General features: G+C 34.5%; 5 protein-coding genes across 6 annotated transcripts in view; 1 reads left to right on the top strand and 4 right to left on the bottom strand.

Moving 5' to 3' along the window:
• Nucleotides 1-17,529: 17,529 nt before the first annotated feature.
• LOC108990802 lies at nt 17,530-18,077 on the bottom strand. The gene has a single exon (XM_018964893.2). It carries the CDS (start codon nt 17,891-17,893, stop codon nt 17,585-17,587), a length of 309 nt encoding a protein of 102 aa, XP_018820438.1. The 5' UTR covers nt 17,894-18,077; the 3' UTR covers nt 17,530-17,584.
• A 765-nt stretch (nt 18,078-18,842) lies between these two features.
• On the top strand, nt 18,843-24,243 carry LOC108990809 (T-complex protein 1 subunit epsilon). Its single transcript, XM_018964902.2, has 9 exons — nt 18,843-19,252; nt 20,060-20,378; nt 21,030-21,378; nt 21,784-21,916; nt 22,063-22,115; nt 22,690-22,792; nt 23,192-23,358; nt 23,505-23,618; nt 23,775-24,243. The coding sequence occupies exons 1-9, from the start codon at nt 19,054-19,056 to the stop codon at nt 23,943-23,945; spliced, it is 1,608 nt and encodes a 535-aa protein (XP_018820447.1). The 5' UTR covers nt 18,843-19,053; the 3' UTR covers nt 23,946-24,243.
• A 4,349-nt stretch (nt 24,244-28,592) lies between these two features.
• On the bottom strand, nt 28,593-30,634 carry LOC108990813 (probable pectate lyase 5). Its single transcript, XM_018964904.2, has 4 exons — nt 30,398-30,634; nt 29,530-30,267; nt 29,202-29,340; nt 28,593-29,107 (listed from the first exon to the last, which is right to left on the bottom strand). Exons 1-4 carry the CDS (start codon nt 30,502-30,504, stop codon nt 28,886-28,888), a joined length of 1,206 nt encoding a protein of 401 aa, XP_018820449.1. The 5' UTR covers nt 30,505-30,634; the 3' UTR covers nt 28,593-28,885.
• A 14,084-nt stretch (nt 30,635-44,718) lies between these two features.
• Nucleotides 44,719-48,789, bottom strand: LOC108990808 (ultraviolet-B receptor UVR8). 2 transcript variants are annotated; one of them, XM_035684269.1, is made up of 8 exons: nt 48,420-48,701; nt 47,837-48,304; nt 47,636-47,675; nt 47,242-47,521; nt 46,795-47,144; nt 46,287-46,688; nt 45,442-45,826; nt 44,719-45,172 (listed from the first exon to the last, which is right to left on the bottom strand). In XM_035684269.1, the coding sequence occupies exons 4-8, from the start codon at nt 47,464-47,466 to the stop codon at nt 44,930-44,932; spliced, it is 1,605 nt and encodes a 534-aa protein (XP_035540162.1). In that variant the 5' UTR covers nt 47,467-47,521; nt 47,636-47,675; nt 47,837-48,304; nt 48,420-48,701; the 3' UTR covers nt 44,719-44,929. The 2 variants fall into 2 exon arrangements, with proteins under 2 accessions (XP_035540162.1, XP_018820445.1); XM_018964900.2 differs by lacking the exon at nt 47,837-48,304 and having other exon boundaries at nt 48,420-48,789.
• A 15,417-nt stretch (nt 48,790-64,206) lies between these two features.
• Nucleotides 64,207-64,323, bottom strand: part of LOC108990812 (ALBINO3-like protein 1, chloroplastic) — a 5,693-nt gene continuing 5,576 nt past the window's right edge. Inside the window, exon 11 of the mRNA XM_018964903.2 lies at nt 64,207-64,323. This exon is cut by the window's right edge and continues 519 nt beyond it. The gene's annotated coding sequence lies outside the window, so the exon portion shown is untranslated.

Here is a 64,323-nt window from a genome sequence, read left to right as displayed (position 1 = left end):
TTCCAAAAGATTTGAGAACTTCTTGAAATCTTTAAAACATATGAGAATTTCTTTTAACTCTATCTAAAATTTTTTAAAGCATAAAAGTTAGAAAAAAACAGAGTGTATATTTTCTTTCAAGTCCATAAATTTTGCCTCCAAAATATAAGAATACTTAAAGATACTAAAGAAATCCAAAAAGATACCAAAAGTTTAAAAAGTTGAAGATATGAATTAAAAAAATCCAAAATTTATTTGGTTAGAAGCTGAATTTATAAATTTATATGCGTTCATGCACCATTTCTTTTATAAAACCAAAAGTCATTCTTGATTTAAAAAAAGTTAATGTCTTTTTTTTTAAACCTTTAATGCTAGATATTCATCTGCACTCTCCTTAGACTTTATGTAGTTTAGCCACTTGGTATACCCAATTGGGTTGTCACATAATGGTCATAACTTATAGAGGAAGAACACCTGGTTGGGCTAAAGGAAGTACATGGGTTGGTCAATCGTCAACCAGCCAATATTTGCAATCACCACCATCCAATGAACCGACACTCAGAGATGACACTACCTCTCAGCCTGATGATTCAACTCAATCACCAAATGTGGTATTTGAAATGGAGTTCCTGGACCCGATAGTCGACAAATGTAGAGTGCTAGGTACTACACTCATCCACAATAGTATAGAGGTACATTTAGTTATTCTAATTAAACCGAGAAAACTATGTTTTTGCTCTTGTGTTGGTTGTGACATGATGCTTTTGGTGATTAGCAAGTAAGAAATCTGGTTGTGGATCTGCAAAGTGTGCAATGTTTGACAAGTTTCGAAAGCTTGGACTGATACCTTTTACCATTAAGAATGGGGGGATACTAAGGTGTCGTGCGAAAATGAGAGCATATTTACTGGAAGGGTTTCATTGATTATCAAACATCATGCTAACATGAGTTACCCTTGATGGAATGATGTGCCGACTGCCGAGAAAGAGGAGCTATGTAATCGTGTTGAGTAAGCCTCACAAATACCTTTTGGTAGTGATACCTTTTGCTTCTACAATTTAGTTGAAATGATATAATATGTTCTGTTTATACTATTGTATTTAGGATAATTTTATCATAAGATGGGAGAGGAATAATCATCGGAGAGCAATTACAAACCAGCTTAAAAGGAGATTCAACTCTTTTCACTACGAGCTATACAAAATCTATAATGGGTATGAAAGTGATAAAGCAGTATTGATAGGAGGGACCTCCTTGGTAGATCAAGTGGTATGGCAGAAGTTATGTTTGCAGGAGGGGAGTGAGGGCTTTAAGGTAATGTTTTTGTATTTACTTAGCATTTCTTTATTATGCAATGGTAATATGATAGATAGCCAACATCAATGTTTTAAGTTGGTGTTACCTAAATCTTCATTGCATCCTGTATTTTTTTGGTGTTAAATTTTTATTATTCACAGCGACTGTCATTGCAAAACAAAACAAATAAAAAACAACAAAGAACAAATCACACCGTTGGTTGGAACTCTTTTGTTCGACTCTTGGAGGAAAAGGTAATGGGGCATAGTGTAAGGACCACAATTCAAATATGGCCCATATAAATTCTGCTCTCGAAAGTTTAGCTTCCTATCATTATTGTTTGGCATAATAATATTCGAGTTGAACTTAGTTGTAGCGGCAAAATATAATAAACTTGGTTGAATTCTTTAAAGAGTCAAGATGGTCTAAGAAGAGGAACAAGTTTGTAATAGAGAAGGATGAAGAACTTTATGTGTGCAAAGTGCACATGACGTTGTTGCTGGTTTCCTTAGTCACATAATTAAAATAAATCTTTTCTTATAAACTACTTTCATTATGTAAATTGATGAATATAACTATGGTGATTGTTATTGGTGAAGAATCAAATGGTGCAAAAGCTAAATGAATTGGAACTTGAGAATCAGACCAATGAGGCAACAAACATGATCTTTAAAGAGGTTATAGGATGTACCTTGAGGTATGTTAGGAGAATGGGCCAAACTCAGATGCATGAGTCATCAAAAACCAAGCAAAACTATGAAAATATTGAGGAATTGTCACAAGATGCACAATATTACAAGTCGCATCAAAAGCAAGTCTGAGGGTAGTGTTAGAGAAGCAAGTAGAATTTGATAAGTTTATAAATTCAATGTCACAACAAAATTCCCAGGGAGAGTTTCTAATGGAGATTCAGGGAGCTGACTAAGAAAGCTATTTGGATAGTTTTTTGACTTTTTATTTTTTGAATGGCCATGTTAGGAGGCCGATGTTGCTTAAGTGTAAGGCCTTTTGCTTACCCTCATTAGAAGGAAAAAAAGTTAGTCTCTGACCTCCTCAATCGGTCCTAGCTTTTTTGGAGACCATTGTTGAAAATGTCCTCTATGTCTAGACAAAAAGAGTATTTTGGGAGGAATGGATTAATTTACCTGTAATTTCAACATGGTTAGCTGCTTCAACCATATGGTTCCATACAAGAGGGACAATAATGTAATTATGGTGCCACCAAACATTGAGAGGTACTATTCCTATGCAATTTGTTTTCATATATAGAATAACATGCATGAATGATTATAGCTAGGTCATATCAGAATTTTTGTGTGAATATTTCAATTTGGTAATTATTAAAACAATCACTCTTCTTAATGGGTAAGCCGTTCTCAGGCCCTCATTGACAACAAATAAAATTCCTTCATGTTAGCAATACTCATGTAAATTCCATGAGCCATATTTCAGGACAACAAAATCAAATGCACAGCAAATTTATTTTCCCTCTCTTCACTCCATCCCGAGTCCTCACTACCCACACCACCCAATCCCCTCTACACTCCACACCACCGCACCTCCATAGCTTTTCTTAGCCCATTGCAGCCCGACTCGGCCCATTGTAGCCAGCTGAAGATCTCCAGCCCGTCGTAGCCGGATGAACCTCTCCAGCCTATGGCACCCTTCGCTCGTCGCACCTTTCAGCCAGTTCCAACCCTTCAGCCGTCGCACATGGTTTGCATTTTTAGATCGTATTACATTTTTTTTTGACTTCTTGTGTTTTAGTCCATTGGTATTGTTATGTTCTGCATTTAGATTGAGGAGAATAACTTCCTGCATGAGAATAAATTGAGACTATAATTCCAATCATTGTAGGACTTTCTAATAATACCATTTAGATTGATCAAAGGCAAGGAATTGTCCACTCATATTAAGGTCAAATTGATATGTCATTTTGAGGGAATGGACATTCATACTGAATGCCATTTTCTTTTCCTATTTCTCGTCCTTTTTTTTTCCTATTTTAATTGAATGCGTACATGCCTATGAAGATGATGAACATGAGTCTATGCTAATGATCAGAATTGCTTCGGGTCAGGGAAGTAGTTGGCAGCTATATAATTAAGTGAAATCCCAGTGTGAGGGAGAAATTCTAATGTTGGGGCATGCTTTTTCTTGATGATTTGTGATTCAAATTTCAAAGAATTGTTATGCTTTTATCTTCTTTTTACGTACAGATTATTAAAAAAAAATGTTATTTCCCAACAACAACAAATATCCCATGATTGGAGTGTGGTCTTTTTGAGCCATTTGTTGGGAAGGAGTTTGATGAGGTAGAAGACACCCAAGCATTTACAAGGCGTATGCATTTGCAATGAGGGCCAATCATACTCGATTATCAAAAGAAAACATAAAACTAATTCCAGTAGAGTATGTTTGCGCAAGGGAGGGATTTCGGCATGAAAGTCGGAAGCAAAAAGAACGAAAAACTCCTGAACCTGCTGAGACAAAGATTGGGTGTAAAGCAACGATGTGTGTAAAAAATGATGGTGAAAAGTGGACAGTATGCAAGTTCATCCTTGAACACAACCATGAGTTACTTACACTGAGAAGTACTAGTTTGCTTCGTGGTCATAGAGGAGTGACGAGTGTCCGAAAAAAACTCATTCCCACTTTGAATGATTCTGGTGTACCAACAAGAAAGATAGTGTCAGTATTGAGTAAAGAATCAGGTGGTGATTTTAATATTGGATGTATTGGTAAGGAAGTCGAGAATTATTTGAGAAATAAAAGAAGGAAATTGTTTGAAGAAGGAGATGTACAAAAGTTGTATGCCTACTTTCTTGATTGACAATGTAAAGAATCTGGATTTGTGTATTCCATGCAAGTTGATGGGAATGAATGTGTAAGAAGTTGTTTTTGGGTGGAAGCAAGATCAAGGGTTGTATATCAATATTTTGGGTATAGTCACCTTTGATGTGACGTACTTGACAAATATTTATAAGATGCTATTTGTGCCATTTTCAGAAGTTAACTATCATCACCACACTATAATATTTGGTTGTGCATTGGTAGTTAATGAAACAATTGAATCCTATATGTGGTTATTAAGAATATGGCAAGAGGCAATGCTTGAGCGTGCCCCTTCAACCATAATTACTGATGATGACAAGGCGATGACGAATGCCATTGGTGAGGTACTCTCAAATACAACTCATAGGTTGTGCTTATGACATATTTTACAAAAATTTTCAAAACATTTGGCACATGTATATAACAAGTTTTCAGACTTTCAAAAAGAGTTCCGTCATTGTATCCATGAGATAATAATGACTGCTGAGTTCGAGTAGGAATGAAGTTCAATAATGAAGTATGGTCTAGTAGATAATGATTGGCTGCAAAATCTTTACAACCGATGGGAGAAGTGGGTTCCAGCTTACTTGAGAACCACGTTTTGTGCCAGTATGTCAACAACTCAAAGGAGTGAAAGCATGAATAAATTTTTTAAGGATTATGTTCGTTCGAGCACGATGGTGAGTGACTCTGTGCATCAATACGAGAAATCCTTAGACGCACGTTATTTCAAGGAGAAAGAGAAGGACGTGCGAACAAAATTGACTCGGGCGATTATGAAAACATTATGGAAAATTGAAGAAGACTTATTCTATGCAAGGAAATCTTTCACGATATTCCATGATGAGCTATTCAATAGCTAATGGTACAAATCAACCAAAGTTGACAAAGAGGATGAAAGTAAGATATACAGAGTCGCACCGAATGACAAAGAAAAACCTACTTATTATGTGACATTGGAGAGTGGAGAAGTGAAGGCAATATTTTCATATGTTTGAGTTTGTGGGGATTCTTTGTAAGCATATCCTATATGTCCTTGGGAAGAAATTGAAATTAGATATGTTGCCACATCATTATATTCTAGAGAGATGGAGCATCAATGCTAAGAGCCGGGCTATTCTTGACATACCAAATTCTGATGGGCGTGTAATGACACAGGATGATCCAATGATGAGAAAAAGCAAGTTGATGATACAATTCTACGATATTACAGAACTTGGGTCATAATCAATACATAAATGTTCCCATCTCTCTCTTGCCTTAGATAGGGTCCACAAGGAGTTGCTCTTGATGGAAGAAATTGAAGGAAAATAAATTATAGAAGGTGAAAACATGTCAACGAATGATTCATAAATGTTAAGATCACTAGTTGTATCAAATTTTACAAGATCCTTCACTGGTGCCGACGAAAGGCCGACCAAAATCGTTGAGAGCAAAAAAATCGAAAGTGACTCAAACCATGAAGAAAGGACATTGTAGTATTTGCAAGACTGAGGGTCATGCTAAGAACAATTGTCCTTCAGTGATGTTAGTTTAAAGTGAGGTTGGTTTAAAGTTTGGAAAATTGTGTTTTTCATTTTTTGTGTTTTAATCACTATTTAAATAATTTTTTATGGTTTATTATATTTTATGTAGGGATTTTGGAAATACAACTAGGAACATATCTCAAAACTTGGATCCATCGCTTTAAACATTAGGTTGGTGTTTAAGTTGGTGTTTTAAATGATTTGGGAACGAACGTGATGATGCTGTTTTTAAAATATTCTTCTTGGATGTAGTTGTTTTTTATTTTATTCTATGTTACAGTTAATAAGAGTGAAGAATTGCCTTGGTTGCCTTAGATAAATGGTGAAGTTGGAGGACTGCGGTGATGGCTCAATTAATGAAAATGTTATGTTCATGATTTAATGAAAATGTTATGGAGTTGTATTTTCAGATTCTAGCTAATGTTATTGTTAATGTTATATTCATGATTTAATGGAAATGTTATGTCTATATCTTGGAAATAATTTAATGGAAATGATTGGTTGAGCAAGTATTTTCAGATTGGTTGATTTAATGGAAATGATTGGTTGATTTCATGGAAATGATTGGTTAAGCAAGTATTTTTCAGATTCTAGAATATACAAAGTTAAGCATCATTACATTCCCTAAAATATAAGTATCATTACATTCCAAAAGTACTAGTTTGAATAGCATTACAAAAGATAATAAAAAATGTCCTAATGACCATAGGTTGTTACCATTGGCCGACATACATAATTGTTGCTAGGATACAAAATGATTACAACCCAAATTACAACAAAACATGATCATGACAATAATAAAGCTTTCTTATACTTCTTCTCCATTGCAATAAATTCATTACATGTTCTTGGTTTATTATGTCGTTCCTTCTTTGAGCTAGCTCCAACGTCATCTTGCAACTTGTGTTTAGTTCCATTTCAAAATCACTCCATTGAAAAAATCCACATTACTTGTTGATCTTATAATTTGGACAGTTGTAAAATTGCCTACCAAAACAAGTAGTCTTGCCTGAAATCCTTAGCTTGGATGGAATCCCATAATAGCAAAATGGCCTCTCCAAACCAACTTGTGCTTTTGCTCTCTGCGTCTAAGAACTTGAATTGACACTACTGTCATTGTATTTCATATTGCTTGATTTTGGATCACGTACACTCAATCAATCTAAAGAACAGTACAAGAAATAAAGTACACTCACTCAATTTGAAAAACTGTACAAGAAATAAAGTACACTCATTCACTCAGTTGGCCCGAGAATCTACACGGCTTCATGATATGGTTCATCATGACTTCCACCATAAACATGTAATGGGATAGATGAATATATGAGATCCAAAGTACACTCACACAAATGACTTCAGAATATATAGATGAATATGGGATCCAAAGTTTTCACAAAACAATGACTTCAAAATATGAGAATGAATATATGGGATCCAAAGTACACTCACACAATGACTTCAGAATATAATGTGTGTGTATACATATACATATATGTTGGAATATTACAATACTTAGAATATATTCATGATAATATTCTAACAAATACATATATAGACCAATATTCCTTTCAATGAAGTTCCATACCAAAATTAATGCTACATTTGAAGAGTTTATCAACGAAATGGTCCATATAGTACTATAATTGGTAGTGTTAGAATATTCAATAGAGGCTTTTCAGTTTGTAGATTAATGGGAAAGCAATTTTTTAGGGATAGCCCCATGTGGGAGACTGTCAAGGCATAAAACATTAGGGGTCAATTTGCACTCTACATTTCTCCTCAGTTTTGATAATACAAAAGCTATTAGGGAAACTTTGTGGTGGTTCAGAAGTTTAGATATGTTTATTCTAATTATTATGATTTATATCATTGTCATTATTCATATTATTTTTAGCATTATTATCGTCTTCGATTCAAGAATAAGCACAAAAATTCAATATCTGAATAGTTTTTATTGATTTGATTCAAAGTTACAGAGGAGCCAATTGCCCCTTAAATCCTTGAACACTACTACTACTACAATACTTCTACCGCATGGATATCAAACTCTTTTATTTTAAGTTGATTTGTTTATATTGAAGTGCGAAAACACAAAGAATCTTAGTATTCAAATATAAAACTAGTCCTCACGATTATGTTGGTGAAGAAGAATTCTTATCGGCAGGCTAAAGCTTCTTCACCTGAACTAGTGCCCTTTGCTTGGCTCCAGATTCAAGCATTGCCACTAGAACAACAACATCTTTGGCACCTTTCACAAAGGATAGGCTGGGCTCAGCTTCATAGGCATTGCCGTTCTGCAACATAATATATATGATTAGTGGATCAGTCCCTGCAAGGCAATCTTTATATAGAGATTATCAAATTATATTGTGAAAGCCATATTAAGCTGTCCAGCAACTGAGTTCTCCAGAAAAGTCCTCATTAATTGAAAGAAAGATGTAAAATGAGAAAATTAACAGAATTAAGAAAAACAAAACCAGAAATATTCCATCTAGATAGAATAATTCAGAAGTCTGATATATCATCACACTGATGAGCAAAGTTAAACAATTAGAAGATATGCAAATTGAACACCATTATTAATTCCAAACTTCATGGTATTATTTGTAGGATAGAAAGCAATATTACAAATAAACTAAAATTGACATTTTTTGCAACAGCTTCTGCAATACCTTGTTCAAAAGGGTAGCGAGACAGATCTTCTACAAATTAAAGGATCCACACGGCTTCAGCAAAAAGAAAGAACTTCTAAACGTGAAAATGATTACATCAAAGCTTGAACATTATACTTGGAGCAAATATTTTCATGAAAACATAAACAACTCACTAAAATTGGTGCTTTAGCAATCCACTAAACTCACGAAAATCAATTTTGGCCTGAGTTTTTGGGTTTTCTTCGGAATTTTACCTACAGAGAGAGAGGGAGGGAAGGAGGGGGTGGGGTTAGGGCTCGAGGGAGGGGTTTGTGGTTGCTGAGGGAGAGGAGTGATTGTGGGAGGAAGGAAAAATGAGATACGGGAGGAAGGGAAAATTGTTTACTCAATCCGCTGTAATGCGACAACATCGTTAGTAAATGGAGTGCTTACGTGTCACAATTTTATTGGATGCCCTTTTTTAGGGGAGAGCGGTGGGGCCTACAAGAAGATATTCTCTTATTAAAACTTGTTTTGGTGGCTGGGTGTTAGCTTCAGGAGTTGAAATTGGTATGTATGATTGGGTAGGCTTATATACAAGAAACTGCTTTTGCTGGTTGCAATTTGTCATGTTATTACTGTAGTACATGATTGATATAGTACCTTACATTCTAGGACCAAACCTTTTTGCTTACCTCTTTAGTATATTCTTGCAATGTTTATAGGGAATTGTTAAGGAGGAGAAAGTAGGTATTGGTCTAAATAGTTGTTAAAATTTAAATTTAAATTTGCAAGAGATTTTAATTAGGTTTGATATCAGATTGCACAAGGGTTTTTCCCTCCTGCTATAATCATGCTTATTATATCATTTTGTGATATGATATCATATTCTAATATAATATCATATTGTGATATAATATCATATTCTAATGCACAAGGGGTTATTCTCTCCTGCTTGGTACCTTTTAGTAATTTTTGTCTAACCAAGACTCCTAAGTACTAATCATGTACACCATAGTTAGAATTAAAAAGAAAGGAGAGTAGAACTGGTAGTTAGGTGAATATATCTAGCTTGTCACCTTAATGTATATGGTAGGTCTTTAGTTGAACATCATATAGTAAACCTAATTGTGGCTTTTTTGGTGATATATTAATCCATTAATACTTGCCTCATTGTAAGAACATTGTTGGATGCAGAAAAATGGAGTTTCAGAGTTGATTAGGAGATCAATAGAGATGAGATATGCCATATCCTACAACCATCCCCATGTTTCATTGAAGAGACATAAGGAATGCTAATAGCACCATGAAATTTTTCTGTTAAGGCTCTAAATGTTGTGATATGCTACTATTGAAATGTGATATAAGCTTTCTCTTTTGATATAGAAGCTGTGTATATATGGATAGAATGATTTTTGTATAGACGGCTCTTTTCCTCTCTCGATGCTCTGCTAGGGTTACGACCTCAAATTTTGCTTTTTGCCTACGGAAGGCGGCATCATGGCAGCCGCGGAGGGAAGCTTAGGTCGGCAGACTTATGCTGACCTAGTGGCAGTGATCCCTCAACCTCTACTAGAGATAGTTGTTGTGCCTTGTGCGCCAAAGTTCATGGACGGGGAAGTCTTTTTTCAATTTTCCAAAGAAGAAATCAATTGATCTGTAGAACCCTTCCGTTTCTCTTTGGTCTTAAAATTTCTTCACCAACGCCCCTCTCTGGACTCCATTCGAGCTTTCATATACAGTTGATGGGGCTTGGCTGCCTGTGGTGTCTGCCATGAGGCAGACACGAAACGTCTTTATTCGGCTTGCCAGGGAATCCGATTTCGTGAAGACTTTCTCGCGTGAATCAAACGAAGTAAATGGAGTCCCGTATCGTGTCTTCCACTGGACCCTGGGTTTCCAGGAAGAGGAAGAGTTGTCATCGGTCCCCGTCTGAATCTCCCTACCAGGTTTGCCTCCTAACTTTTACCATGAATCTTTTTTACGAATTCTCACGGCACCTCTTGGAGGATTCATTTGTCGGGATAACCCGACAAGGTGCACGACTCGGATGGATGGTGCTTGAGTATGTGTGGAGATGGACACAGCCAAGGAGCCTCTCCCTCATTTTTGGATCGGCGCACCAGGGGTCTCCTCTAGTAGAAAACAAGATATTGTATATGAGACCTTCCTTGCCTTTTGCTGCAAATGCAAAATGCAGGGCCATAATGTTAGAAGCTGTCGATCTGGAAAACAATAGGGGCCTGTGGTGCAAATTTGGATTCGTAAAAATGAGTAGCCCGAAAGTAGTAAAGAGGAACAAAATGTGAACAACTTACAAGTTAGTGATATGGAGAAAAAAGAGGATTTGAAAGAAACTGAATCGGAAAAAAATCATGTTGAAGATGTGGAAAAAACAGAGAGTAATTTGGTGGAGTTAGGTTCACCTCCATCCCCAATTAGGAAGGAGCCTGAGGAAAAAACGACTGGAGTACCCAGGGGGTTCTGGATTCAGAAGATCAGTTTGGATTAAATAATGCTATCCTATTTATACGTGAGGAAAATCAGAGGAGTGACAGAGAAGCAAAAGACAGGAGTTTGTTAAAGGAAATGGGGAATGAGGGTGATTTTATTTTTGAAGATGATTGCTCCTCAGAGCAAGAAAATAAAACATCCCCTGAAGTTCTCCCACAGGACAAAGACTGTCATATGGAGTCTGAAAGCTTGGCTAGGAAGAAGGAGTACCATAATAAGCATTTTGTGAAAATCAGAAGCTCCACTCGGGTTCATGCCCGGAACATTTCAGAGTCTCAATGATTGGTCCTATAGTTGCTTGAAATTTACAGGGCATTGGTACTTCTAGAGATTGTTTAAAGAAGATTAATGACAAGTTTAAACCGAAAATTATTGCTTTATTTGAACCTTTTCAAAGTTCAGATTGAGCTCAGGGATTGATGACCTCCTTACATATGAATTATGTGGATGCTAATGACACTGTAAGTGGTAAAATTTGGGTTTTCTGGGAAAAGGATACTGCTGTGCAGATTGTTCATGGGGGCTTGCAGCTCATTATGTTAAGAATTGGGGAAGGATCCTCCCAACTTTTGTATACCTTTATTTATGCCAAATGCAATAGGTATGAGTATCAAGCTTTATGGGATGATATAAGCCTTCAAGGGTCGGGAGCTGGTCCTAGACTGTTTGTTGGGGATTTCAATATCATTAGATATGATTTTGAAAGAAATGGAGGTAGATCGAGACCTAGAGTTGCTATGTCTGAGTTTAATAACTATATTCACCAAGAAAGATTGTATGAGATGAAGACTAAGGGCAGTGTGTTTACATAGTGCAATGGACAGTTTGGAAGGGCTAGATCCTGGGCTAAACTAGATAGAGCTTTACTAGATACCTCTTTGCTGTCATTGTGCCCGAATGCTGCAATTTCTATCCTTCCTAGACTCACTTCAGATCACTCTCCCTTAGTCATAGAGTTCTTCCCTAATCCTTTCTCCTATGGGCTGGCGCCTTTTAGATTCCAACAGATGTGGGTTGAGCACCCTAAGTTCTTAGATTGTGTTAAGCAGGTTTGGTCTGATGAGGTGTCGGGTTGGGGTTTGAATAAACTGAGTGCTAAACTAAAGAAGACTAAGGTGGCTCTCCGAGAATGGAATAAACTTGTCTTCACAGAACTACTGATAAGATTCATAGGGCAGAAATTCAAATTGTTGCATTGGAAAACAGGTTACAAAGGGGTTGGGATGAGGAGACGGATAGGGAGCTTCTCATTGCTTTGACTCAATTGGTCTCTTGGCGATGCAGAGAAGACATTCGCCTAGCTCAATTGGCCAAACTAAAGAGACAAGTGGATGGGGATCGTAATTCCCAATTTTTTCATGCCGTCTTAGCTAATAAAAGGAGTAAAAGAGTTCTTGATATGAGGTCCCCCTCCGGTATAGTTTATGAGTCGCCAGAACAAATTCACTAAGGGGCCTCTGAGTTTTTTACTAATTTCCTTCGAGAGGAACCTCCTAGAGAGACTCCAAATTTGTCTCACTTAATATCCCCAGTGATTTTGGAGGAAGACTGTGACCGTCTTTATTCAATGCCCAATATGGAGTAAATTTTGGATGTAGTGTCTTCCATCCCTCCTAACAGTGCCCCGGGGTTGGATGGCTTTGGTTCGGGCTTTTTTAAAAGTTGTTGGGAGATTGCGAAATTTGATGTCTCGGATGCTGTTTCGGATTTCTTTATTTATAAACAAATCTTGAGATTTTTTTCCACCTCTTATCTTGTTTTGATCCCTAAGTTAGATAACCCCACGTGCTTTGACAAATTCAGGCATATTAGCCTCTGCTAAGTTTTCTACAAAATTTGCTCCAAAATTATTGTTAACCGGTTGTCTGGTTTTCTTCCAAGGATGATCTCTCTGGAATAGGGTGCTTTTCTCCCGGGTAGGAGCATATTTGAAAACATCAATCTCACCTAGGTGATGGTTAACTCCATCAATAAAAAATCTCATGGTGGGAATATTATGCTCAAAGTGGACCTGACTAAAGCTTATGACTGAGTCTATTGGAATTTTTTACTAGAGGTCCTTCATTGCTTTGGTTTCACTTCTCAGGTCGGTACTCTAATTCGGGAGTGTATTTCTACTCCTTGGTATTCTATCATGATGAACGGTACTAAGAAATGTTTCTTTCATGGTGGTCAGGGATTGAGACTGGGGGATCCTCTGTCCCCTTATTTGTTCATCATTTTACAAGAAGTGCTTTCAAGGCTGATCAAACAGAGCGTGGGGGCAAATTGTTTCGGTCAATTCTCTCAAGTCAGAGGTACTACTATTATTTCCCATTTAATGTATGCTGATGATGTGGTAATTTCACAAATGGTAGCATGAGATCCATTAGGGAGCTCTTAAAGGTGCTTTAACATTATGAGAGCTGGTCAAGACAAAGTATCAACAAAGACAAGACGGCCTTGTTCCTCTCTAAACATATTTCTTGTCTCGTAAGAGGGAGATCATGCAGAGAACTGGTTTTTCGGAAGGCTCTTTCCCCTTCAAATATTTGGGGGTCCCTATCGTCTTGGGTAGACTCAAACACACGCATATGGAGGAAATGTTGACTAAAGTGCGCAAGAAAATAAGTGGTTGGCAAATGAAACTATTATCTGCAGGTGGTAGACTGATTTTATTACAGCATGTGTTATCTAATATGCCTCTTTATTTATTTGCCGTTTTGCAGGTCCCTCAATCAATCATCAAAGAGCTACACCGTCGATGAGTACCTTTTTCTGGGAGGAGGCAAATGGTAAAGGGAAAAAAATGGGTTTCTTGGAATAACATTTGCAAACCTTTAGAGGAAGGTGGCCTCGGTTTGAGACACCTTGACAACATGCAAAAAGCCCTTCACATGAGATTTGCTTGGAATTTAATTCAAGGTAACTCTCTTTTGGCTAATTTCTTTAAAGATAAATATATGGGGGCTAAGCCTTGAACCCTTATTGATCCTAATAAGGGTTCCAGATTTTGGAAAATGATTATTAGAAGTATGCCCCTTGTCATGAATAATGCGAAATGGAGGATTAAGGATAGAAATGTTTTTTTTTGGCATGACAAATGGCAAGACCGTGGGCCCCTCATTGATCATATGACTTGAATGAGCTCCCCTTTTTTGCGCGTTAAAGAATGCAAATTAAATGATAGTTGGGATGTAGATTTTATTATGGGGTGAGTTGGCCCGAAAAATGTTGATGATATCTTGGACACTCTAGCCACTTGTAAGACTAGTTCGGATGTTCTTATTTGGACTCAATCTGATAATGTTTGTTTTTCTACTAAATCGGCTTGGGACTGTGATTGCATCAGGGGATCGCATTTAGATTGGCATCCCTGGGTGTGGCATAAGGTGATTCCGCTAAAAATGTCTATTGTTATGTGGAAGGCTTGGTATTCGGCTTTAAGCGATGATGATCGTCTCCGCCGTATTGGTATTCTGATAGTCTCTCGGTGTGATTGTTACTGTCTTGTTGGGCACTATGAAGATCTGAACCATGTTCTGTTTGAAGGTGAGTTACCGCATAAGGTGTGGCAGTTCTTTGGAGTCATGTTTGGTGTCCATATTGGCAGAACATGGAAGGATATGGTGTCCTATTGGTTTCATCGTGCAAAATCCTTTACTCAATTGGGTTTAGTTATAGGGGTCATCTCGATGATTATCACTTGGAGACTTTGGAGGAGAAGATGTTCAGCACGTATGGAGGGTCTTAGTGTCTCTTTACCCGATCTATTGCATTCCATTAAACACTGGATTGATATCTTGGTTTCTAGTTTGTCTAATTTTGATGTGCAGGTGCTTCAATGGTTAAATATTTCTATTGTCACCCTTACAGCTCGTAGGTGCAGTTTAGTTGCTTGGACAAAACCTCAGACTGGTTGGTTCAAATTGAATACAGATGGTAGCAGTTTTGACAATCCAGGATCTTTTGGTGTGGGTGGTATCATTAGAGACGATCATGGCAAACTGGTCCACGCTTTTGCTTCTCATGTTGGAGTTGGATCTAACAATAAAGCTAAATTACTAGCCCTTATTCATGGTCTCAAGGTTTGCATTTCTTTGAATTTAAATTTTGTTGAAATTGAACATGATTCTTTAACTGTAGTCTCATGGGGGAACCGAAGAAGATGCGGGGTGTGGTACTTGGAGTACTTCTGGGAGGAAATCAATGAGATCAGGGTGTCCATGACCTGCTCCATAAAACATATTTTCAGAGAAGGAAATCAAGTGGCAGACTGGTTGGCTAAACAAGGGGCGGAAGGGTCTAATCTTGTTTGGAATAGCTTGGGGGATTCTCCTCCAGGTTGAAAGGTCTTATTCGTATGGATTATTCTAGGCTACCTTCCTTATGTTTTTTCTAGTTATTTGTTGTTGCTGTCTGAATTTTCATTTTTTTATGGGCTCTGAACTTTAATGTTGGACTGCTTTTTATGCTTGATACATGGGATGCTTCATTAAAAAAAAATATGGATAGAATGCTTGGAATATAAATGATAGTACTGAAGTTACTGACATATATATGAGTGATTTTTCATTACATCTTTACCCAATTGCATGCTTAAGCATTGCCTTTCAGATTATTGGCAGATTTATTCATCACTAAATGGACAGATGTATTCATAATTAGGTTGCTAAAACATACTCATCACTAGATGGACAATGAATTGTTAATTTAGAAATTTATTTGTGTCCAGTTTTTTTCAAGCTCAAAAGACTTCAGATACAAATGTGAAAAAATTTTGCTCTTGAAAGTGGATGAAAAAAGGGACATTGCATATTTTTGCAAAAATTTGGTAGTTTAGGAAACATTTTGCGACAACAATTGTAACCAAAATAACTAAATATAGACCACATAATGTCGTCAGAAATAAGGTTGCACTTATGTTGATGCTAATACATATTTGCGACTAATGTTTTTTTGTCAGAAGTGCATTTGACATTTGCGACTTCAATTTAAGTTTTGTGATGGCTTCACTTTGGTCGGTAAAGGCTCTTATTGCTTACCGTCTATAGTTTTTGCGGCCAACATAATATGTATTAGTGATATGAACTCATGAGAGTGGAATCTTTTGAATCTATAATCAATTTGAAAACTCACCTAAGAAACCCAAAATTAAGTCAATGGATGGAGAACTTAGACTTGTTGAGAAGTCGTTTCAAGAACCTAGATTATATTAAAATCTAGACCCGTTGAAGAATCTATTTCAAGAACTCAGATTACAAGGAGGAACGTCACAAAGGTTGTAATTTACCTTTGATAAGTTCAAAAGTTCAACCAAGAACAAGATGAGTAAACTCAACTCACAATGAATAAATTCATCAAATTTCATAAATTTCTTAACTTGAGGCTATAAAGAGTATTTAAACAAAAACCTAATTAAAACCCTAACCAAACTAAAACCATTTCTTCCAAAAATACCCCTGGATGAATAGTTCTACGGCTACAGTAACTCGACTACAGTACCTTTTTAAACCCTAGTTCCTAAAAAGTAACTTTTCAAATAAGCCATTGGCCAAAATACAAGACCTTCTCAAAAACCTTAGTTCATAAGAAATAAGACATGTGGGCCAAGCATCTTCAAACCCAATTATTTTAGACTAATTCCTATAACTAATAAAATAGGGTCATTTAATGAAATAAACAAGTCCAAGGCTTTCAATCATATAATCATAATAATAGGCCCTAATATGTATTGCACTCTTCTATAGCTTGTATCACGTGGATGATCACTGGATCTCCTTCTCTCGAGCCCATCTTGAATATTCGGCCCTTGCTAGACTCGTCCCAAGTGGATTGTACCAATCTTTGCATTACTTCATTGATCTTCTTAGTTCTTGATATTGTAATTGGCCCATCTAGAACTTGCATAGGATCTTTAAGACTAGGCCCACCTTGGTTCCCATCAATTAGCAACAATATTAACTGCCGCTAAATGCTTCACTATTTGTGACCATATATATAAAATGTTGCAAGATATTTTTTGTGGCGCTTCTTTCACAGCTACGTTGTGGCCATAAAAAAATGATGAAAATACTACGTTGCGGCGAAAATAGCTACTTATTGTGGCCATTTTGTGCGCTGCAAGTACCTGTATTTCTTGTAGTGTAATGAGTCGACTTGAACATAAACAAGCGGGCCTTAACTAGCCTTAGTTGAGTCGAGTTGATTTTTCTCAGGTATGTGTCATTTACTAATTGAGCGGGTATTTGCTTTCACAGGCGATTTTTTTTTCATGAGTCAAGTTAGTTTCGAGTTTAACCTGGTGAATATCGAGTGGGCTATCGAATAGACTGATTCATTTACAAACCTAGTCATGAATTAGTCAACTGTGAAGCTTACTAGCTCTATATTAGATTATCTTAGCCTTCCCTAATCAAAATTGAAGTGTATATAAAATTTAAGGATCCAAAAGATTTCTACATGGCGACTTATGATAGAGAGCTGAAAAAGATTGACTCTAGAATTTTGAAACAGTTATTTTTAGCCCAAGAAAAAAAAAAAAAGAACATGGAATCAGTACTTTTTAATCAAGCGACCACCAAATTAACAATTTTGAGATACTAACAAAAAATAAAATAAAAATGTCATGCATGCATGCTTTGAATTCCACACTTCTATTTTTCTTTATTCGGAATCCATTTTATGTCTCACTGCATATAAAATCATGTTGAATTGAATTATAGATTACAAACATCCATGCATTACCATAATGATTAAGCAAGCACTTTTTAAAATAAGCCTCAATTAATGGTGGTTATGCACTACGGCTTGATTAATTAATTAATAAAAACTAAAGAAGCCAGCAACAGCACCAGCCACCAAGGTTCCAGCGACGCCGTAGGCCTTGAGGGCAGCAGCGCCACTAGCATTTGTCCCAGGACCTTCAGCATCGGTTGGAGGGAAAACATCAGCAGACACAGGTCCACCGACTGGGGCCGCAACGACCTCGTTACCACTGCTTCCGTCGTCAGTGTTTCCAATATCGTCGTTGTTTGGGGCAGGTGCAGAGGTTGGGGTCTGTGTCTCGGCGAAAGCCAGCCCGACAACAGCAAAGATAACTAGGAGAAGAACGACGATTTGGCGTGCCATTTTTGCTGGAAACTAGGTAGCTAGCTAGCTGCACGGAATGGCTCTTTTGGATGTGTGTACGTATGTGGGTGTTGAACGAAGAAGGTATACGATCGAGTACTATACGAAAATGCAGTAGTTCTCTAAAAGCGGATAGAGAATCACTGCATGCAGGGTTGTGGAAGAGGAGGAGGGAGGGGAGGGGGTTGATATAGGCCTGGGTTAGGGTTAGGGATTGAAACATTAATGGGTTTGCATGCAGTGCGGGGTAACAATATTGGTTGCGAAGTGTGAGGAAAGCCATGCATGCCTGGGACGTTGGTTGTGGAGATTTTGTTTTCTTTCTTTTTTTCATTTGCTATTTTCAGTTTAAGCTTTGATATTTTTAGTTAAATTGGTTGTTTCAAAGGTGTGTGCAAAAGGCAATCGATGATTTCAGTTCACTAGTTTTTTTTTTTTTTTTTTTTTATGGTCATGAACTAATTATTAATTCTAATTTTTCAAGGTTTTCTTTGGAATAGATCATGTGTTGAGTTTGGCCAAAGTGAGAGAAATTATATTCTCGACAATGAAATCCGTCATGGTAGATATTAAATATTGTGTAACGATAGATACAGGCGTAAAGTACGTATACATAACGCAATCTTTTTTTAAAAAGAATGAGATTTATTATTAAAAAAAAAATTTATCATGTGAGTCTCATATTTACTCACATTTTTCAAAAAAATTATATAACACTTGTACATTTCACGATTATAAATATCATTTATCTTAAATACTATAGGCTACACGTATTTCCGAATTATAGAAAATGTTTGAGAGCGAATTCGCTCTGCTCATAGTGGGCTGGGCCTGTAATTGAAAATCCAGAAATAACAATGGGCCTTAAAGGTGTATAACAGTGGAAATGAACTGGGGCCCATGAACAGAAAGCCCGAGATCCATACGCCATAAACGAATTGCTATAACTACACTAGTTAGGGTTTGGAGAAGAACGAGAGCGAGCCAGTAAAACCCCCCACCCTTCGTATACAGTCTACGCTCTTCTTGAAGCTTCTTCTGCAGCTACATTTTTTTTGTTTTTAGATCTAGACTCAGTCGTCACTTGCATTGATCTCTCTTTCTGATTCCTATCCGCGGTATAAGAGAGCAGAGAAGAAAGAGATCGGAGTAGGAGGGAAATGGCGCTGGCCTTCGACGACTTCGGAAGGCCCTTCATAATAATTAGGGAGCAGGAGCAGAAGACCAGATTGAGAGGATTGGATGCTCAGAAGGCCAACATTTCCTCAGGCAAAGCCGTCGCTCGCATCCTCCGCACCTCACTCGGCCCCAAGGGCATGGACAAGATGCTTCAGAGCCCCGACGGTGACGTCACCATCAGTTAGTCGCTCTCTCGGACTGAAACTATACTCTTTTTCTCTGTTTTGGGTTTTGGGACTGTTTATGAACATTTCCTAGGTTTCTGTTTTTGTTTTTTTTTTTTTTTTTTGCGATTAGGGAATTTTGAAGTTGGAGTATTTTAATTTCTGTATGAAATACTTGATATACGATTCCAAGTTAGTTGGTTACCTGAGTAGGGTAAGTGACTCTTGAGATTTTGCTTCTGCGGATCAATCTATGTGCTATGGAAATCTGACAGTGAGGAAGTAGCGTGTGCGTTTATTTCATATTTCCAACAAGTATACCTCTGTGTGTGTAATTGTGTGAAGTTATTTGTCCATGGTTGAAGGATTTGATTTGGATGGCAGAGGGATCGACCGGTACAGAGTTGAGTAGTTCCTCTAGTTTTATGTCGAGTTTCAGCCCTCCGGGCTCCCTACAGTTATTACCTTTTCCCCTGGTACCTACGAACTTAACCCGTTTTTAACAATATTCTGAGAGGCCTTTTGTGTGTAAAATCTTTGTAACGAAATAGCTGAAATCCGTACTTTTAAACCCACTTAGACCATTGAGTCTATACGCTCTAGAATTATGGATTGGTGATTAGTGATATCCACGTAAAAAGATGGGTTCTACGATATTCATTGTTCTTTTATGTGGTCATGTGTCATTTCTAGATCCTTTAATCTTGTCCTTTTCCTTTCATTGTGATGCGTGCATGAGAACAAAAAATGAAAAAGATTTTGTTCTTTGCAAATTCTGCCACTTTTTGAGGTGTTTCTTACCTTTTATTTTCTTCGTTGTCAGCCAATGATGGTGCAACAATCTTGGAGCAGATGGATGTTGACAATCAAATTGCAAAGCTGATGGTTGAACTGTCCCGGAGTCAGGACTATGAGATTGGTGATGGCACAACTGGAGTTGTTGTCTTGGCTGGTGGACTTTTGGAGCAGGCTGAGCGGCTGTTGGAACGTGGTATTCATCCCATTCGGGTTGCTGAGGGCTATGAAATGGCTTCTAGGATTGCTGTTGAGAATTTAGAGCGGATAGCTGAGAAATTCGATTTTGGACTGTCAAACATTGAGCCTTTGGTTCAAACTTGCATGACTACTTTGTCCTCAAAGATGTGAGTCCACTATATATTCTTGTCTGTTTCACCACCATGTTTGGCAGTTCCTTAGTGGTTTTCGTCACCAGTGTCATATTTGATATCATGCTGTATTTCCCTCTCTTTTTCTGCTTTGATTTTTTAGGAAAAAATATTCATTTGCATGCCTCTTGCTTATATTTTGCCGAAATCGCTTATATATTTTTTTTCCGATATAGTTGTCATAAATATGTCCTTGTCATTTCTGCCACTGGTTTGCAAAATACATTTATTACATTCTGCTGTTGCCCAGTAAAAAGCACCTAGTTGTTACCTCTAAAAAAAGATGACTTTGTTTTTGGCCTAAAACTGATCTGGTGCTGGAATTCCCAAAGGGTTCCCAATTTTGGCAGTCTTTTTAATCTGATTTATCAACTATGGAAGGATCTCAAAAGAAATTTTCTGAGCGCATCAGTGGCACTTGAAGTGGTTAAAGGAGCTCTGGAAGCTCCTCCCACATTATCATGTGGGAACTTTTCCCCTCTTTTGTATGGAACAGGAAAGCATGTGTTTTTTCACCCGTAGACTGGCATTCAATGGAGAGTAATGGTGGTTGATGATAATTTAATGTGTTTTTACATTTCACGTGATATTTCCATGTTTGTGAAACCTTTCTACATTATGTGGCAGTGTGAATCGATGCAAACGCAGTTTGGCTGAAATTGCTGTTAAAGCAGTTCTTGCTGTGGCTGATCTAGAAAGGAAGGATGTTAACCTTGAGTTAATAAAAGTAGATGGAAAAGTCGGTGGGAAGTTGGAAGATGCCGAGCTAATATATGGAATTGTTGTTGACAAGGACATGAGCCATCCACAGATGCCAAAGAAGATTGAAGATGCAAAAATTGCTATCTTGACTTGCCCCTTTGAGCCACCGAAGCCAAAAACTAAACATAAGGTTGATATTGATACAGTGGAAAAGTTCCAGACATTACGTGTGCAAGAGCAGAAGTATTTTGATGACATGGTTCAAAAATGCAAGGTGGGATAGCACTATATAGTTTAAGAGAAATATTTTATTCACAAAGGAATCTCACAAAAGTAAACTCACAAACTGACGTGGCTTAATGTTGTATGTCAAATTGTAAACTTCTTTTTACTGTAAAGTGGATATGTTGTATCACATCAAACCATGCAATTTGTGAGTTTATTTTTGTGAGATCCCTTTGTAGATCTAACACTTCTCTTTTCCTGTGTTTATTATTATGTTTTTTCCGTATCTTTCTTTTGTTAATTTAAAATTTTCCTATTTTCCCTGATATGACTTCACTACTTTCTTTGGTTTTATGATATGGAACTTTGAAATGCTTTTTCTTGGTACAATATATCTTTCTTTATTGTCATCATGCCTCTGGGGTAATGGGAAGACTGACTCAGAGAATTCCAGGATGTTGGTGCTACCTTGGTTATCTGTCAATGGGGGTTTGATGATGAAGCGAATCATTTATTGATGCACAGGAACTTGCCTGCTGTCAGATGGGTTGGTGGTGTGGAGTTGGAGTTGATTGCAATAGCCACAGGTTTGTCTTGTTTAAGCTTTTCAGCTCTTTATTTTATATGCTTATTATTTATTTGGATCGATTCTATCAAGAAGTTTTTTATGAAGTTCTACTGTTTTCCTCCTTTCTGTATTCACTAGAATATAATGTTATTAATGTCTTTGTAGGTGGAAGAATTGTACCAAGGTTCCAAGAGTTGACTCCAGAAAAGTTAGGAAAGGTATTTCTTATTTGTTACTACTGCTACTGCTCTGATACTGGTATGTATTGCTAGATATATATTTTGTCAAGCCTAATAGACACGAATATTATTGTGTCTTGCTGATATGATCTCAATTTTTGGTAAACATTTTTGAAAGTCAAAATTATCCCTAGTCTGAATCATATCGGAAAAGTTTGTTTTTTCATTAGATATTCAACTTGCAGTTCATTTCTATGTTTGGTTAATCAAAACTTTTTAATTTTTTTTTCAATTTCAATCCAAAAAGTTTGAAAATAAATTTTCTATTTAAACTTTTCATCCAAACATTTACCTAAAATTTAGTGAAAAGTAAAACAATTATATTTAGACTTTTTCAATTCTACCTATTGACTTTCACAAACCCCAATACAAAAATATTTACATTTTCCCATCTACCTTCACAAAATCCAATAAACAATACATCTCAAACAGATTTTCAAAATATCTTTCAAACAAACATTCCCTATGTTTCTAAACTTTTTGCATGATTCACACAACTTAGTCTTCTTACATTTCTTCACCCTGACATAAACTTTGATTTGCAATTTTAAAGGCTGGTTTGGTTCGAGAAAAATCATTTGGTACAACAAAAGATCGAATGCTGTACATTGAACACTGTGCAAATTCGAGGGCTGTAACCATATTTGTTCGTGGAGGTATGTTAATATCTTGTCTTATTAGGTCTGCAATCAATAATTGTAGCTTATTACGTTTCTTCATTGGTAATTCTCCTTGTTTTCTATGGATGGATAGTGTTCCAATTTTTTTTTTTTGATAAGTAAAAAGGAAGTAATATTTGGGGCATTCCGGATGGTGTTCCGAATTAAAGCTGTGATTTAGTTCATATTCATTTTGGCACCATCAAATGGGAACTTGTGTGCAGTCATTGAATTAAGACGTATATTTTCAAAGGAGTTACTCGCTTTCGAATTGTTGATACACTTTTCTACATTATCTGAGAATATGATTATATAAAGCAGCGGAAAACTGAGACAAATGGTCTTGAAGGCATTAGATGATATCATAATGCATTTTGGTGTCTGGTAATGTAATAGGTAACAAAATGATGGTAGAGGAGACGAAGCGCAGCATCCATGATGCCTTGTGTGTTGCTAGGAATCTCATTCGCAACAATTCTATTGTTTATGGCGGTGGATCAGCTGAGATATCATGCTCAATCGCTGTAGAGGCAGCTGCAGATAGATACCCTGGAGTTGAGCAGGTATGACAGTTTCTGTTGGTACTTCTATCCTTCTGATTAATCCACCGCAATGATCATCTTGTCCTCTAGGATAGAATATTCTTATATGGTATTCCTATCATTCTGATTAACGTGTCTTGCTGACAATTTTGTCATTTTCTATGCAGTATGCTATTAGAGCATTTGCCGATGCTTTGGATTCTATTCCCATGGCACTAGCGGAGAACAGTGGCCTCCAACCTATTGAAACACTATCCGCAGTGAAGTCACAGCAAATTAAGGTAAATGGACACGATTATAAGTTTTATTCTGGCCTGATGGCTTTGATCTCTTCTTCTCTCTCTCTCTCTCTCTCTGTCTCTCGTACTTTTAAGTGTAAGCCTGCTGGTGCTTAATGGAAGTGATATGTAAACATTATTTTGGATTCAAATATGCAGGAAAACAATTCCTACTGTGGAATAGATTGTAATGATGCTGGCACTAATGACATGCGTGAGCAAAATGTGTTTGAGACCCTGATTGGGAAACAGCAGCAGATCCTACTGGCAACTCAAGTTGTCAAGATGATATTGAAGATCGATGATGTTATCTCGCCTAATGAGTACTGACGTGTCCAGTTCTTATTTACAATTCTGCTTCACTTGAGCTCAGTGTTATGTTGGCTTGATTTGTGGGTGTCGTGATTGACTGTGAGACCCTAATGTTCACTTGGAGGAAGACTGTTTTCTTGTAGATTTTGGAGTGCCTTTTGAATTTGTAGTATACTCACTTCTGTGGTGGTTGATTTTGTTGCTACTTTTGGCAACTATCTGATGCTTGCTTCCTGTCATCTTTTGTCGTGGAAGTCCCGTCCAAAATTGCTGGTACAAGATGCTACAGAATCTGGAAAGTCTTTTTTTCGGTTAATTAGGGCCATTCCACAATTTTGGCTCGAGGTTTCAATTGCACCGACACTTTTGCATTTTTAGATTTTATGCGCTCTCTCTCTCTCTCGCTCTCTCTCGCCATTGATGGATTGTAGAGGTGTAATCAATCCGGTTCGATTTTAGATAAAATTTAAGATCGAATTGATATGTATCGATTTTTCATTTTTTAAAATTGATTACGTTTCGGTTATCCTCTTAAATCGATACATTCGGTTTTATCGGTTTTCGGTTTGATTTGGTTCGATTTTTTGATTTTTTTAAAATGTATAGTAAAATGTTACTTTTTTTTATAAAATATTATTAATAATTTAATATATATATTATATTTAAATCATATAATCAATTAAATTTTTATTTTTAAGATTAAATTTTTATTTTATAAATTATAATAACATTATCTTATATATAATTATATTAATAAAATATGATCAAATTAATTACAAATGTTCATATTTAAGATTAATATTTTATGTTATAATTTATAAATTATAATATGAAATTATTTCAAACATGATATATAATTATACATTATATATACAAATTTAATATATTATTATATATTATATATAAAACTTATATATATAAATATTTTGTATAATATATAAAATTAATTTATATATATATATATTTTTCAATCGGTTCGGTTCGGTTCGATTCTGAAAATTATGAAATTGAAATCAGATCGGTTCTGATCGATTTTCATAATATAAAAATTAATTTTAAACTGAACCAGTTTAAAATTGGACTAATCGATCCGATCTGATTTTTCGATTTAAATGTACACCACTAATGGACTGTACTCTCATGGTGCAACCGGATGGAAATAACGATGGCTCATCATACAGAGGTGTAACGTGCGGTAGATAATGTAGTACTTCTGAATCAGAAGTTCTGATGGTACTGATGTCCAGCCACAGATTTTGTTTTTTTTCGTAGGCTCGTCTCCTTCTCTGGAGAGATAATCGTTAGCCCACGTGGTTGGTGGTTAATGGATTGTACTTTTTAAAGCCACTCCCTCTCGACAAGCAGGAAACTGTCATAGACAGAGATAATAGAGGATTGGGGCACATCTGTAATTGACGGGCCCCTTGCCATTGATAATTTATGAGTTCTTTGAATTTGAAAGAGAGAGAGAGAGAGAGGAACATTGACACAGACAACAGAGAATTAGGGCACATCTGTTGTAAGAGAAGGCTACGGTACTTATTAGAGAGCCGTTTTGTTTTTCCAGCTGCCTGGTTCATTGCAGACCACAGTTTTTGCTGGCCCTTTGGTTTCACACTTTCTGTGGTACTCTTCACCTACATTCTAGGTGTTTCTCTTCCACTCTCCATTGGCGGCAGCATCAATGGCAAAAAAACAATAATAATCTTTGGTCGTTCCCTGTGTTGAGGTTGTGTATAACTTTGCGAGTATAAATTTGTCTAATCTTGAAAGAGAGGAGCGGAATGCAAATATTTAATCGCATTAGTCATTGTGAGAGTGTTGCTACGCTCTTTCAAAACCTTCATTTATAATAAAGTTAAAAAATATGAGTATGTATACATTTTTCTCCCAACACATTTTTCGTAAAAAATTGTATCAAATATGAAATTGCAGTATCATTTGAGATTGCATTATCGATGGTAATAATAAAGAAAAATAATATTTACAGTTGTGAAATGTGTAAATATTGTATAATCTATTTGAAAAAGTGAGTCAATACAAGATTCACATGAAAAAAAAAATTTTAATAGTAGACCTTACATTTTTTCAAAAAGATTGCATGACGTTTGCACATTCTATGACTATATCTAACATTACTCTTTCGTAAAGTGATCCTAAACAATCAACATATACTTTTCCTTTCATTTCTTAGGAAATTGACAACTACTATTGTTAGGGGCACTAGGGGATCTTGGTGTTTACACTGTTTGAGTCTTTCTCGAATCATCTTCCAAATTAATAGTTTGTTCATTCGAATCAACTCCAATAGATATTGGAGTTGATGAAGAATCCATCTAACTTGTAAAAATCTAAATACATAATTAATTACAAAACAGAAAAAATTAAAACAAACAAAGAACAAACATCAACACAATTACACAGCAGCTAGTTTGCAACATGACAAATATCACAAGTTTAAAACTCTAATCTAGATTTTAGCTTGCTCATCTTTCTACAATTTATTCCAAAATAATCTTACAACACAATTGTCAACTAGAAATTTCTTACATAATAAATTAACAATAATAAGTTTTTTTTATTTCTTTTATGCAAAAAAATATTAAATCAATACCCAATAATTTGATTTAACACTCACAGCGGGAATTAGGTCTCAGATCACTATTCACAGTCCCAAGAATTTGATCCAAAATTTTCAAAATTTCTGTACAAACACACATAAACAATTTAGACACAAATAATATGAAAAATAACTATCAAAGATGAAGAAAACATCAAAATTCAAATGCAAATCCGAGACCTAATTAAAAGACCAAAAAGAGAGAAGAAAATCTGGATCACATATTCAAAAATCAAAATTCAAACATGTAAAAACTAACAACATCAAAAGAACAAAAGCCACCGATGGAAAGGGGGAAAGTCAGAGGGGCTGATAAGAGACGTGCGGTGGTGCGGGGTTTAACAACCTACGTGAACACCATGAAGGATGAGGGGAGTGGCACTGCGGGGCTTGAAGATGAGAAGAAAAGTGAACTGAAGAAGAATCGGGAAGAAGAATATGAGGGAGGGGAGAGGGCGGGGTTATTAAACACCTAGTCAAAATTGAGTCGTTTCATATATATATATATATATATAAACGTCAGGTGTAAAACGACACCGTTTCACTCACATGAGTGAAACGACGTTGTTTTATATACGTATAATATATATATATATATATATTTATATAATTGGCCGGTTCGATAGTTTGAACCAAGTTCAAATTGGGACTAAACCGGCTAATATCAGTTTTAAGATTTTTCAATCGTTAGTCGATTGGTTCTTTGCTGGTTTCGATCTTCGACAACCGGTTTGCATTTGTGATAGTCGGTGTGGTCGATTTTTATAAAGCCCTAGAAATTGAGAACTCAGGGCACGAGGGATATATTAGCTTTGTGATCGGGAGTTATGGTACAAACCAGCTCATCATGCTGTTCGTTGTGATATTAGGAAAAAGATCTCCTGATAGAATCTTATTCCACGGAATAAGAGACACAATAAATGTGTCTTACAATATTTATCACTGCCCTATGTGAATTTTGGAATAATATTCTATCCATTTCACTTGAAATGGTATGTGTAAAATAATGGATATTTTGGCTACTTCACATCACTAAATCAAATACTCTTCATTTCACTTGAAAACTTGAAAACGAAGAGGATTCTTGTTCGTGAATTTTTTCAAACAATACTAAAATGTTCATTAAATACTGTAGGGCTATATTATTTTTCCGAGTAATACTACATATAGTCGTGGAATGTGCAAATATTGTGCAGTCGCTTTGAAAAAGAGTGAAATTTACTCATAAAAAATTAATTTCTTTCTATGTAGGTCCCATATTTATTTACTTTTTTTCAAAAAGACTGCAAGGTGTTTACACATTCACGACTGCAAGTATCATTTCTCTATTTTTTCTATCCAAAATTTTCAGAGTAATACTATACACTACACTCTCATTTTATTTTGATCATATTAAGTAGTATGTGGTATATTCATCACCATTAAATGATAAAAAAAACATGTAATAAATAATTATTTAAAAGTGATAAATATGCCACATCTTACTTAGTAGGATGAAAGTGAGATGCTAATATGGTGTATAGAATTTTCCAAACTCTCAAATTTAGATAAAGTTTTGAGAAGATTTTGATCATCAGAGATTATGGATGTGGCTGCCGTTAGCCTTTAGCAGAACACACGAAAATAATGGAAGGGGACGCCGATATAATTTATCAATCCGAGAGGGATTCCTATCTCTGCCGACCCTAGATTTGCCAATTTAGGTGGAATGTGTACCGTTGGCCATTATGATTGCCGGTAGTTGTAATTTATGGCTACTGGAGTTGTCGGAGGGACATAATTTTAACAGAAAACTGGTACGGGGGAGTTACTTCCCGGCCACAAGATCTGAACTAGGCGTGGGCTGGCTGCTCCTGCCTCCTCTGCATGTTTTCAAAGCAGGCACACATGCAAGTTGAAAATGTTAACCCTATAGACCAAACCCCATTAATGGACTACCAGTAACATCCATTTGCTCCCATTCTTAGCTCCGGCCAGACCAACTGGGTCATCCATGTGATCCAAAGGCTAAAGTGGGACCCAAAGAAAGTGAAAGAGATGAGAGATTAGACATAAAAGGGCTCATTTCATTGGACAATCATTACACAACACTTTTTTCGCTCGCTTCTTCTTATCCCCATGACGATTCTTAAGAGAAACAAGTATTAAGGTTGTAATATACCCAAGTTTAAGGCAGTAATTAAGAGTTAATATACAAGGACTTTAATCCTAAGTTTCTTGTAAGTACACTTGGTCTTGTTCTTTTCTGTTTCCCTTCAGATTTTGTCATTTTCCTTTCTCCAAGCCTGAATTAATTCTCGCCTTTGGGGGGCTGGCTGTCTTAGCCACAGCTACTCGATCAGCAATGCGAGCCCTTCTTGCACTTAAGTGAACCTGCACCAGCAGTGATTGTGCTCACGAGGGAAGATGGTCTTGCTCCCAAGCTTGATGCCTTGGAGTAACTTGAAGATGCTCCGGCACCCGAGGGAGTGAAAAAAGCACCATTCAACAGCAAATCTCCTTCGGATCTCCAGTTCCAGTTCTTCCACTGGCTCTGTGGTGCATCCTCGTGTTTGGTAACCTGAAATCAGTTGACATACTTGAATAAGTGCTCTGATTTTATGGGCCATTTAACTTTTTTCCCATATTCTAGATTTTTGTATGCGGGTTCTCACCTCCTTGTTAAATATGTCATTGGGGGCGAGAAATCTGTTCCCTTGGCTGTTAATAGTTGGATCAGCACTGCCACCAATTGCATACATTTCCCAATGGGAATAGTCATTGTTCACCACATGGAAATACCCATGTCTACATCTGCAAATGAATGTAAATAGAAAAAGAAGGAACGCGTTCAATATATATATAATATATTTATATATATGGATCAGGACCAAGACCATTTGAAATCCCAAGTCCTAGAATTGGGGATTGGGAGACACTTTTTACGATCATGTTAGAACAGAGAAAAGAAAAGTTGGACCAAAAGTTTTGAAGGAAATTCACCTTGGCATCCTCTGTACAAGCCCTTCTCCAAAATGGTTGAATGCTATAGTGACTTGCATGTTTTTGTCTTGTGTGTAGGAATCACTATGGCCCAAGAGCATGACCTTGTTATGGTGGGTCATATAATTGTTAGAGATGGTGATTGCTGTGGCTCCATGAATGGCATCAACTAGTCCATCATGGCAATTTGATAAAGAGCAATGATCCACCCAAACATGGCTTCCCCCAAAGATCGAGACACCGTCGCCGTCGGAGACTGTTCTCCAGCCATAATGTCCAGGAGAGTCCCTTACATAGGCATTCCCACCTTGCTTGCAGTCATGGATGTTGAGGCCATGAATAATAATGTTGGTCACGTACTGGATAGTAATGCATGGCCCCCCGGCAATGTGCACGCTCGCACCACGCCCATCAATCGTCTTGAAAGCGTTCATGATTAACTCTTCCTTCAGCTTGATCACCATGTCACTCTTGAAGATGATCCAAAGGGGCTCGTCTTGGATCACAGCGTGTCTAAGAGTGCCTGGTTTGGGATTCACAGGATCATCACTGGCGTCGGTGACCACATATATCTTCCCGTCTCTGCCGCCGATAGCATGCTTTCCAAAGCCAATTGCACAGTCGGCTAGCCGTTGCCGGTTCTGCTCCCAATTCGGGTCGCACCTCCAGCAATCATCGATGGGATTTCCAGTCCCACAAGAGAGATAGCCCAAGTTTCTCCTGGAGGCACTGATGTTCCTGCATGCAACAATTAAAAAAGAAGACCAATATTATATATATAATTAAGAATGTAACATGTTATTAAAATGTTGATAGAACCAATTAAGCATTAACTAAATAAATAATCCAAGGTTTTTAAGCCTCTTACATATTTACTTCTTGCACCACTAGTTCTGGGTCAGGAACTGGTGATGAGGAAATGGAGATTGGAGCTAGAAGAGCCAAAAAGACTAAAACAGTGAGTGGAATTGCCATGGTTTCTCGTGTGTTTTGGCTAGAAAATACACAAAGAGAAGAGATGGGAAGAAAAGGGAACCGTATTTGTGAGGATGCTGAGAGAAAGTGGTGTGCTTATATAGGGACTGAGAAGAGATGGGAAAGTTGGTTTTGCTGAGACTGCATTATCCCAGTCACTCTTTTTTTGATGAACTGGTTTCTCAATAAAGTAATCAATTTCACCAAAAGAGAAAATGAAAAGAGCAATCAATAAAGCGTATGAAAGAGCCTGATCAAACAAAATATTTGGGGCCCCCCAAACTCCATGATTTATGGTATTGATCAGGGGCTCTAAATCCAAAACCTCTCTAGTAGTAGTTCGGCCGTTAAGCAAGGCCTCTCGAAGAATTTCTTCCCAGGTTTTTTTGCTTTATTTGCCTAAAAATCACGGGAACATAGTTCAGCTTATTGTCCTTAGTGGACTGTTTAAGCAGCTAGCTAGCTTGTTTCTTTCTTTTTCCTATTAGACAGATCATGTACACAATTACGTTTCATCAAAGACAATATGTATAAATAAGGGTTAATTATATTTTGTCTCTTCGAACTTTTACTCAATTTATAATGTGCCTTTGAAATTAATAATTGTATCAAAATAGACCCGCTTACTTTCAAAACTTACCAATGTGCCTCTTCTGTCTACCAGCAGCGTTAAATCTAACGGAAATTGCCTCCATGTGCTGCACATGTGCATAACATTCACTGTAAAGATGTAATTTTTATCTAATTTATTTATATTGACCATATAAAATATAAAATAATTTATACTATCAATTAATGATAATATATTGATAATAAATTAGATAAAAATTATATCTTTGTAGTGAATATTATGTATATAAACAGTATGTGAAGGCAATTTTCGCTAGATTTAACGTTGTTGGTGGACGGAAGAGGCACATTGGTAAGTTTTGTAAGTAAGCAGGTTCATTTTGATGTAATTATTAGTTTCAAAACACATTATAAATTGAGTAAAAATTCGATTGAATAAATATAATTAACCCTATAAATAATTATGTGCTCATTTTCATTTTTGAATTTTAACTACACAACCGACACTTTGTTAATGAAGAAAACTTGTGTCGGTGTTGCATGTGTTGAACAATGAAAATGTAAGACAGCACCTACCCTCTCTGTCCATCACACAAAAGCATTTTTGTTGTATCCATTTATGATACGTTAAAATAGGCTTAAAAGATTTCTCATTTGATCTCCTTTGACTTGTCTTCACCCTCCCCAACGACTTATAAGGTTTTAACCATTGCTGTTTTCCTCATAATGATAGAACGTTTATATATATATATTTATATACTTTTAGCAAAATGACATTATACGTATGGACGTTCTTCAGCTTTAATTCCCTGCATGCACGTGCTTACTTATCGATCATTGAGTTACTAATTTGTTTTCAATGAGCGAGCTGGCTTTCTCAAAGGATTTAAGGCTTTTCACGCACTACCCTTCTCACTCTGCTTTCATTTCAATTCTCATGGGATGCCAATTGACTCAATTCATATATTAGTGATGAGATGGATGATGGATCATACTAAGTTGAGAAATAATTTCATATTACTTGTGAATAAAGTTTTAGACATGTTTATAAAGAATGAATAATTCTTTCTTGTAGAACCGGTTTTATGATATTAGTTAGACCCATGAATTTTTTTTATGGTATCAAAGCTTGCCGTATGATCAATAAGGGCTCACACTACTTACCATGTAACAAGAATCAAGAAAAATACTGGTCTGCACGTGAGCAAGAGTATTGAGAAATAATCCGACATTGCCTATAGACAAAGTCTTAGATATGTTTATAAAGAATGAACAATTCTATATTGTTTAACTGATTTTATGAGATAAGTTAGGCTCATAAATTTTTTCATACCACATATATAAATCGGAGGAACTTTATGTTACCAATGTCACAAGTTTTTATACCATTTACGCATTTGATACATCTTTGTAAATATATATTTTTTTGGAAAATACGACTTTACCCTCTATATTATTGAACATTAATATTGAATCTATAATAAAATTTGTAACGTATTATTCATATCACAAATATACAGTTCCTCAAGTACCATTACGAAACTATAATATATATAATAACACTAGCTAGTAGTTTATTTTTCTTAATTCAAACTAGTATTAAAATAATCTCAAATAATATTTTATGCAATAAGTTGTTTTCCTGTAACAGAAAATTTAAAAATTTAAAATAAATAAAAAGACGAAAATAAATGCCTGGACCTGGAGGGGCTGGAAGCCTGGAAGACAGCATGATCCCGCAATCAAGTACTGCACAGGAATTTAAAGGCGGTGAAGAAATGCGATCACGCCGATTTTGCTGACTTCTTTCGATCGATTGATCCTCTTCATTCTCCATTTATTTTTTTAAAAAATACTTTTTAAAATGTTTTGAAAAGAAATCTCAAAATGTTTTATAAAAATATCTCAAATTATTATTTATATTTGCACATGACTTATTTTTCAACCTTCTTGATAATTAATTTTTTTTTGTTATTTAATGTAAATTGATTGTTTGTAAAAAATAAAAAAACTAATAATTTCAGTTTCAAAATGTATTTGAAGGAAAATACCCCATTTAATTAATTTCCAAATTAATAGGGATTTTATATTTTATATTTTATATTTAATATTTAATATTGATTTTATTACACCATCAAATTTTTAAGAGTTTTATTACATGACGTGTGAATTTTTTTTTCATAGAATATGAGGTGTGGGGTAGTTAATAGTGATTACTAAAAAAAAAATTTAATTTTTTAAATATAATCATTAAAATTGTATCACGTCACTTTTTTTTATCTACATATACTAAAAATAAAAATTAGATAAGATTTATTATGTTTTTAAGAAATAAAAGATATAATCTTAAAAGTTTCAAATATGAAGGAACAAAGAGCAGTTAAAAAGGTGTATTTTGGGAGAATTAGGTTGCGTTTGGATGTTGAAGTGAGTTGAATTGAGTTGAGTTGAGATGATAAAATATTGTTAAAATATTATTTTTTAATATTATTATTATTTTAAAATTTGAAAAAATTGAATTGTTTATTATATTTTATGTTAGAATTTGAAAAAATTGTAATGATGAGTTGAGATGAGTTGAGAGATGTTTAAAAACCAAACGATTTTTTGTGCGACTAAAAAATAATTTCTTGCCCCGACGTCAAAGATGGATTGAATGAAATGAAGCCCACATGGGAGGGCCGTACTATCCGTCAATTTGCTGACATGGCAATCTTTTTAGGGAGGGCACGGGCACGTTCTTCCATGTGAGCTTTGTTCCCCTTTAGATTCTCACTCGGGTCCCACAAATTTTGAGTCAAATCACAGCCATCAAGTCCTCTTTATTCGTCCCTCAACGGCAGGTGATCAACTTACCTTACCCAACAATAGTGGATTCTCTATTGGCAAGTTCAACGAGCTCATCCACACGTCGTTTACTGTCTTCATGCCATCTGACAAACCATATTCAACCGTTTGATTTATTATTTGTTTTTTTTCAAAGGCTGCTGCAGCATCGTCATGGGTGCAATGATAATATGCGCCATCATGCTCCCACTTTTGTGCATTATTAAATGTGTGTAGAGTTCTTGGGATATGATCATCATCTTATATATATATATATATGGGATTTGTTGTGTATCTTGAACTTGATCATCTGAATTTGCTGCATGCATGTTTTATGGAGGAAATGTTCTGTTTTCATGTGTGGTGGCTCCCAACCAAATCCACTCATGCTTGAAGAAATAGACATTAATCATAAGAATAATACCTATACACCATATTCTTATCCTACTTTTATGAATTTAATAATAGTAATAAATGTGTCACATTTTACATAATATGATGGCAGAACTGACTCAATGGTAAGACCATTTAAGCCATTGCTTAAGGCCTCCACCCTATATAAGGCCCCCAAAAATAAAAATGAGGTTTAAAATAAAAACTTTTTCATTAAATAAAATTTTAAATCATTTTTATAGTTTTCAATGTATGTAAGGTCTCATAATACTAAACTTAATATTTAATGTAATGAATTATTTATATATTAAATAATTTTTTAAGATCTTGCTAAATTAAAGCACAAAAAGACCTCATTTTAAGTTGTTATAAATATAAATTCACAAAAACTGTATTTAAAGATTTTAAATAAAATCTCATTTTATTGAAAATCTTGAAAATATTCTATATAATAATTTATATTTTATTATATTATAATTACGAATAACTCACTTAAATTTCACTTTAGGCTTCAATTTGTATTGAGCCGCCCGTGTATGATGGTAGTGTGCATGGTGCATAAAATTTTCTTAATCATAATATCATGCTGCTGATATTTGTTTTTATCAAAGAATAGAGATGATAGGGGTCTCACGTTTATCCATTTTTGGGGATTCTTCTTGTGCATGAAGCAATGTCATCTGATGATTACATTAGTTTGTAACTTGTGGGAATCAAATTATCCAATGAGTCTCACTAGGAAAGACCATAATGAAAGGTATTTGATCCTGATTTTAAGGAGATAATCTCTTTAATCAATTTAGTGGCTCCAAGCCTAACATCATGTGTCTAATATATGTAGATCCCATTTATAAGAATCTCATTCGAATAGTGCTATTTGAAGGCTTTTATACCATACATCATCCACATGGTATAATTTGATTTGTAATATTCAAATTTTAAAATTAATCTTTCAAATTAAATTATGTCATGTAGATGGTGTATAGTGTAAATGCTTTAAAATAGAATGATTCATTTTCTTAAACGGGGGTGTTCACTCTATAAAAAAAGAGAAAATATATTTGTAACCGTGAATTGTGCAACTGCCCCGTAATCACTTTGAAAAAAGTGAATAACACATGAGACACATGAAAAAAATTAATTTTTAATAGTGGACTCTACTTTTTTTCAAAAAAATTACATAGCGTTTACGTATTTTACGGTTATACGTAGAATTACTCATAAAAAAAGGATAAGAGCAATTACATTGGATTGTCTAAACTTTCAAATTTGAGTAAAAAAATACCTTTGTCTATTTTAGGTACTCGCTTGCCCAAAATTTCTTTTATCTCACTTTTTAATTATTTTTCCACTTTATTAAAATAATCTTTCTTTATAATTTAGTATTATTATTTTTCATTTATTTATTTTCACATTTTCTTAACTATTCAATTTTTTTTTTGTCCCTGTTTTTTCTCTTCACTTGTAAGGATGATTTTTTCAAAATTATTTCTCTCCAAATAGTAATATTTTCAAAATCAGTATTTTTGTAGCCATAATAATTTTTTAGAAAATAATCTTTTCCCAAACTTTAAAATTTCACAAAAAAAAAAAAAAAGAAAAGAAAAGATTACCTCCACAGTAACTTTTTTGTCAAATTCCAAATATAGTAAATATGGTCATGAAATAAAGTGTAGGCAATAGGAGGAAGAGTTTGTTTTGTTGGACAAATAATATATTGGTAGAAAACAATTTGAGGAGCTTCCAAATATGGGATTGGGGATCTATTTTTCAAATGTCAAATTCCCGCTTCCCCGTGACAATAAGCCGAATGTGGGATCTATTTTTGTTGGTATTTGGATTTTTATGAATATTGGTCATGTCAAATCTTTATTCTCGCCACGATGATCTTAATTTCAAGGTAATAGTCAATTTTCTTCCCTTGAAATATAATGAAAGATACATGAACACTGCTACTTCCTTGTAGGCTGAAGAAGCCCTATGAGGTGTGATATCAAAATTATTATTATTTTTTATCAGATTAAAAATATTTGGCCTTGGTCCTTCTCTTGTGTAAAGTAAGGTATGGTTCCTTTGCTTGTGCAAATGAGTAGTCTCTCATATTGTTGAGTCTTGAGAGTATTGTCGCATGCAGGATGAAAAATTGTCTAAACGCTGGGATGGCCTTAAACTCTCTGAGGAGGAGCAATATATTTTCCACATGCCTACTGAGGGGGTCAAAGACTCTTGAACAAGAGGAAAAAATTGTCTCATTGGTTTAATTGTGACTGAGAAATGAGTTAACAAGGAAACTTTTAGGATGAAAATAGCACAAGTTTGGAAACTAGAGGGTTGGTTTACGTTTAAAGAAGTAGGGAACAATCATTTTATCATTGAATTCCAATGGCCATCTGATAAGGAAACAATTTTAAATGGAAGACCTTAGTTATTTTATCATGCTCTGCTAGCAGTCCAGGAAGTAGAAGGAAGTATCCCCCTAATGCAATTCTGTTTTTGCATGAACCTTTTTGGGTTCAGTTACACAATCTTCCTTTAGTGGCCATGTCAGAGGAAGTGAGAGCATTTTGGGTCAGCCATTGGAAAAGTGCTTGCAGTTGAGGTTGATAGTGATAGTTGGGCATGAGGAAAATGCCTTCGTGTACGGGTTGAAGTAGACTTAAATAGGCCTTTACTGAGGGGGAAGTGGCTTAGAGTTGACGGTCAACAACTATGGATCTCTTTTAAGTATGAACGATTGCAAAGTTTCTGCTTTCATTGTGGGGTCCTTGAACCACAAGGGGAGAGCTGCACAAAGTAAAGAATAAACAGACAAATGAACGAGGAGTCACAATTGTAGTATGGTCCATGGCTTCCAGCTCAGCCTATTTTCTAATATCTTTGATATTAGAAAATATGGTGGAAGGATGAACAAGGTCCACTCTCAAAGGCGGCAACAGGAAGTTTCCTGTGGTGGTGACAATGGTGAAACTAAAAGAGGAAATGCAGATTACAAAGAGGGATTTGAGGCTCAATCTCAAGCCTCTTCTGAGGCTGATGATGTTATTTTGTCAAGTGGGGATGCTGCAAGTCTGGTTGAAATGGAGGGTGAGCTCGCTAACCACAAAGTCAAAAGGGCTGAGAACCCAAATCATGGTAGTTTCCAAAATGGTAAAGGCACGGTTACAAATATGGAAGTTAGACAGACAAGTGTCTTAAGGAAGGATGGAAATAAATCAGATATGGTGTCTCTTCGAGAAGGTATGGAAAGTTCTTACCATATGGACTTAGAGTTGCCTAATTTATCACCTGTGGTGTCATTACTACATCAAGCCTATCCTCATACAAGCATTGGCCCTCTTGACAATTTAGTTTATGATAATTCCCCTAAAAGGAATGCTGAGATGTTGAGGAAGAAAGGACCCACGTGGAAAAGTAGAGCCAGGGCCAATCAAAACTAGAAAAGCATTGATCCATGTCCTGAGAGTTGTGGGAAAAAAAAAAAGGGACATGGGTTTGTCTCTAATGACAGTGTGTTGCATCAATCTGCTAAGAAACCAAAATCAGTATTAGCCATTGATTAGAGTCCATATCAAAATGTATTGGTGGAGCCTGCGGTGCAGCACCACCAACAACCATGATTGGCCTTAGTTGGAACTGCTAAGAGCTTGGGACCCTCGAACAGTTCGTGAATTACACATTTTGGTGAAATCTAAGTGTCCCAATTTTGTGTTTCTTATGGAAACTAAAAGCAGCAGACATAAGGTGGAGGTTGTGAGGAATAAAATGGAATTTGATTGTAGCTTTGTGGTTGATATTAGGGGCCTTCATGGTGGGATAACTTTTATGTGGATAGCATAGATAACATATGTCTGGACTCTTATTCTCAAAACCACATCTTCATCATTTCCAAAAGAGTAGAGGATGGCTCACAGACTCTCATTTCAAAATTCTATGGTAGCCCTTTAACAACGAAAAAGAGTGAGAGTTGGCAATTACTTGAACTTTTGAAGCCAAGTCAAGGGTTAGCATGATGTGCTTTGGAGACTTCAATGAAATATTACATAACCATCAAAAGCAAGGGGCTGCAAGTTGACCTTATAACCAAATGGAAGATCTTCGAGAAGTAGTTGAGGCATGTGGATTAAGTGACCTTGGTTTTCAACGTTCCAAGTTTACCTGGAGTAACAATAGAGAGGGCAGTCAGTTCACTAAAGAGAGGTTGGATCGAGCGTTTGGCAACTCAGCTTGGATTAGCCTCTATGCAAACAGTTCTATTACTAGTTTAGCTGACCAAACATCTGATCACAGTCCTTTGTTGATTACCATGAGGAATGGATTGAGGAATGATTTGAGTAGTAGTTAATGGAGGGAGAAACTTTTCAGGTATGAGGCTAGTTGGGATAAAAGAGAGGAGTGCAACAGTATCGTTAAACAGAGTTGGGCTCAACAGTAGAATCCTTCTTCTAAGATGAGATCTGTTATTAGAGGTATTCAGAGTTGCAAGGAATCATTGAAGAAATGGAGCAAGGAGACAGTGAATAAATAGAGAAAGGAAATCATTGACAAACTAAAACATATTTTGAAGTTGCAGAATTTAAACATAGGCAATCATTCAGGTGACATTAAGCTGTTGCAAAAAGTGATGGATGCATTATTGGAGGAAGAATATATTAGATGGAAACAAAGAGCTAAACATGCATGACTTAAAGATGAGAATAAGAACACTAAGTTTTATCACATGTGTGCCAACCAAAGGAAGATGACCAATTCTATCAAGAGAAGTGGTAGAGAAGATGGTTATGTGGCAACTAGTCATGAGGAGATTTCAGAGCTCTTTTACTAGTTTTATCAAGCACTTTTCACCTTTTCCAACTCAGAAGGTACTAATGAATGCCTTAGCTCGATGAGTCCAAAAGTGACTGAGGAGATGAACTCTTTTTTGACCAAGAAATTTACAAAAGAAGAAGTTAAAGAGAAAATGTTTCAAATGAACCATGGGGATCCCCTGGACTAGATGAATTTCCAGCAGCTTTCTACCAAACTCACTGGAATATTGTAGGCAATGTTGTCAGCGAAGCTGCATTGGAGGTTCTCTATTTATCAGGTGAGATAGCACACATTAATGAGACACATATTGTGTTGATTCCTAAGGTGATAAGCCCCAAAACAGTTTCTTATTTTGGGCCAATATTCTTATGCAATGTTCTTTATAAGCTCATTTCCAAAGTATTGGCCAATAGGCTGAAGAGCATCCTCCATAATATTATTTCCTCTACTCAAAGTGTTTTTGTGCCTAGAAGGCTTATTTTGATAATATAATAGTAACTTTTGAGGTCATGCACTCCATCAATACCAGGTTCTTTGGTCATGTAAGATATATGGCCTTAAAGGTCGATATGAGCAAGGCCTATAATAGGGTGGAAAGGGAATTTCTAAGAAAGGTAATGCTGAGGCTAGGTTTCAATGACAGATGGATCAGTTTGGTGATGAGGTGCATTAATTCATTTTCTTATTTTATCCTCATTAATGGATCTCCTCAATGCTCTTTTAAACCTACAAGGGGGATAATAAGGCAGGGTGATCATTTGTCACTATATATGTTCATCCTTTGCTCTAAAGCACTAAGCTCTTTGCTAAATCAAGCTGAGGCATCGAGGCTAATTTTTGGCATTCCAATTGCAAGAGGTAAGTTATGCATTAATCACCTCTTTTTTGCAAATGATAGTCTACTATTTTGTAGAGCAAATTCCCTATAATGGGCCAGGCTTATTGGAATTCTTGCTACCTATGAGAGGGCCTCAAGACAAAAACTCAATAAAGAGAAGACCTCTATCCATTTTAGTGCCAACACTAGCAGTGCTGCTAAGAACTCCATAATCAAAATTGCAGGTGTCAGATTCTCCTCATCCTATGAAAAGTATCTTGGCTTGCTAGCCCTTATTGGAAGATCAAGGCACAAAGCTTTTAAAAGCATTCTGGACAGAGTAAGGAGTAGGATCAGCAATTGGAAGTCAAAGTTCCTCTTACAGGCAAGAAAGGAAATCCTACTTAAGGCTGTGGTTCAAGCATTGCCCACTTATAGCTTGTGGGTTTTCAAGCTTTCTAAATCATTTCTAATGGGGTCAGCAGCAAAATGAGAGGAATGTCCATTGGGTTTCATGGAGTCAAATGGGGAAGGCCAAGTCTGTAAAAGGGTTGGGTTTTCGTGATTTGGAATGCTTTAACTTGGCTCTACTGGCCAAGTAAGGGTAGAGAATCCTACAAAAACCAAAGTCCCTTGCTGCTCAGATCCTAAAACTGAAGTACTTTCCTCACACTTCATTTTTTTCAAGCCAAGCTAGGTTCAGGACCATCTTTTATTTGAAGGTGTTTTGTTGCAGCAAGACATTTGGTGGCATAAGGCTCTTTTGGAGGATTGGGAATGACCAAGAAACTAAAATATGGAAGGATAAATGGCTACCTCAACCTTCAACCTATAAGGATCAAAGTGCATTTAAGGCACTAGATGAAGATGCTTCTCTGGTAGAGTTGATCAATCTTGACTCTAAACAATGGAAATTGGAACTTTTGGAGGAGATCTTCTCAAGTAGTGAAACAACTATCATAAAGAGAATTTCCATTAGTTTTGCAAATGCACCAGATAAGTTGATTTGGAGATGTACTGCTAATGGTAAATTCTCAGTGAAAAGTGCCTACTGCTAATGAAAAATTCTCAGTGAAAAGTGTCTACCATTTACAAAAAGAGCTTAATGATCTAGCTAAGGGGCAAACATCCAAATATGTATCAAAGAAAGAAGAGTGGGCCAACTGTTGGAAGCTCAATGTGCCAAATGTCACTAAAGTTTTTTTTGAAGAGCTTGCTTGGACTCACTACCCACAAACTTGAATCAGTCAAAGAAACAAATAGTGGACTCACCACTATGCCCCATTTGCTCGAGGGAAGAGGAGTATGTTTTACACGCTCTATGGAAGTGTCGTCCAACAAAGGATGATAGGAGTCAGTGTTCAAAGCTTATACAAAAAGTGAACTTAATGCAGTCAATTTCAGAGGAATTTTTGAAGCCTTTAATGCAGTTTTTGATTGAATCATTACTTAATAATTCTGACTTCACGAGAGATACAAGAGGAGTGACAATGGCAAGGGGAGGAACAAGAATAAACCATCTACTCTTTGCTCACACCTTTGCTTTCTTGCTTAATAATGAAGTCATAAGGTGTTTAATCTTACTTCCATAAACTTTGCTATCTTGCTTATTCTCTAGACTTTAGCCGGTGTTGATTCAATCACTTCCTCACTAATACTCCTTTCAACACAAACCCTCCCTACCAAGATTCGCTCCCCTTTATAATTCAGTTCATCTGAAACCTCGTTCCCGATCTCTATACCCAGAGCCTCCTCCTCTATTAAACGAAATTTCTCCTATTCATTTTCTAGCTCATTCATCCTCCTCCGCCATGTTTTTCACTTTTCAATTCCGTTAATAACTGAGCTGCCACTTGGAAAACTAACTCATCCCACGTCCACCACGATTCTGTTAGAATCTTTGTGGTCCCAAGAACTTCACCTCCACCTTTGTAGAGAGAAAAGAGAGAGAAGATTGTGTTTCTTACACACAGACTATTTGTGTTAAATAGCCTTTTTATCTTATTTTAATCTTAGCAGCACATACCAAGCAAGCAATTCTAGATAGTGATCTTAAAAGACAAATTTTCCATTCAATCCGAACGAGCTCACGAGTTCATAATTTCTCGAATCCTACTGAAGTTCACAAATATATATATATATATATATATATATATAAAATAAAATTAGCAGCCATGCATGTGAATAGATCATTTTAATGATTAGATCATGTGCTGGGTTAGGATAGGGAATGAATGATGTCTGCATCTTCCTTTCTATCTTCTTTACAAACTAAATTATATCAATGTCCTATTTGCATGCATTATGACATGATATATATGTCCTTTATTATATATATATATATATATATATATATATCTTTGTCTACATTATTTATAATATATTGTTCTAGATTCTTTGTCCACATTGCTAAGATAACAAATCAAGCTTTTCTGTTCTGCTAAGATCCTTGGGCTTAACAAAGTTAAGACATAAGATAATGCCAATAGTATTAGATCTTCACTTTTTCTGTACTCATGTGATCTTCGCCCATAAAATTGTGGCACTTTTACTCTTTATAATTTGGTATTTCAATTATTAATCTTCAAATTTTTGTCTCATTCCTCATTGTTAATTCAAGGAAAATGCAATGAAGTGAAAAGAAATCTATTTGGGCTTTTTAGCTGGGAATGGGCATCATGTACTGTCTTTCAGATTGAGTTCTAAGTGGGCCATTATCACATAGAACATCAAGCAAATCGAGAACCCTGTGAAAGGAAAGCTCACAGTAACTATATATCAAATTCAATACAGAGAAACACTCTATACATTGAAGGGGAAGAAGGGGTTGCAGTTGCAGGTAGTACTGTACTGTAGAGGAGACGAATTACATCAAGAGGAATGCCAAGCTAAAGATCTACATTCAACTACTTGAATGTGCAAGCAAAGTTGGGAAGAAAGCAAAGGGATTAAACCTTTAAATGTATTAATGGAAGGATCCAAAAAAGAAAAATGGAGTTCATGACCATTTTTTTTTTTTAAATCTTTTCTTACTACAAACTGGAGTAAAACCAAAGCAATTGACAAAGATGGCCTATAAATTTATAATTAAGCTTTGTGTTAGTAATTTTGTGATATTTTGATTTTTTTTGTTTTCTATGCACACTTGTCTTGTCTCGTTTAAGTAAATTTTAAAATCAACAGGACGTATAAGCTGAGATATTTACAGGAGATTTAGATTTTAACTTTTCATGTGTGTGATCTAGCTGTAATGGTCTAGGAAATGTGTTAACCATGTATATGTGTGTGCTATATCTTTAAAAGACTAGACTTCACACTTACAACAGTAATTTTGATTTTTGTGGGGGCATATGGGCTATTAAGTACTAAAATAGAAAAAAAAAAAAAAAGAAGGTTTGAGCCTTCAGCCTTGTTTTTTTCAATTGACAAAATGACAATGTAGGTGATCCAAAAAATACAAGTCATAATAATAAGATTATTTAATCACACATTAATATCAACTTTTGGTATTAGGTTGTAAATGAATTAAGATTTCTTGAGAAATCGATCTCAACTCGATTCGTTTAATAAATGAGATAGATTCGTTTAATAAATGAGATATTTGTGAATACAAAATTAAAATCAATTATTAAAAACTCGTATAAAATTCAGTTCAACTTGTATAAACTAGAATAGCTTCATATTATTATTTTTAATAACGTTATCTCTAGCTTTATGCTGAAAATATCTAAAGTATTTATAAATATAGTCCTTGATATATGTATACATAAATTATATAAAGACATTCCCAAAAAAATTAAAATTTATTTGTTAAAATTAGTAGATAAAATAATCACATTACCGTTTAAAATCTTCAATTCAAATCCCTTTAGAATTCGAAATGCAGTACTTTAAAATCTCTTTTGATCAGTATATTTTGAATCTTAGATTGTGAGTTGTGATTTGCAACGCATATTTATGGGCGGTCAACTTAGGCGGCTTGTTTTGATTCGAAAATCACCTCAACTTATCTCAAGTCATCTCATCTCATCATTATAATTTTTCTAAATTTTCAAACAAAATATAATAAACAATTCAATTTTTTTAAATCTCAAAACAATAATAATATTATAACTATACTTTATTCAACTAATCTCAGAATCCAAATGGGATTTTTCAATTCTCTTTTAGCCCAAAAACATTTTAAAACAAATTTCAGATTTTAACAAATTAATAGTTTGGCGGTGTGTAACCAAATTTTTATACTAGTTTTTGTTTAGATTTTCCAGCGTAATGTAAACTTTTTTTATGTTTAGGTACAAAGAATAAGATAGTACTGTGGGTAACACATCTCCAAATTTTAATATTTTTGAAACATAATTTAATTTGAAAGAGAAGTTTTAAAATTTGAATCTTATAAATCAAATATCAAATCTTATCGTTTAAGTGATATGAGTATATGTTCTACATACTGGCTTAAAAATATAAGAACTCATAGAAATGATCAATGATTTTATTGAGCTGCAATCAAATTCTAAAGGAAAGGTAGATTTAGTAAATATGTTAGATATAATGTAGGCATGAAGAAAATAATTAATTATGTTTGTATGTTTTAAATAATAATTAAGAACTTGTCAAAATTTTTTTTTTTTTTATTTAAGTCTTTAATTAGAAATTAGAAATTATTTTTCAACACCATCTTCGAATTTCGACCCTCGAACTCAAATGGCAGGCTTCATCTCTATCCATAAATTTTAAATAAACGATCAGATCAGCTCAATGTGAGCTATTCATATTCCCACAGGGGGGGATTGGAGTGTTCATGATTCAACCAAAAGTGCAAGCCAAGGTCTTTTAGATATCAACAACCACATAATGTTAGCTTAGGCCTGTGTTAACTAGGCATGAACCTTAACAACTTTTTTTCTTTGATTCTATGTACAGCATAAACAAGGAAATTTCAACACCAAATGCAATGCATGATGATGATAAATTGGAAGGATGATAAATGGGGAGGTAAAAGCTATAAAAGGGCTAGCTGAGATCGATATCAACCAGCTCCGGGTATCCCCTTTCGGTCTGGTTGGCAACAAGCTCTATGCCTAGCTGCCCTTTATCTCCAGCACCAAATGCATATAGCTTCCCTGATTTAGTAAGGGCAAAGGTGTGAGCATTCCAATATATTGAATTGGTGAGGCTGATCTGTACTACACGCTCATTAACTTGCTTCAACGATGTTACAAGCTCTGGACTTAATAAATTTGCATGCCTGTTTCCCTGAAAGATACATTACAAAAAAACAATATAATTCAGTAGATTCATAGAATTGTAGATCAATCTCTCTCTCTCTCTCTCTCTCTCTCTCTCTCTCTGTGCATGACTAAACTTTGGGCAATAAGATCAAGCTGTGGTGGATTAATTAAGAGTGTCCAAGAGCCAAGGATGCATAAATCACTACTTTTATGAAAAATAAAATTGCATGACATCTTTCCATAAAGCCAGATTAATGGACTAGATAAGAAAGAAAAATTGGGAGAAAGCCAGACCTGTCCATCAGCGCCGGTATTATGTCCGAGACTGGAGGATTCTCCACAGCCAAATGAGTACACATCGCCATCATCAGACACCACAAAGGTTGTGTAATCCCCTGTAGCAACATGCACTGCTTTCACCTTGCCCAAGGCTTCCACAACCTTAGGAACTGATTCACATTCTTCATTCCCATGACCTAGGCAACCATAACGCCCCCAACCCCATGTGCAGACCCGTCCATCCTGGCCAACCACAGCGGCATGCCAAGCACCAGCTGCAACCACCATGGGCTGAAGGTTCAAAACCTGAAACTGTTCAATCAATCGGGGGTACTTCTCATCTGTTCGTGAACCATGTCCAAGCTTTCCACCCAAGCCGCACCCAACAGAGTAAACCGACCTGATATGATTTAAGAAAGAAGATGAAACAATTAATTAATTACCTAGATATCATATCCAATACATTTATTATAAGTTATACAGGATTCTAAAGAGAGGGGAAAAGTAAGATGCTAAACAGGATTCATAAGTTATACAGGATTCTGAAAATCGATTCCAAAGCAATTTGTTTTAAAATATTTCAAGTGAAATAAAAATACTTGAAATAAAAATGCAATGCATTTCCGCATATCAATTAAGACAAAAAGATATATGCGCTTTTTGTTATCCATTGAAAGCTACTCAGCATAATTAATAATTTTTTAGCTTTTGAAAACATTAATATCTGACATAAACTTCACAAAAATAATTGTAATAGAGAGGTTCTATAAGCCTAAATAAAATATGACAGTAGAAAATACTTTTTTTCTTAAAACAAATAGAATTTTATCTTAAGATAAAGAAAAGAAGATGGAGCTCACATGCCACTAGGTTGACAAGCTAGAGCAAGAAGATAGCAGTATCCAGCTGCTATTTGTACGACTGGTATATTTTCTAGTGCCCCCAACAAAGGATGAGGTTCCAAATCATTTGGGTCAGTCTGGTGACCAAGTCTGGAATCGTTGCCCCAGGAAAATGTATAAACCCTGCCTTCTCTAGACAGGACAGCCGTGAAGAAATTGCCAATTGCAGCTTGGACCACATATATGTTTTTCAAAGATTCAACCAGCTGTGGAGTTGTAACCAATTTAGCTCCTTGAACTCCATACTCGGCTTCGCCAAAGGAGTCCTTTCCAAAGGCATAAACCTGTCCAGCATCACTGATCAGCATTGTCCTGCCAGCCCCAGCAGCTGCTTGGATAATCCGAATGCCTTGCAAGGATCTGCAACATAGTGTAGTTCCATTAACTTTCCTTTAATTGGAGTAGTTCCTTTTCCATATTCTTGCATTTATTGTATCACGTCTAAGAATGGTCAAATGTAGGTAACCTGATTGGCTGAGGCCGCCATTCCTCTTCAGTGGTGCCATGTCCAAGCTGTCCTGAATTGTTGGAGCCGAATGAGTATACAACTCCGCTTGATGTCACAGCAATACTATGACCAGGCCCTGCTATTGCCTGGGATTTCTCCCTCCTGCAACATGCTTCTCCAGCCAGCAAAAACCGCAGGACCAGTTTCCATGAGCCCCCGCATCTTTGCTTCAACTCTTGGCGTTCTTCTGTTGTCATTGGCCTAAATATGGCCCTCTTTTGGCACATGTCCATAGCAGCAAGCTCAGATAAGGACAACTCTAAGTCGGGAGCAAAGTTTGCTGGCTGCCTAAAGAAGGAGCATGTTGCCTGCAATAGGCACATTCAAAATCAAATGAGCAGCATTATCAATTCTAAGATTGCAAAATACGTTCAATATCAAAATGCACAGAATCAGGGCACTTGCCTCTAGTTTTGCAAGATCTTGGGGATCCAAATGACATGCTGTAAGGACATGAAGAACAATAGAGGGATTGGCAGACAATGGGAATTCTCCGGGTATGGAATCCCCAAAGCAATGGCGTTGCTGTCGTTGAAATGCCGGTACCGATGTGGCAACAATAGCAGTAATTGGCTGATCGGGAATGTTATGGTATTGAATAGTTGGGGTTCCACTAGTTGTAGCGTCCATGGGCAATGCCGCAGTTTGCAGTGCCCAAATATGGTAGACGAATATATGAAAATTGCTGGGAATAAGTAAACATCAGCACAAAAATTACTACATTATTGTCTACGGCGAGTATCCAATTCCTACATCTGATACATCTTACTATTTTTAAATATTGGGCACAGGTATCTACCTTGAAATATGTATTGATCAGCAAACTTCAACTCTCAAACCTACAGAAAACAGATGCCCATAAAATTTCCTTACATGAGGAAAAGAAACAAAACTGAATTATATGGTCCGTTGTACATGAAGAATGCCCATTATTCATAAGAAACCTAAACAATAAATCCTCCTATAAAACCAAGGTATATATATATATAGACATATATACCACAGGAAATTTGTGAACCGATCATTGAATTATAGGCTCAACCCAAGTAAAAGCAGCCTATATGAGAGCATCCAAGTTGAAAGGACCATCGTAAATCGAAAATATTATCATATCGTGAGTCAAAACTAGGAATTTAAAGAATATCAAAAGAATAAAAACTTCGAAGAGACGAATACCAATTCTCCATGGAAGGATATTCGACACCCAAAAGAAACCCCAAAAGAAAAGAATTTTGACATGAAAAGACAATCTCCTATTCACGTATACCCACGATAGCTTATAAAAGTCAGATTAATCCGATCAAAATAAACCAGGCAACAAAATTCGAAACCCATCCTTCAAAACCCAGAAAAGGGGTCACAATCGTTAACAATCATACATGGAACTGAACCCAGAAAGTCGATCCTTTTAGCATAACCAGATCATCACATCCATCGGAATATCCAATTGACCATTAAACTTGATCAACTACCAAAAGAAGAAGAAAAAACTTAACACAATCAAATATGATTAAAATAACTTTTCCATCTGTACATTATGATCATTACAGATCGAAACAGAACAATTCAGAAATGAGGATTACATATCAGAGAAACCCAGGATTCCTCAAAAGCCATCTGCATCCGTCAACAATTGCACAGAATTTCACCTTTTTCTTATTCAAAACAGAAAATTGTAGATCAGTTTGGAAAGAGATAGAAAGTGGGTGTCTGATCAGAGCTCTGTTATCTTAGAAAAACGGAATATGAATTGAGGGCACTGAGATGTTCCAAAGGATTTGAGAAGAAAAAGAAGGGAATTTTGGGAGAGAATGAACAAATTTGATCCCTTTTTTTTTTTTTTTTTTCTTCTAATTTTTTACTTTCCAACGGGAGGTGGTGCCGTGCATCCCTTTCTTCTATATAATCTAATACGTTTTCTAAAGCGATGAGGCCAGGTGTCTCTTAGGTGGTGAAGGAGTGAAATGCTACATTGCCATATATTTATACTCTGGGTGTATGAATAATGAAACGTCAGCTTCTCATCGACTTTGGTAATTTCTTCACCTTAAAATGTGGCTCTCTCAATTTTTAACTGTAGTACTATCTTTGAGTTTGATACGAACTCAATGACTGGATTAAGATAGATCAGCATAATTTGACTCGAATCAATTTAATTGACCTGATTAATTAATGAGTTATCTTTCCATCAATTCGGATAACCCATGCATAAATATTTAACCATACTGATCCATTTATTCGATGAAAAGTACTAAATATATTTAAGAAAAATTTAAAAAAAAAAAACTTACTTCTCCATATGTTAGTTATTGATACGTTGAAAATCATAAAATTTGAATTTCAAAAGAAAACTAACAAAATAAGTCTTATAAGTAAAATTATAAATAAAAATATAAGTACATATAGTACTACTTTTATTCGATAAATCATTATCGAAAAAACTTGAATTTTATTGAGTATAGTCTCGTGATATTGATCATATATAGTACATGTAATACCTCATATGATAAGAATAAGGGTATGTGATGAATGAAATCTCACATTGCTTGGGAAAGAAAAGTTATTGTTCTTTATAATGTTCCAATGGAGCTCCAATTGTATCATTGACTAGTCATTTTGAAATATAAGCCATGTGGTTTGGACATTCTATTGGGGCGTTACAAATGTGGGACTTGAGCCGTGCCACCTACAACGGACAAGTTCGACGAGGACGTCGAGAATTTAAGAATGAGAGATTGTGATACCCATATGATAAGGATAATGATAGGTGGTGAATAAGATCCCAAATTACTTGGGAATGAAAATTTCTTGCTTTTGATAAGGTTCCAATGGAGCTCCAATTGTATCATTGACTAATCTTTTTGAAATATAAAACATGTGGTTTAAGCCTTCTATTAGGCCATTACAGTACAAATATACAAAAAAGTCTTAATTAATGATAAATGAATTAATCTTTAGTAATTGTAATTAGACCTTATTATAAATTACAAGAATATTTATAAATCTATCTAATATGATATATAATTGAGTCGTGAGTGCGTTCCAAAAATTTATAATTGTTCATGTAGTTAATAATCTTATTTTTTCTTTTATTGCAACAAGTATTATATATAGCAAAGATCCTTCAAAATCGAAATTATCATCTCAAAAATTAAAATTTTAAAAACTTGCACCATATATCCTAGGGTTTGTTATTGACTATTAATGCAAGAGCTAGGGGGCGCCGATATATAATCAAAACTCACTAATTCAGTACTGCATAGACCTCATGATCAGTTGAAATATACTCGATTTTCCTTTTGAGTTTTTATAGAAATCTGTTAGACTGTTAGTTTTTCAAATTTAAAAACCAATTGATCAGTACTAATTTTTAGTACTTAAAATACATTCGAACTTAAGAAAATTTAAATATTTTGAATTTATAATATATATTCCTAAACCTATCATTAATGTTATCAACGTATGTTACAGGCCGTAATTAGTTACAATGCAAATTAATAAGATAAATCTGTAGTGAATCATGTGCAGTTAAGCTTGAAGATTAATTAAGCAAACAATTGAAGCTTGAAGAGGTTGAAAGTGAGAAGTATTATGAGAAATCTTTAATTTGGACTAGAAGGAATACACTCATTTTTTATAATAAATTAGCTATATATTTCATTGTTAGGATCAGAGTATATCTGGAATATGGAAGAATGTCCCATATATTCGGATTATGAACGTGGTGCATGTTGCAGGAAAATTGACTTTGTAATGATCAGTACTGATATTTTATATTAGCAGTGTTATCACGTTGATTTCAAAAAAAAAAAAAAAGATAAAGATTCATAAAGAAACGTATAATAATTATATAATTATAAGCACTACAAGAAAAAATGGTTTTTTCCGACAATTTTTATAGTGTTGCAAAAAGAATCGCCGCAGTAGAGTAGTTTTTGCGGCGAGTTTTCGATTGCCGCATAATTTTTTTGAGAAAGCCGATTTGGTAGGAAGTTGGCCCCTTATTTTAATTAGTTGCAGCGAATATAAGTGTTTTTACAGCAATTTATTTTGCCAGAAAAAGAAAACACATCTTACAACGCTCAAAATCGTCGTAATTAGGTCTGGCCACCAAATCTTCTAAAATTCTTTTCTTTTCCCCCCCGATTGCTTTCCTCCTCCACTTCTCTCTGTCCTTCCCCATTTCGTCTCTATTTGTCTTTTCGAGAGATCAGCTGCTACTTCACCCATGTATCCCAAACGATTTCATTTCCATTTTCGTGCGACCACCCAAAGGTTTCTCCTTTACCACATTTTCCTCCCGTGAAAGCTACGGTCGAGATAGAATCTCCGAAGCCATACTGTGCCGTGCGATTCGTCTCTTTGAATTTGTGGGATTTGGGTCAGTTGCTTCCAACTGAGGTTGGTTAAGATTCAGTTGAGGGATAGCGTGGGTCCTTCCATCACCACATGTATGGCTGCAACTCAGAAGTGGATTTTTAATGAATTGATTTTGCGCGCGTGTTTCTTTACAAAATTAAAAGCTTTTTGTTTGTAGACTAATTTCTAACTGTGCAGTTGTGAAATCTACCCCTTTTTTGCACGTATTTTGCATGTATATATGCATTTTGTGGTGCACATTCAATGTCCGTAGCTCGAACATTTTTTGACCCAATAAAAAATATATATTTTGCCAATACATTTTATAGTAATTAGTTGTTACCCTTTTATAGATAATCTCAAGTTTCCAACCTAATTTTTTTTGGAGTGTACCTGTTCTGAAAACTGGTATGGAAATTAATGTTCTATGTTTCGGTAACATGAATTCCATCTGTATTTGGGACTATTCCCTGGTGCAGTCACCAAGAGATTCAAAGCCTTGGATTTCCAAAGTTTTGAAGACATCCAAGAAACAATTTTAATTTTCTTGAAAAGTTGGCATATATATATATATGTGTGTGTCTTTTTGTGGGGCTAACACAAAAAGAATTCTTTAAGGAAAACACCAAAAGACTTGAGGAAATTTTTCAGAAGTATGTATTCCCCAAGCATGATCCCAAAAATTGACAAATATTGAATTTAGTGTCCTATGAGAGATCAAAATATCAAATATGCAGAAACTATCTATGTGTAAGGGCATTGCTGCAATCGTGTTGAAGCTTGTTTTACCCACCCCTCATGCACCTCCCTCATGCCCAGGTGCATATTGAAATAGCCGACTTTGTCCCATTTTTAAAGATAGATCAGGTTTCATTCAATTGACAAATATTGTATGAATGTCAACATTTTCAGATAATGTTTAGAAGATATTTAGTAGTTGAGTTATAGGCTTTGGATTCCAATTGGTACACCCTAGTGTAACTCACAATTACATTAATGTGAATTCTATGTAATTGACTTTGGATAAATAAATGTATTTAATTAGGAGCTGAAAATGTTTCCTATTTCTTTGTGGTGTTTATTTTTTTTAATACATAACTTATCTTATTTCAGGTCTGACTGACCTGAAATGGGATTAAATTATATATATTTTTAGTGACTGGCCTAAAATGGGATTAAATTATGTGTGACAATGAACCCCAGCCAAAACGACGAAGAAAAAAAAAAAAGAACCAAACTATCTTTGCGGCGAATTCAAACTTGCTGGAATTAACCATATACATTAATTTAATACAGTATTAGCGGCAACCATATATCGCCGGAATTCATCACTTGCAGCGATTTATATGCACTGCAGATATGCAGGACTTCCGTCCACCTACTATTGTGACGACTAATTAACTTGACCCAAGTAATTTTTTGCGGCGACTTTTTGTCCATTGGAATAACTTCAAACACGACGAAAACTGACATCGTCGCGTTATTAGTCGCGTTATTTGCAGCGACTATTCTCGCCGTAAATAAACCTAGTAGCGACGATATCACTATATCGCTGGAAGAAGTATTATTTGTTGCGGCAATTTTCTGAATTATTTGCGACAATATTAGTCGTTGCTTTTGAGTTTTCCCAACGATATTGCACCAAACAGAAACACTCTTTTGCGGCGTCTTTTGACATTATTTGGGGCGAACAAAAATCACCGGAAAAGTATGTTTTTCCAGCAAGTTTTGCCTTTCATTATGATGAATCAGAAAATGCATCTTTATTTTGTCGAAGATGTAGCAATTATAAAATCGCTTGAATAAATCAACTGCAACGATTTTGTTATGTTTTTGCATCGATTTTTCGCTCTGGAAAAATCCTTTTTTCTTGTAGTGAGGAAATATATTAGAAATTAGTGTATCTATAGTTTTGACAAGTGCAAAAAGATCATCATGGGTGATTATATATATGACTTGATCGACACAATTAATTCGAATGATCTAACTCGACTGACATTTTATTATTTGAGTCAGGTTAGGATTTGACATGATTGATGACAAGAACCCAAATAATCTAACACAAACAAAAATATGATGAATTGACATACATACCTTAACAATTGTAAACAATAACTGTGGCTGAATATAGATCAGAAAAACAGCTTCACATACAATATACTCATGTTATCATTATTTTTTGACTATATACATGAGTATACTCATTCCACTCATGCATGTATATCCTACGATATTGTTGATGGGTAATTTTAAAAATTAAGAATTATTCTAAGCATGAAAAGTGTGGTGAGAGTAAGAACTTATATATATATATATATATATGAGAAAAGATATTTGCAACCGTGAATTGTGCAATTGCCGCGTAATCGTTTTAAAAAAAGTGACTAAAACATGATGCCCACATGAAAAAAATTAATTTTTTAATAGTGAATTTCACTCTTTTTCAAAGCGATTACGTAGCGTTTATGCACTTCACGGTTGTATGTAGAATTATTCTATATATATATATATATCATAACTCTTCTAACTTTTTAGCGTATGCAATTTGCTTGCTAAGATCTACGTACTGATCTGCACCAATTACTAGATTTCAATGATCATGATGTACTGTTGGACCGACTGAATTTATATATATATATATATATATATTAACACATGAATTATTAACTTGTATGTGATACTTGATTTGTAAGGACAGGGATCGTCATTTGGAGCGCCTATGCCTTCCTTTTTTTTTTTTTTTTTTTTTTTTTGGGTTTATAAAACAATTCCAAAACTAATTTAATTGAAAAGTATAATTAATAATGATGGGAGATTCAAATCCAATAAATTGAAATTGGAGTAGTATATAATGATGGTGATGAGTCATGACTTACTATTGCAAGAATATTATGCTAGCTAGAGAGAAAGGGACTCCTCCTATATACATATGGCCGACGAGTTGATGATGATGGCATGATAGTATTAATGAAGACATGAAAACGATATGTCATGTGTGTGTCATGTGTAGCTAGGAGAAGTAAAATCGTAGTTAGTGTCAAAAATAGTGCTGGAGAAGATCAAAACGTGAAATTATATATTTGGCATATTTTTAGCAATTAAACGTATATACGTACGTACGTACGTGTGAACAACGGAGCTCGATCGATCGGTTGTAGTCATATATATGTATGTATGTATCATGTATATATGCATGGCATGGTAGAAATTGATGAGTAGGGTCCATGCAGTACATTGCATGCATGCATGGACCATGGGCTTAATTAGCCAGCTAGTTTGCTTGATCATCTGCACCTCTTGAAGATCAGATGATGATCTACGAGTTCGCAGGACCGATTATTATAATATTATTGTGTGAAAGGCAGTAGTAGTGGGAACAGATCAAAGGAAGCATATATGAGGATCAGTTTTACTAATGTTGTTCGATAATTGTACGTATGATTAATATACCTACGTAGCTTATAATTACGTCCTTTGAGCTTTAATTAATTAATTTGCTGAACTTCTCGATCTCTCTGGCCCTTGAAAACTGTAAAGAATGATCAGCTAGCCATCATGATTAATTGAGAAGGTGAGGAGAGTAAAGAGAACAGCAGCTGGTGCATTGTGTTCCTTAAAGCGTTGAATGCGTGATCTCTGGTTGTTTCAGGACCGGATGATCGATGAGGGTCCATTTGTGAAGGGTAGCCGGCCGGCCATGCATGTCGGCTTCAATTTTTTCACATTATGTACTCACTCACTCGACAACACTGGCAGAAAACATGATGATGCATGATAGAACAGGCCGATATAACAATGATCAGTACTTGCATGCATGCGTGAGTCATACATACATACATACATTATACATACATACGTAAAAATGTTATACTTTAGTGATCTCCTATATATATATATATATATATATAAATTCTATTTGCAGTTCTGAATGAGAGACTGCGTGTGCAATCCTATTGATGAATGAGAATAAAAGAGAAAAAATCATCATTTTAAAAATGATATTATTGTAATTTTAATTTTTTTTAAGCATAATTGTATGGACATGCATGAGAAGACCCCATTTAGAGACAATATATAAACTAACTCATATATATATATATATAGAGAGAGAGAGAGAGAGAGAGAGAGAGGATGTCATGCATATGTCAGAAATTAATTCAGGCTCTTCAATTCCCATTAATATTGTCATAATCAATACCACTAAGTTGGGGATTAGAAGTACTCGATCGATCGAGGGTATAAATATTTCAATACCTAGTTTTATATTAGAATAATTTTATGTGATAGTCTTTATACCATATACCATACAACTACATGCCATAATTTAATTTAAAAGATAAATTTTAAATTTTAAATCTTACAACTTAAATCATGTCATGTCGAAAAAAAATAATCTCAAAATCATAAAGCCATCTTTCCCTTCGGGAACCCTATCTCTTGCTTAAAAAAAAAAAAAAAAAAAAAAAACCTCCAGATTTGAGTTTCGTTGGAGGTGGAGGCCTCGATTTCTTCCTTCTTCCCCCTCTCCTTCCCTCCTTTCTCCTTTCTCCTCCTACTTCTCCCTCTCCTTCCTTTCTTTCTTAGTTTATATTTATTTCTTCAAGGCCGAAAAAGTCAGATCTATAGTTTTCCAGTAACTCTCGAGAGACACATGCAACACCAAAAGATTTTCAGGCCGTAAATCGTTCAGAGGATAGTGACCGTTTCGTGCATGGTCCTCACATGCTGCTCACAAATTTGTTGCCTTCATGTGCCGTCAAAGTCTACCGTAGTTGGTCCAAACTGTAATTCATCATTTTCTGTTTTTATTTTTGTTCTCCTTATTGTATAGTAAAAATAAAAAAGAAGTTCGTCTCTTTGACGGTTTGTTCGTAGAGGTTGAGTTCTCCCTTTTTATAAAGGGTGAGATTGAGTCTCTGTTTAGGCAGAGTGTTGTTTCTTGAACGTTTGTCTGTAGAGAGTATCAGCAGCAGTGAAGTCCAAACCAGTCTAGTAGTGTACTGGTGAAGCTCCAAATGGTTGATATGGGGATATCCCCGCATGTATCTGGTCATGAATGTAAGTTTCTCTTTATAAATGAATGAATGATGACATTTCCCTTCAAAATAAATAAATAAATCATGTCATATGGATGGTGTGTGGTGTAAGTGATATATATATATATATATATATATATTAAAAGTATATCACATAGTCATAGTTTTCTTAATTTGTTTGGCAAATTGGAATTGGAAATCCTCTATACTTAAATTTGATATAAACATTGTTAGAGAGAAAATATATCATATTAATTAAGATTTCACGCTTTTATCAAGCCCCAATTAATTGCCATCTTAATTTTGCCACATTTTTTATAAGGTAATCTCTCAACCGTTTATTTAAAAGAAAAACCAATATTTTTGGTGTCATTATCTAATAAATCCTAATTAATAATATTTATTATCCAGGAAATTGCATGGTTTTTTTTTTTTTTTAAATCAAAATTTCTAATGCTTATTCTCAACACCTGACAATAATTACTAATCAAACACAACAAAAGATGGGCTTGACTACATAGATTTTCACCATCAAGTGAATCTTTCACTAGAAGAACTAAGACATTCGTTTTCAAGTAATTATATATATTTCTGAAGGAACCATCAGAAACCAAGGAAATTGCATGGTTGTGGCATTAATTATCTTAGAAATATTAATTCCCATATTGATCGGGACCTATATCTATATATATAACCAGGGAATTGCTGCATGCGCAGGAATATATATTATGATGATCATCATCACGATGAAATTAAATTATGTACTGCTCCATTAATCTCACAAATTAAATAATTAGTACCCGTAAAAAAATTAAGCTTTTGGCTTTAATTTGACACTAATTTTCGGAAATTATTATAAGCTGTGATCACGAGTACTCATGTACGTACGTGCATGCAGCTAGCTATGTTATATGATTTTTACGGAAATTACAGCTAATTTCTTTTGGCTTTTTGTTGAGGCCAGGCTAGCTTTCACTTCAGTACCACTCTTGTAAGGGGGAACTAAAACTTAGTTGGCAAGTATAATTAAGTCATGAATATCATTAAAATTTAAATTACAGCAAATTCAAAGAGGAGAGAGATAAAAAGTACTTCAAATAAACATGGATATATGCTCATGCATGTGTGTTAAAACTTCACTGTATGAACATTGAAAGCAGCTAATAATTAGGTGCACATGTCCATCAATTTGCCATGTGTTTAAGGAACATGCATATATATATAGGCATGCATGCATACATGCATGCAGTTTCATATATATATAATTAGGTGTCATGATTTGTTAAACCTGGAAACATTACTTTTCATTATGTAACGTCTTAATGTATTAGAAACATGATCTTTCTCCTAGCTTGCTAGGCCAGACATATATATATATATATATATATATATTTATATATATTTTGGTAACATGCAGAAACCTTGTTAAAACCATGCAGATGATGATCATCTCATGACTTGTAATAAAGTATTAAACTCACCATCATTTATAGTTTCTTCTTTTCTCAAGCACCAAGTGCCATGATCCTGATCATGACCATGCATTTTTATTCTTATTACAATATCATTAATATTGTATTTCATATTCTATAATTGACTCTACAAAATGAAGTGCACCAGTAAAATTCATTACAAGAAAATTGTTTATTTGTCACCAGATATTTCTAGTGAAAAATGATTATTTTTGTCAAAATGAGTCTGTTTTATCGCAAATAATTTGTCACAAATGCTTTTTGTTTTTTTTTTTTTTTGTAGTGGAAGTAGGATTGATCTCAAACAAAATATGCCAAAATAGATTATCGCAGCTTCCAACCAAAATTAATGGATTCTTTTACTAATCGATATATTATATAAATATATATACATATATATATATATATATATATATATATATATATATATATATATATCACAACGTATATACTGCCTTCTAGCAGTCTCAATATAAACATGGTCTCGATACTTTGTTTCACTGACTCATTATAATTTTAAAATGATCCCTGATGATATGCTTAATTAATGCATTTTTTGTTATTGGAAAAAAGAGGGTACGTACCACCTTTGAGATTCAATTTAATTTCTTACATACAACTCCATGAAACAGGCACATGAGCCAAGTAATCAGGGCATTCAAGTCACTTCGCAAGCATCCTCTGCAAAGTTGTTACATTATTATTAATGCACTGAAATCTTGGGGGGGAAATTAATAATGCTTGATAGCTTTTCAATGAGCAGTAGATGAAGAATATCTTTATAACATTGTTCATGCAGGCTCATCAATCAAAGATGAGCTGGGAGGTATGCGGTCAGCATCATCATCCATTATATACAAGATTTGCATTACATGAATAAAGAAACCAGCTTTGAAATGGACAGCAGCTTGTGTCTTTTTTACCAGACAATATTTTACTTCATATCTTTATGTTCCACTTAATATAAATTGAGATGCGACCATTCAATATTTAATTTTGCACTGATGATCTAGACTATATATGATCAAAGGCTACATGCAAGTGTGTGTGTATGATTCTTCTACACGACGATTCCACCTTTCTCGACACGTCACGTTTCTCTCGATTTTAAATGTACACCTTAAAAAGTCAAATTAATTAAACGATAGGAAAAATTGAAAATATATGATAGTTTTGTGGGTGAAAAGGGTTATATTCCCATATTTTTGATGTTTTTCATAATGTTTGGATATTCATGAAGACCAAGACTTTCAGGGAAAAAGTAAAACGGGAATATCAAACCAACATGGATGATTGGCATTGGAGTATTGGTTCGCTTTATTGAGGTTTTGGGAATCATGGCAGACAGAATAATAAAAATGCTTGCTATACACTTAAAAAATATTTTGCATGAGTGTCAATTACTTACTTCAGATGATCAAACACATTAACAAATCTTTTGGTAATGGTCAATGTGTGGTGCGCGCTGCCCTCTGTCCCATGATTGCGGTCAAGTTACCCATAGGCAACATTACAAGTAATAATATCATCTAAAATATTAAGCCTACCATAAATAAATATTAACATTAATATTAATATTAATATTAATATTAATATTAATAATGAAAGTAGAAAAAGGAAAATTACAAATTTTGTTATGTATCAGTCATTATTCACTATACAAAAGGCCATTCGAGACCCTTCATGCAACGTACAGTTGCTCCAATTTTGTCGCGGCCTTAGTTCCACAGTGGGAAATATTCATCCCTACCCCTTCGGTTCTAATTTAGTAACATCGTTCTACAAAAATACACTCAATTTTTAAAATATAATTGCATAAAGAGTTGTAAAAATATTATATACGTACCATTAGAACTAAAAAAAACTATCATTGTCAAAGAAAGAAAGAAGCCATTATTTAGGAATCCAAATCTTGTGGAAGAAGTTCACAAATTCGTTGAATAATTCCTGCTTTGAGGATTGCATGTGAAAGTTTCTCCATGTCATGGTCCCAAGACGTTAAAGGATCCTTAAAAATATATGAACTAAGTTGTTTCTACGTGCACGGCAAGGCATTGAACTAAGCATAGAAATTGAACTAAGACTTCGTTTGTTTTCAAAAAATATCTCATTTCATCTTATTTTATTTTATCTAATCATTATAATTTTTTAATTTTTAATACAAAATAAAATAAATAATTTAATTTTTTCAAATTTTAAAATAAAAATAATATTAAAAAATATATTTTAATAATATTTTATTTAATTTTTTAATTTTAATTTTATCTCATCTTATTTTTAAAAATAAATAAGCCCTAAGTTAATAGGTATGTGCTTGGCAGTTTCAAAGTGTTTTAGCTTGATAATATAGACACCTTTGACCCACCATCTTGGGATATGGTAGCATTAATGAATCCAGCTCAACTTTAAGGGATTCTCAACAAATTTGACCGTTGAATATGATTTTTTTTTTTTTTAGCCTTTTTCGCTTTTCTCTCTGTAATGCTTTTTGCATCTCATCACTAAAAAAAAAAAAAAAGGAACTAAATAGGAAATGACTAAATAGTATTTTCACGTTTTTACAAATTGATGCCTTTAGTCTTCATCTTTTGAAAAATTGATACCTAAAAATTTGTATAATCGTTTTATACATTAAAAAAATAAAAATAAAAACATCTAAATTTTTTTAATTACAAATATATAAATACATTAGAAAAAAGCTTAAAAAATAAATAAAACTAACCGCATACCATAAAACCCTATTAAAACACTTAAATGAAAATAAAAAGCATAAAACACAAAAATAAGTAAAATAAAATAAACTTAAAATTATTTTAGGTGTTTTAATTTTTTAATTTCAGTTTTAATTTCGGCTTTATGCTTATGTTTTTATATCTTTTAAAAAACACAAAATGTAAAACTAATTAGTAGATTCTTAAGTATCAATGTTGGGAAAATTGAAAACGTTGCCGCGATTTATAAAATGTGAAAATCTAAGAGCTAATTGTGTAATTAACCGAATGTTTTTTATATAATTTGTATTTTTTTTAATGTAATAGTTGAGATGGCATCAGAATGCAATGGCATCAATTCATAAAACATGTAAACCTAAGTATTAACTTTGTATTCAACTCTAAGAACGTTTGGAATTTAGATTGAATTGAAATCAATTCAATTTCGTCTAATTTTAAACCGAGTCTAATATCTAAACATATAACTTTTAAATCATTAAACTCATTTCAACTCAAAACTTCTTTACATGTGAGACCTACAACCTTTTTCAATTCAACATATTTTTACACGCGAAACTCACAACTTTTTTCAACTTCTTATAAATAAATTTAAACTCATCTTAATATCTAAATACATCTAAAATCATCTTAGGTGACCCCACAAAACTCATTCCACTATCAAAGCTCATTATTATTCATAAAAAATTCAACTCGTCTCAGTTCAAATCAACATCTAAACGAGGCCGAAAGTTCTATTTGAAAGGGCAAAGGAAAAGCACTTTGAGCATAGTTAGTGTAAAGGAAGAATTATATTTGACCTTCTCCTTTTTTTTTTTTTTGGATAATTTGGCTATCAAAGTTTCAAACTATCGGCCTTGTTTGTTTTTTTAGATGAGATAAGATGAGTTAATATAAAAATTAAAAGTTGAATAATGTTAGAATATATATTTTTAATATTATTTTTATTTTGAGATTTGAAAATGTTAAATTAAGATTTGAAAAAGTTGAATTATTTATTATATTTTGTGTAAAAATTTAAGAAAATTGTAATGATTAAATGAAATGAGATACGTTAAGATGAACTGTGAAAATAAACGAGGCCTACAAGTACCATTTACCCGAAACTAAAATATAAATACAATTTATGCTCTATATAAGATCTGACTATTCAATGGATGAAAATTAGGTAATTTAAAAACGATCTTTCCGGTTAAATCTTAAAAAAAAAAAAAAAAATACCGAATTATAAGGAGAAAGATAAGTTTGAGGGATATGTTCAGTGGTTTGAAAGTCATATTGCAAAATGAGTAATAATTTGAAAAGAGAATTTAATATATTCTAAAAATAAATATACTTGAATTCCATAACTGTTGGTACTAAAGTTGAAATGCAATGCGTATCAATTGTTTTCGAGGGAAAGGATAAAGTATAAAGGAGGAGGAGGACTAGAGCTTTATATTCTCGGGCCGGACTATACCACTGGTTCATTTTATTTATTTTTTTAATATTTTAAAAAATATATAAATTCATTAATGATAACTTTTTTTAATAATAAATAAATAAAATAAAATATACTAACAATAATATTACATATACAGTCATAGAATACGTAAATATTGTATAGTCATTTTGAAAAAGAATAGAATCTATAATTAAAAAATTAACTTTTTTTATATAAATCTCATATTTATTTATTTTTTTTAAAATAATTATACGACGCTTACATTCTCACGACATCAGATATCGTTTCTCAAAAAACAAACCCGAATGTCACACCAGCATTTTCCAATATTCTTTACTTGCGGGACACCGACTCTTGCACCGACTCCTGCATCCGTCAAAAGTAATCCAAAACGTATAAGAGTGGCTCTACAACCACACATGGTATCACGACAGTGTTTTTTTTTTTTTTTTTTTTTAATGTATTTTTTTAATATTTTTAAATATTTTATTTAAAAAAAAAATCATAACATCATTAAAAAATATTTTTTTAATTATTAAATAAAAAAAAAAACTTTCAACGGAATCCCCAATCTGGAAGAGCAGCATTTCTCAAACATACGGTACAAATCCGTGGGTTCTCACTCAAATACGGATCGACTCATTTGCTAACACCAAAGCCCATTACCATAAGCAGGCTTATGAGAAAACTATATACATTGGGGTTGGGGCCATTTTATCTTAGCACACTGATACTGTTACTGCCGAATCTGCCAACTATCCATCCAAACAATCTTCCTTTTTCTTTCCTTTCCTTTTCTTTTAAAATAAATAATAATAATAAATTAAATAAAAATTACATCTTTACAGTTAATATTATACACGTGAAGGCACTTTCCGTTACATTTGATGCTGTTGGTAGGCAGAATGGAGGATTGTTAAGTTTTGAAAGTAAGCGAGTCCACTTTGATGCAATTATTAGTTTCGAGAGCACATTGTAAATCGAATGAAAGTTCGAGAGGATAAAATATAATTAACTTGAAAATCTAATAATTAGAAACTCATGAAGTTTTTCATAAAAACGTGAGAAACCAATTTTTTCCGACCATTAAATCATTCACAAAGGAAAATGATATATATATATATATATAATTTTTTACCTAATTATTTAAAATTTAATTGAGATGTATTTTTATAAAATAATATATTTTACCTAATTATTTTATAAAAATACACTCAAATATAAAAAATTATATATATAAAAAAAAATGGCACGTGAATCATTGACACAAATGTCTCAACAAAGATTAGAGTTAGGCCGAGTAGAGTAGTAGTTTATTAGTGTTTAATAGGCACAATCATTTTAATGAATCGAGGAAAGGGGGCCTCCATGTTAGCCTTTACCTCTTATTATTTTACAAAAAGGTAATCGTTACGCCTTCTCCGCTTTGAGCGAATCTCCTGTAATCAATTTTCGATTCGATATTCCCCACAGCCCACTCTTTCGTTAAATATAATTGAAATTGCCGACCTAGTTAGATCTTATAGCTGGGCCTGCCCATTAGTAAAATCTATATATATATATATATATATATATATATATATTAATATTTACAAAAAAATACACACAAATTAACTGATAATAAAGGTTTTAAATATTTAAAAAAAATAAAAAATAAAATACATTAGCGGTCAAATACAGAAGACAAATTAGTATTTTTCTATTTTATTTTTTTGTTTATAAGTATCTACTTAGGTCGTCTAAAGTCTCGTATAGTTCCTAAAATGGAAAAATATTCCTACAGTGGAAACCATTTTCTTTTTCAAAATTACTATACAAAACTTGCCTTAAAGTTGACACAAATCATTTTCCTCTTTTTAAATACTTTTATCTTTTATATATCTCTTTCCTCTATTTTTATTTTTTTTTCTGCACATTTTTTAAAATTCATCTTTTCGGTGATCATTTCCTACTTAAATACCTTTAATTGAAATATTTTGTTAAACAGAACTTTCTAATTATATAAAATATGATGATACAGTTGTTATCCCTTTTTTAGTAATTTACAAGTCAGTTCTGAATGACAGACAATTATAGAAAAATTAAAAATATTTAGTATTTGTAATGAAGAATATAATCAAAGGGAATATTTTGGAGCACGGGTTTTATTATACATCAATCACTATTTATCTCCACACCCCACACATCATACTTACGGTTTTATTTTATTTATTTTTAATTTTTTTTTCATAGGATGTGAAGTGTTTTTGTAGTATAAGGTAGCGAATAATACCTGATGAGAACATTTACTCTTTGGAGCACTAACTCAAATATAATGAATCCGGAGAGAATCAGCCAAAAATCATTATTTTGCAATCGAGTGTGTCCATAAAAAACATTAACGCTTGAATTAAGTGGAGAAAAAAACCAGTCTGAGGAGGACTGAATGAAGCAAGATCAATGTGAGG

Source organism: Juglans regia, chromosome 13, assembly GCF_001411555.2.
Source record: "Juglans regia cultivar Chandler chromosome 13, Walnut 2.0, whole genome shotgun sequence".
NCBI lineage: Eukaryota > Viridiplantae > Streptophyta > Magnoliopsida > Fagales > Juglandaceae > Juglans > Juglans regia.
Note: the sequence above shows the minus strand (reverse complement) of the source record. Positions and strands in the feature narration are given on the sequence as shown.

Excerpts from the sequence above, each read along its gene's own strand:
- LOC108990802 (XM_018964893.2), bottom strand. The coding sequence starts at position 17,893 with ATGGCACGCCAAATCGTCGTTCTTCTCCTAGTTATCTTTGCTGTTGTC.
- LOC108990809 (XM_018964902.2), top strand. The coding sequence starts at position 19,054 with ATGGCGCTGGCCTTCGACGACTTCGGAAGGCCCTTCATAATAATTAGG. Across the intron at positions 21,917-22,062 it reads GTTGATTGCAATAGCCACAG|GTGGAAGAATTGTACCAAGG; the intron begins GTTTGTCTTGTT and ends ATGTCTTTGTAG. Across the intron at positions 22,793-23,191 it reads AACCATATTTGTTCGTGGAG|GTAACAAAATGATGGTAGAG; the intron begins GTATGTTAATAT and ends GTAATGTAATAG.
- LOC108990813 (XM_018964904.2), bottom strand. The coding sequence starts at position 30,504 with ATGGCAATTCCACTCACTGTTTTAGTCTTTTTGGCTCTTCTAGCTCCA. Across the intron at positions 30,268-30,397 it reads GTGGTGCAAGAAGTAAATAT|GAACATCAGTGCCTCCAGGA; the intron begins GTAAGAGGCTTA and ends TGTTGCATGCAG. Across the intron at positions 29,341-29,529 it reads CTTGTACAGAGGATGCCAAG|ATGTAGACATGGGTATTTCC; the intron begins GTGAATTTCCTT and ends ATTCATTTGCAG.
- LOC108990808 (XM_018964900.2), bottom strand. The coding sequence starts at position 47,466 with ATGGACGCTACAACTAGTGGAACCCCAACTATTCAATACCATAACATT. Across the intron at positions 47,145-47,241 it reads AAGATCTTGCAAAACTAGAG|GCAACATGCTCCTTCTTTAG; the intron begins GCAAGTGCCCTG and ends TGCCTATTGCAG. Across the intron at positions 46,689-46,794 it reads TGGCGGCCTCAGCCAATCAG|ATCCTTGCAAGGCATTCGGA; the intron begins GTTACCTACATT and ends ACTATGTTGCAG.